The sequence below is a fragment of the Phodopus roborovskii genome, unplaced genomic scaffold (genome assembly GCF_943737965.1).
Source record: "Phodopus roborovskii unplaced genomic scaffold, PHOROB, whole genome shotgun sequence".
Classification (NCBI taxonomy): domain Eukaryota; kingdom Metazoa; phylum Chordata; class Mammalia; order Rodentia; family Cricetidae; genus Phodopus; species Phodopus roborovskii.
The window spans coordinates 19,528,855-19,599,803 of record NW_026126567.1 but is presented as its reverse complement, the minus strand read 5'-3'; the positions used below and the strand labels follow the sequence as shown (position 1 = coordinate 19,599,803).

Sequence of the window (70,949 nt, the reverse complement as noted above, 5' to 3'; positions counted from 1 at the left end):
ACGTGTCCCAGCGTATATGGGCATCTCTGTAGGCTACCATATGAAGCAAGCGAAATGACCTTGGAGGTCAAGATGAACAGACTTACAGACCTTCCCACAGGGTCATTTTGCCTCGATGCTCGCAGACACACCCGCCTACCCACTCACTCTACAGAGACCCACACCCTGCCGCAAGGCTGTGGACAGTGCCACCTCCAGCTCCTTGGGCAAACACTGCAGGAGGTGTGGGAAGAGCTCAAGGGGGTTGGGGAAGGGCCCAGAAGGTACCGCCACAGGCCCAGCTAAGACTCAAGGCCGTACTGAATGACACTTTTCCTACGGAGGTGAGCGTGTGTCCCCCGAATACAGTCCCGCCTGTGTCTTCGTGCTCTGTTCTCACAGAGAGCTGTGACGACGCGTCGGAAGACCTTTCCCACCCCTATCCATCTTCTTCTAGTATTGGTCAGCGTTAGCCATGGTCTGGCGGCTCTGCTGCAACCACCCCCCCCCTCCAAGTTTTGTCAGTGATAACTGCGGTTGAGTTCCATCTTCCAAGAAGCAGACTCACAAGGTAGGACTAGGGAAGCTGCATTTAAAACAAGTGCCCCCAGGGATTCCCAGGCAGCTGGGCACGGGCAAATTTGTAGAAAAACATTGGACGAGGCAGAATGCCTGTGGATGTGGGGCTGGCAGAAGAGGAAGGGGCAGAATTGAGTAAGGCTATGCAGTCTAGATGGGTAGGAAGATCACACACAATCAGATGATGCGTACACCCTACAAATGCCTGAGGTACTGAAGTTGGGAAGGCCCAATGGGCTGGCCTTGCACTTGCATCAAATGACTTCGGAGCAAATGTCTCCATAAATTTTCTACTTTAGACTCCTCGCTTGCCTTCTTCAAAGCCCTGGTTCAACAGCCAAGCCTGGAAAATAGAAAGCAGATGACGTTTGATGAGTGAATAGGTATATGTACTTAACAGCCATGCACCGAGTGCGAACCGTGACTAGAGGTTTGGGTGACGAACAGGGTGTGAGGGCAGTGTCTGGAAATGGACAGATCCGTGTCTAAGTGAGAGTGTCTACTGCAGTGATAAAACATCATGACCATAAGCAACCCGGAGAAGAAAGGGTTTATCTCACTTCCGCTTCCCCGTCACCATCCATCCCTGGAGGAAGTCGGGGCAGGAACTCAAGCAGAGGTCATGGAGGAATGCTGCTTCCTGGATTCCTTTGCATGGCCTCTTCAGCCTGCTTTCTCCCATCATCTGGGACCACCAGCCCAGAGGTAACCCACCCCCCCCCACATCAATCATCAACCAGCCTGGTGAGGGTATTTTCCTCCATTGAGGACCCCTCCTTTGTCAAGCTGACATAAAAGCTGCCTGGCCCAGATGGGGAACTTGTGTAGAAGATATTAACAGTCTAGGAAGCTGAGCTGTCTTGACACTCAGAAATCCATTGCGGGAAAGGCAAATGGGTATAGTGAAGGGATCTAACACTCCTTGAGCAGACAGTCAGGTCCCTGAAGCGGATCCCTGCTCTGTGGGGAGGGGCCCATCCTAGGCACAGTCCGGGGATAAGGCACACTTCGTGTTCACTTGCCAAATGACTGAAAGGCAAATGGCAGCCTCAGTGTTCCAGGGACACACGGTGGTGTGAACACAGTTTGATAACTGAGTCTAAACCCAGACTAGCAGGTGCCTGGAATTGGTAGAGGTCCATCATTAAAAAGCCTGCTAACCATCTAACCTGGTGGTCACATGTGTGGTCCATTTTCAAGACCCCTGAGGAGTCACAAGGACAATGTCACCCAGACTGATGGCCTCTACATCTGTGTGAGCGATCTGTCTGCATTTGGACTCCAAGTTCACAGACACCTAGGTTTAACAACTCTCACTGAGGCTTGGGAGATTTGGGGATAGCTACCTTCTGGGACCCAACAGTGAGATTTAGAAACCTGATTTTGGAGGCAGGCCTGGTGGTGCTTATCTGTAATCCCGGCATTTGGGAGGCTGAGGCAGGAGGATAACTAATCCAAGGCTACCGTGTGCTATATATATATGTATTCTCTGAAACAAACAAATAAAACTTTCATTTGTTGTTTGGGGGCTAGGATGTAACTCAGTGACAGGATGTTTGCTTACTACCCTTGAGGCCATGAGTTCTATACCTAGTATTTCAAGATAAGAAGAGAAGGAGGGGCTGGAGGAAGAGGGGGGACCAGCACCCTACCCTATTGTTATGAAAATAAGACCTCTGACCACTCATTCTCTGTCCCACCTCACCAGCTCGTGCTAGGTTAGAACCCAGGTCTTCGCACATGGCAGAAAAGTAACGCTACCAGAGACCTGCACAAACAGCCCTCTGTCGATGGCCAGTTTTCTTACTGTCCCCAAGATCTTCTGACCCTCCCCCAACAACTGAGGAGTTTAAACAGGCCCAGAGGATAGGCTTTGGAAGTGACTGACACTGTGGGCCTGCTGGGACATCCCAGCAGGACTTGACCCCCTCACAAGAAGAGCACGTAGCGTCTTCATTCATTCACTGGTTCATTTTTGAGACTGGTCTCACTCTATAGCCCAAGACAATCCTCCTGCCATCGCATCTCTAGTGCTAAGATCACGAGGGTATAGCACAAATAATAAAAACACAGAGACAAATATTGGGGCTCAAGCTGAAGATCTGAGAAGCAAAGTGGCCAGACACTAGAGAGTTCTCACCTCTACCAGTGCTCAGACAGAAGGGGTGAGTGATCTTGTCCTCAGGCTCCATCCAGACCGCACTGCTCCTCAAACTGCCTAGATTGCACTGAGCTCCTGTCTTCTCCCTCCTTGTAGTCCTTTTTCTGTCCAGCTACATTACTCCTGTCTCAACCTCTCTAGTGCTGGGATTAAAGGCGTCATCCCAAGTGCTGGGATCAAAGGTGTGAGCTCTGGTTCTCTTTTAGACTGATTCACTCTCATGTAGCCCAGGGTGGCCTTGAACTCACAGAGATTCATCTGCCTCTGTCTCCTGAGTGCTAGGATTAAAGGTATGTGCCATCACTGCCATGCCTCTATGGCTGACTAGCTTTGCATTCTGATCTCCAGACAAGCTTTATTAGATCATAAGCAATATGTCACCACACAGGAGTGGTCTGCTATGCCTGGCTATACCAACCTTCATGTTGTTGTCTTAAACTGATTTCTTCCTCAAATAAATGAGGAAATAGCCAAACAAAGAAAGGACCCAAAAAAGCCTCAGCTCAGACACCTCTTTCACTTAAAAAAAAAAAAAAAAGCAAGACAGAGGGAAAACAAACATTGCTTCAGCCTGCTGGACACTGTCCACCTGCCTTCCCCACTATCAGATGCCATGACTCCTTCCCTAGCTCCCCCCCCCCCAGGGAACTGCCATTGGGAGCTGGACAGGCCAGCTAGTGACAACCCCATACTAGGGTGCTCCTCTTAGCGGGCGTAGACACCTCCCGTGTACACAGGTGTCTGGGAGAACAGCCTCCCTTTGGGGGGGGATTATGTAAATACGTCTTGCAAGTGGTTTCTTTCTTGGCCTGTGTTTAATCTTTATTTAATTGACCCTGATTTACTCTACTAATTGATGCTCAGGTCCAGGAAAACCTTCTGCTCTAGTTTTACAGCCTGTTGGAAAGTGATTAAGACCAGCAAACTCACTCCAGGTGACCTCTCCACAGACTGGGCGAGGATCTGGGCTCTAGAAAGGAATGCTACCTGCTTAGTTGTCCCTCAGTGACCAACCTGACGTGGGTGAGTGGAAGCTTCAGAAAGGGAGATTTTTCACTTGATATAAAAACATACAAACAAAAAACTCTCGAACAGTTATAATCAAAATAATCGGACATAGCCGGGTGACCTGAGGCCTTCCCAACCACAGGAGCCACGGACTCCATCACTAACTCTGAAACGTGGGTGAGTCTGGAGGTGGTAGCCACCTTATTTAGAGGAGTCAAGGCAAAGGGCTAGGGCCAGCCAGGCGGGTGCAAGGTGAGATGTATCTCTTTTTGTTTCCCAGCCAGAGGAGTCCCCGCCAGCTCAGGGACTCTGAGTGTTTGGGCTGGAAATCTATCCTCTGACTTATCCTCTTCCCCAGAGACACAGACATGCTTTCTCAGGTTGAGCTAAAGCCAAGGGTTTTCTGCATGTGAGGACCTGTCACTGAGCACTGCCAGGGATTGCAACAGGTAGTTGGCAATGCAGAGTACACACATGAACCAAGTTACAAAATAGAGATAGTATCTCGCATGACGATAGGGCTGCGGTGGAACCGAGATGGGGTCTGGAACAGAGCCCGGGCTCAACAGAGATCACTAGGATGACTGTACCTGAAAACATTAGCAGACCCTCTCAGAATACTCAGGCATCAGACTGCTGCTGCTCAAATGACTACAAAACTGCCTGTTAGGGGCTGGAGAGATGGCTCAGTGGTTAAGAGCACTGGCTGTTCTTCCAAAGGGCCGGGGCTCAATTCCCAGCACCCACAAGGCAGCTTACAACTGTCTGTAACTCCATTTCTGGGGATCATGCAGACATGCATGCAGATATACATGCAGACAAAACACCAATCCATGTAAAATAAATAATTTAAAAATTTTTATTTTGAGTCAGTCTCAGAAAATTTCTCAGGCTGCCCTTAACTCACATTTTAGCCATGCAGGCCTCGAACTTTTGGTCCCGTTTCCCCCCCCCCCCCAGCATCCCCAGTAGCTCACCAGGTCTATATCACCATACTCAGCAACCCCAAGGCCTGTTGTACTAGGTTTCCCTTTCTCTCTCAAGCCTGTTACTCCTCCACCTCCCAGGCAAGCCCCCCTGAAATCTCCTGCCAGGCTGTGACCAAAACCTCCCGGAGAACTTACAAACAGCAGGTACCAGTTATAGCCTGCTTTGGGACGTGGAATCTCATGATGTCACCGGGTCAGGTCCTTACCTCCAAATCAGAAGCGACCTTGTCATAAGCAATATGTGAAGTGGGCGCCTGGCCCAGCTGGTGATGTGCGCACTGAATCCAATTCAGATAGCTTTGGTTTTCGGAAGGCTGCAAGGCTCTTGAGGATAGACACCCACCATTCTCCTGCACAATCACTGGTAAAGTCTTGGGCATCTAAGAGCTGCTCGCTTCAGGCACACCTAGACTGTTAGTTCTCAACCACTTGCTGGTTGGTTTGGGGGAGTGTTTGGAGGGGAGTAGTGTTGAAAGGTCCAAACCGCTTCCCGGAGAAATGGCTTCAGTTGGTGCCCTTCCCAGCAATGCTGGAGTTCCTCTCTCTTGGCCATGTTACCTCCTCACCTATGTGAGCCATTCCTACGGAAGCAGAAAGTGACTGGAGCATATTAGCTGTATGGGGAGCTGCCTCGCAGAGCCACCAGCAAGCAAGCACCAGCTGACACAGATGGCTGAGAGGTGTGTCACAGTGCAAACACAAAACTGTTCCAGGTGTGGCCATGCACATCTGAAACCCAGCACTCGGGAGACAAGGACAGGATGATAAGCACAGGTCTGAGCCTGGGGCTGCAGAGTGAATACCACCAGCCCAGATGCTACATATGTAAGAAGACTCTGTTACAGAACAAACCAAACTGAAAACCTGTTTTTATCCATACAATTCTTTAGCTCTCCTTTTCACACCCCCCCCCCCAATATCTCATTCAATCTTTGTTCCCCTCCTTGTGCTCGACTGGCTTGTGCTGACTTGGCCAGGGCACTGCTTGGCTGGGCTTCAGCACGGCCTGGCCGTGGTAGGCAGGGAAGAGCGACATCATGCAAGATCAGTGCCCGGCTGAGCAGAATCCAGCCTCACCTGATGAACTCTGCTTCCTCCCGCTTGGGGAAGCCGTCTCATGCCAGAGGGCCGGATGGAATACTGCACTGACAGTAACAGTGATTGCAGTGTACTTTGGACCTCTGCTCGGCAGTTTAGGTAGCTGAATGGAGATGCAGAATCTTGGGACCTGACCCAGACTCATTAAGTGAGAATCTGCTTCTGTTAAAAACTCCAATTATCACTATGTTTTACTGCTTTTCGGACTTCTCACTTCTCGAGGGGGTAAGGAGGAGGCTGGAGAGTGGACAAATTAAATCGCTCTGCTGAAAACGCCCTCCTGAAGGTTGGTGACATAGGTCAGCCGGTTGTGTTTGCCTAGTGTGGTGCATGAAGGCCTGGGTTCGCTCCCCGGCACTGCATAAACCTGAGTGTGGTGGTGCAGGCCTATGAGCCCAGTTCTCAGGAAGTGGATAGAGAAGGTCAGGCAGCGGGCTGACATAGCAGGCAGTAGACGTGCCACTAGCCAACTACTCTTTCCTCTGCCTTCTTATCACTCCCTTGGAGTGCGCTGGGTGGGGGCGGGGGTGGGGGGAGAGGTCCCTTCTACATTACCACAGCCTTTTCTTTTTTCATTCCTTTTCTACTTTGCCGCTTTTCCTGGTCTAGCTCTCGGGTGATTAAAATTCCTTTCACAAAACGAATTATAAAATGTCCTTGTGTCTCGTTACAGTCTCATTGCTTGACAAAATGTCTGATGAAGCAGCTTAGGGGAGCCGACGGTTTGAGTCCCTCGCTGTGGGGAAGTCTGGTGGCCGACACACAGGCAGCTGCTCACACGTGTCCACACTCAGGAACCAGAGAGCAGTGGATGATGGTACTCAGCTCACTTTCTTGTTTTTGTTCGGTCTGAGCCCCCGGCCCAGGAATAGCTGCCACAGTGAAGGCGGGTTTTTCTACCACCATTATTGCAATCTAGAAACCTTCATAGACATACCCAATGGTTTGTCTTCTGAGTGGTTCTAGGTCCTTCCAAGTCGGCAATCAAAGTTAAATGTTATGCCTTATATAATGAGTATTTTGAAAACCAGAGCTCCGAGTGCATGTGCACACACATGCACACTCGCACACGCATGCATGTGTGCATGCATGCACAAGCACACACACATATTGTAGTGGCTGTGGGGAGAGCCTAGGAAATTCCACTGGGCAGCTGTCTATCACTGGATCATGAGTCTGTGAGTCACAAGCTGGGCTGGGAAACTGCCTCTGTGAGGTGTTAGCTGGGCCTAAGGAACAGGGTGGGGAGTCTCTGAGGGCCTTCCTCTTGCGTACACACTTTGACTGTCCGGTAAGTGTCCTCTTCTCCAAATGAACTACTCACCTCCCTCGTCTCTCACTGCTCTGTAAGGTTAGCTTAAGCTATAGTGTCTAGTGGAGTGGCTGACTTCCAACGGGGCCAAGGGGGAAACTTCCAAGTCTTGCGTAGACCTGGGCTGGGAAGTCCCACTGCAACCTTTGATTCTACAAATGTAAGCAAGTAACATACATTGACATACATGCATGAGGGTGGCAAATAAGATCCATTATGCCGTACGATAATCTAAGTTTATAAAGAAAACCTGGTAAGTTACACTTAGAATCAAGGTGGGGAAATGGAAAAGGCTTTGAAAGGATGCAAGGTTGTTATCTATTTGGGGGAAAGACTGAGTTTTCCTACACAAAGCGGGTTTTGTCGTCTAATACACAGCCATTTGCCTGCCTCTGCTTCCTGAGTGTTGGGATTACAGGTGTGGACCACCACATCCCTTATGGGCAGCAGCTTTAGAATGAGATTTGCTCATCTATAGCCACCCCTAATGAGCCAGCTCTTGAAAGCTAAGCATGGTTGAACTTAATCAGCAAAACTGCATGGGAGACATGATTTATCCAATGAAGAGAGTTAAAAATGCATCTTCTATTCTTGTCTTCTTTCTTTCTGTCTTTCTTTCGAGACAGGTTTTTTCTGTGTAGCTCTGTAGATCAGGTTGGCCTTGAACTCATAGAGATCTGCCTGCTTCTACCTCTCTAGTGCTGGGATTAACTACCCGCCTTGTTTTCTTGAGATAAAGTCTACTGTATAATTTAGCCAGGTCTCAAATGCAGTATGTAGTATAAGCTGGCCTGCAACTTGTGACTCTCCTGTTTGGCCTCCTGAGTGATAGAATTACCATGCCTTCTTTAAAGTGTTTTCTTGACTGGGTTTTTAATTCCAACACTCAGGAGGCTGAGGCAGGTCAACCTTTGAGTTTGGGGCCAGTCTGATCTACCCTTTCTCCAAAAGAAATGTGATTTTTTTTTTCATAAAGAACGTAGGAGCTGACCAGAGGAGGAGAGGGAGAGCTGTGAAATGTAGACAGAAAGCCACTGTCCTTTGGGGACATGGCTGCTGGTAGGCTGCCCATGCCCCAATGAATAGCTCTGCATCCATGCACATACAGACAACACTAATTGGACTCTGAAGATAAACAACAGCGGCAATATTAACAGAAGAATACATGAAATTGGAAGGGTGATGAGGAACAGAATAGAGGGAGTAGGAGATAATGGTAGATGGATATGAACAAAATTTTCAAAGAATAAATAAAAATATTGCTAAATGAGTTTAAAACTACGTGTGATAGTCAACCTTTTTTTTTTTTTTTTTAATTTCCTTTTGTTGTTGTTGTTGAGCCCTAAATGTCCTAGAACTTCCTGTGTAGACTAGGCTGGCTATGAACTCAGAGATCTACCTCTCTAATGCAGGGATCAAAGGTGTGCGCCACCATGTTCAAGTGTGACAATTAGTCTTCAGTGTTGATTGAATAGAACTATAATTGTCTGCGGAACATGGGTGTGTCTATAAGGATGTTTGATGGGAGATGTAAGAGCCCCACGTTGGGCGCCATTTGTAAGGAGTATGTTTTTTCCACCCACCACCGCTGGTCTTGTCCCGCCACCGCATCAGCCCCAATTAACACACTGAGACTCTGTATTAGATATAATTCTGTTGGCCAGGTACTAGTTTCTTATCGGCTAGCTCTGTCTTAAGTATTAACCCATTTCTATGTATTTCCATGTGGTCTTCTTACCGGGGAAAGGGGCCAGCGTCTCGTCTCCCCAGACTCTCCATCTCCTAGTCCCTCCTACCTTCCTTTCCTATTGGCCAACAGGTGTTCCCAGGAAGGGTTAGGAGAGGACAGATGACCCAGTGTGCGTGGAACAGCCCTGGGCCGGGTCCTAGACTGAGCAGAAGGAGACAGGGAGCCGAACACCACATGCATTTCTCCTTGCATCCTGACTCTGGACACAGTGTGATCGGTCATCCCATGCTCCTGAGGCCATGATGGACTGGAACCCTTCAAACTGTCAGGCTAAGCCAATGATCCCTTGTAGTGTTTGGTCAGGGATCTGATCACAGGTATGAGAAAAGCAATTACTATACCACGGTGAAGCTATCACCCACCACTCAATGGCGCTGTTCTTGCCCTATGCCCCTTCTGACATTTGCAGTTCCTCCTCCCGCCCTTCTTTGCCTCTCCTCTCCACTTTATGCCTCGCTAGGCCGGAACATCAAGCAAAACATTTGGGAATGGAGTCCCTGACCCATCACCCTCAGCCAGTACCGCCCTGTGCACCTGTGTTGGCTTCTCTCTGGTGTTTCCTTTTCCTTTGGACTGTTCCTAACTTCAGATGCCACTATGCCCTGAGGATTCTTCACCTGCAGCCCGCCCACACATTATCCTCCCCTAAACTCCAGCTGAGACAATGCCACTTCTAGTCATCTCTGCCCGGTGTGTCACACAGAACCTCACCTCTGCATGCCCTAAAACAACTTGTCAGGACTGGAGAGTTGCAGGCACGCATTGCTTTTGAAGAGGACCTGAGCTCATTTCCCAGCACCGAAGACAGCAACTCACAACTGTCCCTAACCCCAGCTCTAGAGGGTCCAATGCCCTCTTGTGGCCGCTGCCCCCTCCCATACATGTAATTTTTAAAAAAACTACATCTTTTAAAATAAATAAATAAACAAACCAACTTGATGATTGTTTCCTGTCCTCCACAACCCACATCTTTTCTGTGGTCCCTTCTTCAGGCGATGATGTTGCATTAGATCCAGTGAATAAGCCAGAGACCTGGAGATCTTTTCCAACATCCTCATCCTCATCCCAGGTTGCAGCTCTGTCCCAGTCTCTCCAGGCCTGCCTTTGCTTCCTTTCTTTGGGCTTCATCTTCGCCACCTACACCTCAACCCACACACACATTCCTCAGGTCTGTTCTCCACTCTGGGCTACAATGAGCAACCTTCGAGACCCCCCCCCACTAATATTCATCCTCACCATCCCTGGGACCAAAGTTTCATGACATCCATTCAGTGGCACACACAGGACTAAGCTCCTCTTCCTGCTTCTCAAGTGTGTGACTCAGAGTTTTAGAGTATACTGAATCACTGATGCTCTCCACTCTGGGCTTTGAGTAGTTAACTTGAGGAGCCCTTTCTGACCCTTTCCTAGACACCCCCTAAACCCTGTGCACCCTCTCTCTTAGCATCTTCCAGCATGTGGCAATGGCCACAGTTTTGCTTCTCACATTATCCTAGAGTTTCCTTCAACACAGGGACTTCTTAGGACAGCTCTTCAGCTAATGCCTGGCATGTGGTGGGGCGATGAGCAAAGGACAGGGGACGAGAGCCTGCGACTGTAAGCAGCAAAGAGAGGCTGGCTGGTAGGTACAGTGTGTTCCAAAATCTGTGGCTAAAGTGGCGGATCTCTACCTCCCTCCCTCCACTGTTCTGACTGAAGGGAACAAAACACCATTAGCAACAAGGGTCAGCCTCTGAGGTACCACTTACAACTGCCCAAGATGACCACACTCTATAAAGGGCCTTGTAACAACACAAACTAAGACAAAGGTATGGAAGGACTCCTATGTCCATTCATATATTGACTGGTCTGTCTAATCCCAGGATCTTCAGAGACAATCTATAATTTTACTTTCTTCATTGAAAAAAAAAAAGTGCCTATTACAGAACAAAAACTAAATAAGAAGAATTGTGGAGCTGGGCATAGCAGCTCATATGGATGCAATCCCAGCACATGGGTGGGGGACAGGGCTGAGGCGGTGGTTTGCTGAGGGGTCTAGGCCAGCTTGGGTATATATGTGGGGTACATTATGAAGTGGCCACCATCTTACAGGAGCTTAGATCTGGGTGGACCATGGGCAAGATTCAGTACTATAAAGTCGGCTTTGCAGTAAGATGTAATAAGCACTTTACTTCTAGTACAAGGTGCTTTGAAGCAGAGGCAGAAAAAGAATCCAGCCTGGAGGTGTCAAGGAAGGCCACACCAACATGGCAAGGGAGCAAGAACCCAGAAACCAGAAATTACATTCTCCCAAGACAGTCCAGCCTCTGCACCATACAGAAAACTAGTATTTCATTCTGTACCCTGCAAATTTCTCAGTAGCCAGTCTCCACCTGAAAACCATCGTGCAGCCCAGGCTAGCCTTAGAATAGATCGTGCATTAGGCTCCCAAACGCTGGGATTAAACTTTTTCTTTCGAGACAGGCTCTGCGTAATGGCCCTGGCTGTCCTGGAACTTGCTCTGTGGACCAGGCAGGCCTCAGACTCACAGTCTGCCTCTGCCTCCTGAGTGCTAGAATAAAAGGCGGAGACTAAACCTTAATGTAAAGCAGGGATGACACATCCCTGCAATCCGGTATTTGAAAGACAGGAGAATCAAGAGTTCGGGGCCAGTCTACTGGGCGCCCTAGAATACACAGCTGCTCAATAACATTTGCTGATGTGTATAGATGATTGGGGGCATGAATAAGGTGTCCATTGATTGGGGGTGTGGTATGGAGATGTAAAAATGCACTATTTGTTAGCTCTGGGTAAGCAGAGAATTTAGTAGATAGTTGGAAAGGCTGAGAAAGTACCTGGCAACTCCCAATTCATAAAGGGGTGGCCTTTGGTTTCCTGATAACGCAAAGGTCATTTATTTAAGTAGGGAGTGTTGTGATCAAGTCTCAACTTTTAGCACGGAATCTGAGCACTTAAAAACAAGCTGGGTGTGGGTGGGATGTCCCGGGATGACAGATTAAAAATAGCTTCATCCAAGCAAGAGGTGAAAACCCCCGGCCAGGGGGTCTGCCTGGTGCCCATTATCCCAGCACCTGGAAGGCTGTGGCGGGAGGGTTGTCCTGAATTAACTGTGAGCATAGTCTACAATGCAAGTGTCAGGCCAACTAGGGCCACAGAGTGAGACCCTGTCTCCTCAGACAGGCAGTATTGCAAAACAGTGTGTAGGTGTTTTCGACAAAGCTGCACAGACCTGGGGACTAAGTGGAGCCCACTGAAGTTTTGAGGGAGGCGACAGTGGCTGTCTGGGCAATGAGGAACTGAAGACCGCACCGAAACAGTTTTAGATTAGGCGATGTTGGGTCTGAATTCCTTGAGGGGCAGCGTTCTCTGTATCTCCAGGAACTGCCACCACCGGCCAGTCCCCCTACCCTTTCTCTCTTTTCTGTAATGATCTCCCCAAGTTTTGAATGCTCCCTACAACCCAGTGTGTGTTGGGGGAGCACACCACGCCAACAGGCCCCACGGTGTCGAAAACACGGAGTTCAGGCTTGGTGGGTCTGTCTGGGACCACTCCAGGGGGTGGCGGCTTCCTGGCAGGAAGGCGGGCGGGCGGGCGAGCCTGCTGCTGGGCACACACAGGCGCTTCCTGCGCTGCAGCAGGTGCCCAGACCAGCTGCTCCGAACCTTCAGGCTCAGAGCAACAGGATGGGCCAGCCCAAGCGGAAGGAAGCCTGCAGGGAGGGACGCTCCTGCAGACAGAAGCAGGGGCACCGGGTGGAGGGAGGCAGGAAGAGCTGCCCGGGTTGCTGAGCTGGCGCTCCTCCAGCGGATTCAGAGCAGGCAGTGAAGGAGGCCATTCAGCCATCGTCCCCACCCCACCCCCACCCGGGGCCTCTCTGGCCCATGGTATTATCGTTCCTCTTGCTGCCGGCTGACTTTAGGTATACCACGAGGAACCGTGAGATGGTGGTAGAGTTGGCGGCCTCTACAACAGTTCCCTCCGTTACCCATGCTGCGGTGACTGGAGAGGGGCGGCGCGAGCTGAGACAGCCCGCAGGAAGGCGGTGACTTTTGTCGCACGACCCGCTGCCTGCCCCGGGGGAGAAGATAAAAATCTCTAGTTTGCTTTAAGCCCCGCTATCGCTGCCTCCGGCTCCAGCAGCGGCTGTGAACCCGCACAAACGGTCGAGGGGGGCGGGGCAGTAAGGGCGCCGAAGAGGAGCCGAGAGCTCCGGGGCTGGGAAGCCACAGCCCCCGCCCCGGCTGCTGCACACGGGCGGCCTCCCTGCAAGCGGCTCCGCTTGCCCCAGACCCTGGAGTGGCGGAGGGAGGGGGCAGGGACAGGAGCCCAGCCCACGAGCGCCTTCCTGGCAGGGCGTCGGCGAAGGCCGTGTGGTCCCGCGGGTGGGGGAGGCGGGGTCCGCCTCGGGGACGACTCGCACACTACTTCAAACTCCTACGGACACCGAGCTCAAACTCGATCCTGCCACCGGGCGCTCGGGTCTAGGGCTCCGGGACACGCCGCGAGCCCTACGGGACGGGCTCCCCGCACCGGGCGCCCAGGAGGAAGGACGGGAGGGACGCGCAGAGGCGGGCCCTGCCGCCGCCGGCGCCTGTGCCTGTGCCGCAGATGGGAGGGCGAGCCAGCGCCCGCCGCCCGGGCGTGGGCGCTGAGTGCGAGCAGGTGTCCGCCGTGACAGGGCTCCCCGCCGCCGCCTCGCGGCTCAGAGCGACAGAACCCGGCGGAGGCTCAGGGACGCCGCTCGGTGTGGTCCACCCGGCTGCTGCCACCACGCCAGACCCACGAGGACCGCGCTGCCTGCCAAAGGAAATCTCCAGGCTCGGCCCCGCGCTCTCCGCCTCCGCTGCTCGCCCGGGGCCCCGCCCACTCCCTGGCGGGCCCGAACGCCGCGGGCGCGAAGGGGACAGGGCGGGGCGGGCTTCCCTCCTCTCCCCTCCCCTCCCCTCCCCTCCCCTCCCCACGTGGGACCGGCTCTCCCCGGAGCCTGGATGCCTCCCGCCGCCACCGCGCCTCTCAGTGATGGCCCCGCCAGTGGCACCGCCCCCGGGGCGCGGGCGGGCGGGGGACGGACAGGAAGCGAGGGGTGGGCGAGGGGCGCCCCGGAGTCAGGTGGTCCCCGGAGTTCCCCGGGGCAGGACCGAGGGAACGCGGCGCCTCGGGGTTGTGTACACGCTCCACTGACAGAGCTTCTTGCAGCCGGGCAGCCGCTGATCACGCGTGGCCCCGCGAGCCCATTGGCTGGGGCCTCACACACCTTTGCCGCTGATTGGCCGGCGCCAGGCCCCGCCCCCGGCCCCCGCCCCCGCCCCGCGGCGCGGGGCAGGCAGAGCGGCTACCTGAATGGGGAGGGGGGCAGACGGCGCGGAGCGCGGCGGCGTCGACGTCTAGTGTCTCAGTGCGCCCGCCGTCTGTGGCCAGGCAGCCAGCAGCAGCTCGGAGGCGCCTCGCCAGCCAGCCATGCTCAACTTCGGCGCTTCTCTCCAGCAATCTTCGGTAAGTCACCTGGGGATGCTCGTCCCTGCCTGCTCGCCCGCCCGCCCAGGGTCGCCGAGCCAGCCCCTCGGGGGAGGGCGCGAAGCCCGAGTCCCCGCATCAGCCACGCCTGAGGACCCAGGCTGCAGCGGGGTCTTGCCTGGGTGTCCTGCTGGGGACATCATCGAGGGCATGAGCGGAGGAGGGCTCGGGAGAGGGAGCTCTTTTTGGGTAACCTGGACCAGGGCAGTGCGATCTTGTGCTTCCCTGGGTGTCCAGTGGACAAGGAGGGGGACACCCGAGCAGGAGAGCGAACTGGAGGGGGGGTGCCTCCCTGGGAGCGCGGCGAAGCTGGAGGGGGCGCCCTGCACCTGGCACTGGCGGGAGATGCCCCTGTCTGCACCAGGAGTGCTACCCGGGGTGGCAAGGACTGAGTGCTCGGGAGCTGGCTGTCCGAGAGGCGGGCGCCTGCTCGTCCGGGAGGGACCTGGGTGGGTGGGTGCGTGCTGCCAGGTGGGGACCACACGGCTGGGCTGGCCCGGGGCTGGGGGAGGGGACGGCTGGCTGGCGACGGGATGGATGGCACCCACTGCAGGCAGACGTAGGGAGGGGACTCCCATCCCTGGCGGAGAGGCAGGTGGCCGCCTGGGGATTACTCGGCAGGGGGGCAGGGCCCTGCAGACAGCTGGGCGGGGGAGCGGGGACCGCGAGACGCGGGGGCCGCGCGCCTGTCGAGGTGGGAGCCGTGCAGCCCGCGCCCGTGGGCGCCGCACGTCTGGGGAGCCTGCAGAGACGCGGGCCCGGGCCGGCTGCCCGGAAGCAGCGGCGAGGGGGCGGGGGACGCGGGTGGGCCGAGGTCCCGCGGATCGTGCGGGCGGAGCGCCCCGGGCTCCCACCGAGAGAACGAGCGAGCGAGCGGCCGCTCCCGGGAGGAGGGCGGCGGCGGCGGCCGGTTTCCGCGGGGACCCGGCGGCTCCTCCTCCCGCAGCTGGAGGCGGAGGCCGGGGCTGGGCGGCGAGTGGGTGCACCCGGGGAGCTCCTCGTCCCTGAGTGACCCAGCCCCGGCCTCCGCCAGGCAGGGGCGGGAGCGTGGCCCGGCCCTGCTGTCGGTTCCTAAGGGAACCGCGGCTCGGGGGAGGTGGAAGGGGCGGGCGCCGCCCGGTGCGCACTGGCGAGCGGTTGGCGGCGGCGGCGCCCGCGGCCCCTCCCTCCCCTGGCGGGCGGGCGGGGGCGGGGCCCGAGCTCAGGAAGTAGGGGAAAGGTGACGGCGCGGCAATCCCCAGTTCACGTTTCCTGCGCCGGCCCGAGCAGCCGCTGATCACGCTTTGTTCACATGCCTCGCCCCCTCCCCGCGCCCCCGCCCCGGGCCGCCCAGCCAATCCGGGCACGGGCCGCAGGCGGGCTGGCCAATGGCAGGGGCGGGGCGCGGGGACGTGCGCGCGGCGGGCAGCGTTCCCGGTGACTCACCCGCCAGCCTCATTGAGGTTAGGGCGGCCCCATCCGTTGGGCCCCGCCAGCGAGGATCTCCCCCGCCGGCCGGCCTCCCGCGCCCCGCCCCGCCCCGCCCGCCCCCGCCCGGCTTCCCTTTCCTGCCTCGCACCGGCTCGCTCCCCTCCCAGCTTCCCTTCCCGGCCCACATTCCTCACCCCTGCCTGCCTGCCTGCCTTTTTTTTCACCCCTTTCTTTGCGTTGGTGCCTAGAGGCTTTTTACACTTACATTACTTCATGCATTGCAGATTACATAAAGGCGCGAACGATTATGCAATTTGCATTGTTAGTAATATTTCAAGAACAATGTCTTTCCCCCACACTTTCAATAGGAAGGTAGACATTTTTAAAAAAAGGTTTATAGCTTTTTTATCTTTATAATTTAATTTTGTTAGGTTTTGCCCTGTTTTTTGAGTGAGGCTGGCCCTGAACTTGATAAACAGCCAAAGTTGGCCTTGAACTCTTGTCTTCTCTGCCTCACAATGTATAATGCTTTTCATTTTCAATCTCTACTTTGACCAGAAGGATTTGGAAGTTCTTTTTAAAATGAAAAAAAGAGAGATGGATGTTTCTTTTAAAATGCAGCTCAAAGAACTTTTTATTAAAACTGTGAGGTTGAAAGAGTTGCACAAACACAAAGCATAAACTGTTATCAAGCCGCATTTAAAATAAATTAAAACCAATTTTTACACTCTGACTAGGTTTGTTGCTTTGCAAATTCTAAGCCTGATCATGTTTCTTATGGTACACCAAGCCATTGTATTGGATAGATCCAGTAAAATAAGAGATGTGGAGATGTTGAGACTTGGCAAAATAAAACAGATTTTCCCGTTGTTGTTGTTGGTGTGTGTGTGTGTGTTATTTTCTTTGAGATGCAACCTCCAATTGCTTGTCCTCTGCAGACCTGAGGTTGCACATGGCATTCCTCCTTGCCAGGCTAGATTTTGTGCCCCTATTTATTTTACTTGATCTTTACCATCCATAATGAGGTTACCAATTTCAGACTTCAGGTGACTGGATATAACTTTTAACTTGGAAGTAGTTTGCTTTTTAGGATAAACACTGGTCTTGGTTGCCTTACTGCAATAAGGTGGCATCCTTTAAATTCAAAGGCTGTTTTTAAAAGGTTGCACATCCCTGTCGTTTGAGTAATGAGAAGTGTGCTGATGAACTGAAAGCGTTGTTTCTTCATAGGAGGAGAAAATGGAAATAATGCCTGAGAAGCTGAAAGAGAGTGTGTACACCTGGAACAAGACTGAGAAAAGTGATTTTGAAGCTGTGGAAGCGCTCATGTCCATGAGCTGCGACTGGAAGTCCGGCTTCAAGAAATACCTTGAAAACAGGCCTGTCACCCCAGTGTCTGACACCTCCGAGGAGGAGAGCTTGCTTCCAGGGACTCCCGACCTTCACACAATCCCGGCATTTGTGAGTATTCTTGCGTGGGTAGAAATTGCAGCATTTTTCAGCACTTACACAGTGAGTTCCTCGTTTCTCATGCTTTTGCCTGTATCTCTCTTTGTAGTGTTTGACTCCGCCTTACAGCCCCTCTGACTTTGAACACTCTCAGGTGTCAACTGTGGTGGCACCAGCGCCATCTGCTGGCCACTTCAAACCATTCTCCGAGGCTGCTAAGGCCCCCGTTGCTGCTCCTCCCTTCAAAGAGGAGGACAAGAGTCCTGTAGCTGCCCCTGCCCTCCCTAAGGCTCAAGCAACAAGTGTCATCCGCCACACAGCTGATGCCCAGCTGTGTAACAACCAATCTTGCCCTGTGAAAGCAGCCAGCATCCTTAACCATCAGGACAGTTCTTTCCGAAGAAGGACCCACCTAAATACTGAGGCTTCAAGAAAGAGCGTACCTTGTGCGGCCGTGTCACCAAACAGATCGAGGTGTGAGCAAAATGCAGCCGCAGATGGTGATGAGGAGGCAGGCGCTGCTCCGTACGACTTTGCTGTGCCTTCCTCAGAGACAGTCATCTGCAGGCCTCAGCCCGCTCCTCCGTCCCCATTGCAGAAGTCAGTATTGGTCTCCTCGCCCACAGTACCCACTGGGGGAGTGCCGCCTATGCCTGTCATCTGCCAGATGGTTCCCCTTCCTGCAAACAACTCCCTTGTGACCACAGTTGTCCCTAGCGCTCCCCCCAGCCAGCCACCGGCTGTCTGCTCACCTGTGTTGTTCATGGGCACTCAGGTGCCCAAGGGCACCGTGATGTTTGTCGTGCCCCAGCCAGTTGTGCAGAACCCAAAACCTCCGGTAGTAAGCCCCAATGGCACCAGACTGTCTCCCATTGCTCCCGCACCTGGATTCTCTCCTTCAGCAGCAAGAGTCACTCCCCAGATTGATTCGTCCAGAGTGAGGAGTCACGTTTGTAGCCACCCAGGATGTGGCAAGACTTACTTTAAAAGTTCCCACCTGAAGGCCCACGTGAGAACGCACACAGGTACTGCCCCCTTTGTATGCTTCGTCTGGGAAATGAGTATGTCTGGAGTTTTGAGTGTGATCACAAATGCACACTAGTGTATCAAAGGGTTTGCTTCGCCTGGAAGCATGGTGGATGATAAAGTATCTTTAAAATGGCTAAATTTGTCCCCGGACCCAGTGGCATACCTTGTAATCTTAGCGTTTGGGAAGTAGAGGCAGGCGTGTGGTAATGCATATATTATCATCTGTGATGTAAGGCGTGTGCCGTAGCATCAATCACACTAGTAATACTTGGATATACTTAAGATAACTTAGAAACTGACCAGCTTTTGATTTTAAGTTCTATGTCCATGTCTGGGTCTAGATGTGGTAGAATATAGAACCTACAGGTCGTCGGTGTGTAGTAACCATCTGACTTTCTTTGTTTCAGGGGAAAAGCCCTTCAGCTGCAGCTGGAAAGGCTGTGAAAGGAGGTTTGCTCGCTCTGATGAACTGTCCAGACACCGGCGAACACACACCGGTGAGAAGAAATTTGCCTGTCCTATGTGCGACCGTCGGTTCATGAGGAGTGACCATTTGACCAAGCATGCCCGGCGCCACCTATCAGCCAAGAAGCTCCCAAACTGGCAGATGGAAGTCAGCAAGTTAAATGACATGGCTCTGCCTCCAACCCTGGCTTCTGCACAGTGACAGGCCAGAAGATGAAGAGTCAGAACTAACTTTGTCAGTCAGGAGCCAGTGATGGTGTCAGTGCTTCTGCAGGTCTGCGGCCCTCCAGCAGGGCTGAGGGGAAGGCCAGCCTGGGTTGGATGACAAGCGCTTCAGCCACAGGCAGGTCACAGAAGGGCAGGTTTCATTTCCTTCCACATAGAGCGATGAGGAAGCTTTTTTTCCTTTGGATTGTTGTGAAGGTTTCAGATGAGGTCAGCACAGATTTCCAGTCATGTCCACACTGGGTACTTTGTTTTTGCAGTTTATACTTGAGGCCAGCTCTGCGCTGTGATTCTAAAGCATTGGTTTCAAGAATCTGGAGGCTGGAAATTCCGGTACAGAGATGGATAGAGCTAAAAAAAAATGAGTTTGCGTTCCACAGAGATGCCATCTTCTCCTAGAGTTATCATTTTTATTACTCCTCATCTTTCCATTCAGCTTCATGGATGTAGTTATTAAGTCTATCTACAACTATCATTTCCCACTATTGTTGGTATTTATAGTTGAACAGCTGGACATTGTTAGTGGGGAGCCAAAGAATTGGAACCCTTGTTACCTTAAATGCTTGGAAGTGCAGCTAAAGAAAAAGGGTTTTTTTTGTTTTTGCATTTTTGTTTTGAAAGTTTTAACAACATTTAGCCATTTGACTCTACTTTAGATTTAGTTTGCCTGCAGTTTCTTGTATAGATTTGAAAATTGTATACCAATGTGTTTTCTGTAGACTTAAGATACACTGCACTTTATTTAGAAAAAAATCTGAAGGTGAAAATATGTATTATAAAGAGGGGATATCAGAAATTCTAGATAACTCCTTGGGAAAGATGGCTTTATGTCATCAGTAAAGGATGCTCGTGTCAGAGACATACTGTGTGCTTTTTCAAACTAGGAAGTTAATGGCCATTACAGGCAACAGTTTCCTCTGTTTATAGGCGTTTTTCAGGGTGTGGGAATAGATAGGTAGAAAATTATTAGAACATTCACTTCCAACTTGAAAATGGTGTTCACAATGCAGTTATTTTCTTACCCGCCACAGGGTTTGGGCACCTTCGAAACTCATTGAGATTTAATGTGTCATAAAGTGTCACTCACACCTGCAGTTCTGGGGATTGAATCCAGGGCCTTGCATGTGTTCTGCAAGCCCTCTACCACCGGGCTGCATCCCCAGCCTAGAACAGTGGCTAACAGTATTTCTGTTCTGTTGTAAAGTGGATAACACACTTGGTAGTAAAGGTAAATTGTTCAAAATACACAGTGAAAAACTGTCACTATACCTTCCCATTTAAACTGTTTCTGTACCTTGGGTGTAGGTTTCTGACATGCCAACTTGAACCCTTAAAAAAGATTTTTCTTAAAAAAAATTATAAAGAATCATGAGTTCCAATTTGCACAATATTTTTTGTTGTACTTTATACCTGTTTACAATAAAGAATTTCCTTTGTTATACACTGTGGACTTGTTGTTTTGTTAAAATCCATTTTCTATCTCACCTTGACATGAATCTCATTCCCATTAGAACCTGAAGCCAGATTTCTTTGAGATGTTATGTGAGCCAGTGTGATGATATGTTATTTATGATTTATTAAAGCTTGCCTGAGGATTCAGAAAGCAAAGCCAGCTTTAAGCTTATAGAGATCAGGTGGTGGTGGTGGTACCCACCTTTAATTCCAGGACTCTGGAGACAAAGGCAGATGGATCTCTCTGAGTTCAAGGCCACCCAGGCCTACACAACACTGAATCAGTCTAAAAGAGTAACATAGCTCATGCCTACAACCCCGGGACTCATGAGAGGTGTTTAAGACAAGAACAGGGTCTCAGAGCTGGCATCCATTCTCCAGCCACACTGAAGATAGGAAGGCGTAGAGTCTGTAGCCAAGTTGAAGAGAACTTAGCAGTCTGAGTGAATCTGAGGAGCAGTTTAGTTGGGTGCCGTTAGAAGATCGCCCCTTTGGTCTCAGCTGAGGTAGAGGTAAGATAAACTGGCTTGGCTGCTTTGCTTTTCTGAAACTTGAACCCCAATATCAGTCTCTGAATCTTTTATTTATTGTGCTACAAGCCAGCCTGTTAAGTGATTTTTTTGGGTATTTTGCTTTTGGGATGGATCTCTTATGTAAATCATGATGGCAGCCAAGCTTCTGCTTCCCAAGTGTTAAGGGGTTGTAAGTGTGAGTCACCACAGTCAGTTCACATATTAATTTTTAAATATACTTGTGCATTTTGATCATCTGAACTTCAAATACAGCTCTGGCCCTCTGAAACCTTGTTAAGTAGCTTTGGAGCTAACTAGAACACCACAGTGTATTTACATGCAATGCAGCTGCTGTGGCCAGTGTAAAACAGACTGACCTGTCACCCGGTAGGGACTTCTCAAGTTAGTCACTCAGATCAAGAAGTGACACTTTCGATACAGTGGACATACTGGTACTTAGCAGCACGAGAGGACACTCCCCTTCTGGAGAGAGGCACGGTTGTAAGGTGTGTGAATTTTATAAGGCCACTATTTTAGTTGGCCGCAAAGCCTCTGTTCTCTTATACCCTGATCTAACGTCTGGCTCGCTTTTTGAGACAGTCTCACTGTAGCCCAGGCTGGCCTGAAACTCACTAGATAGCCCACGCTCCACAAACTTGCAGGTATGCCGGAGTGCTAGGATTAGGTGTGTATCACCGTTTTCGCTTACACTTTCCCACTGGTTGGTTGGTAAAACAGCCTTGTAAAAACCTATCAGAGGTTAGTGACTGGGGTATACTAATCCCTTCATTGCATATGTTAATTCCTTCATTGTATATGCTAATTCATTGTATGCTCTGTAAGAAAGGTTTACCTTAGTTATCCTGTCAGTGAGTGCTTGTGGATATGTATGTCACTCCCTAAATTATAAACTCAGTCGGCCCTGGTTAGCTCTGAGCAGTTAACCATTTTGATTGACAAGGATGGGAGTCTGTGATCTAACCCATCCTTTCCCCCTGGGATAAGTTGTGATTGTTTTGAGGGGTGGGAAACAATCTGGCCTTGATCTTGCCATGTCTCAACCTAAGTGGTGAGGTTTTACTTTCTGGTTTTTTTTTTTTTTTTTTTTTCGTTATTTATTTTGAGACCATCTTGTAGCCAAAGCTGGAGAGACTTTTTGGCTAGACCCACACTGCTGACTAGTCTAATCCAGCATCTCACAGCCTCTCCCTGATTTTCTGTTCCTATTCTCTTCTTGTGAACTAGTCTTTCCCTTTGGAAAAGGGAAATCAGATCAGATCCTCTGTTTAAAACATTTTAAAACCTCCCAGTACACAAAGAATGAAGTCTGGATACTTAGTCCCCTTCTTGCACAACTTGTTTGAGACAGGTAATCCAGGCTGACCTTGAACTCCCAACCCCCTGGCCTCCACTTCCCAGATCAGAGACAGACAGGCATGCACCACCAAACTTGGCACCTTTTAGTTTTCATAAAACCAGATCTTGCTTTGTAGCCCAGGCTGGCTTCAAACTTGTTGCAATTTTACCAGAACCCCCCCCCCCCCCGTGGGATTCCAGGTATGAGCCAGTGCCACTGTGTGACAAATGAGTCATGTGCAATCTGAATTTTTAGCCAAGCTCTGTTAGGAGGCCCACTTCGGACTCCAGCACTGGGCCAGGGTGACTGCAAATACAAGGTCAGTTTGCTTAACATTTGTGTTCCAGGCTAGCCAGTACTACATAGTGAGACCCTGTCTTAAATTATTTTCAAGCAACCACATCAAAGAAGTAAAAAATGAGAAAAACCAATGTTAACATTAAACCTGTATATCCAAACTATTCCTACATTGAGTCAATATGATTGCCTCTAGAACGAAAGCCTGGAAACACATTCTTGCATGTTTACAGCACATCCTACTTGGGGCCACCCATGTTCCAGGTGCTTGGTAGTCGCAGGCTTGGAGCTCTGGGAAGGTCCCTGATACCCAGCACCACTAGGCTCCTACCCACCACTCCCCTCCAATTCCACCTTATCCTTTACTCTCTGTCCAAGCTCTGAGCCTTCTATGCCACTTAGTGTGTGGTGAATGTTTTCCCTGCCCTTTTCCTTGACATTTCCACTATCATAATCATTACCCTTTACTGAAATTGCTTAATGTCTCTGTTTTTCCCTTGACTGTAAAACTCCACAAGGACAGGAGTCTGAGTCTTGCCCTCAGTGTCTAGTACAGCCCCAACACGTACCGGGCTCAATCAGTTTGCTAAACTGAAAATTGAACCAAAAAAGGAAGTCATTGCAACTGCAGGAAGAGAATAGCTAGGAAGCTGTTAGGTGACACGCAGGATACAGACAACAGGATGCTGAAGGCAGCCCTATCATTCTTTGCTAGTGCAGGAAGGACCACTTACCCGCATTCCAAACTTAAAGAAGGCTGGTATAGTAATACTTGTCCGGCATGTGCCAACCATCACACCACAAAAACAGCTGTGGCACATAGATTCTTTCTATTTCACTTTATTGTTTTTATTTTAAACAGGATAGGAATACAATATAATAGAGGTGAATATACACACGACTTACATGGGCCCTTCAAGAGAGTCAGACTCCTTGTCTAGAACTGCTGAGAAAAGTCAACTTAATGTTCCCTCTAACCATCGTTGCTCTCGGGGTGGGCAGCGACCACTGGGCATGCAAGGAGCACTGGGCACACATGTTGCCTTGGAGGGAGCATCCTCTTCCCGAAGATGAATGGGAGTCTCTCTTCTCCAGCAGTTCTGGGGTGAAGACCAGGATGAGATGAATTGTCTCACTAGCACCAGGGCCTCTCTCGGCCCAGGTAGCAGTGTCCCAAAGGATGTGTCAGTAAGAGCATTGGTTAATTTGAAAGAACTGGTGTCCCGGGATGCTGGAGAAATATAACCAATCAAACAAACAGAGCAATTTACACATGTACACACACACACACACACACACACACATACACACACACACACACACACCGAACTGATTATAGGGACTGAGAAGCTTACAGCTGTCAAGCTGGACCAGAAGACTTCATGGTGTGGTTCTAGTACAGATGCCAGCGCAGGCCCAAAACCCACTTACAGGTCTTGCTTTGTTGTTTTTGAGAAAGGGTCTTATGTAGCCCAGGCTGGCCTTGAACTCACAATGTAGCTGAGGATGACTGGGAACTCCTGATCCTCCTGCCTCAATCTTACATGCTGGGATAACAGATCCACTTCACCACGGATGATGTATTCAGTGCTAACGATGGGAACGATGGGAATGGAAGACTGAATACAAAGCAAGCACCACCTACCAGCTGAGCCTCTTGTTTTATCTGGTGACCAGGTTTCACTTTGAGCTCAGGTTAGCCTGGGACTCACAATCCTCCCAAGTGCTGGGATTGAGAGTGCATGCTGTCTCTCCCATCTTCAGTTTGAGTGCAGTTCAATTCAGGTGCAGGGAGGAGAGCAATCTCAGAGCAGCAGGGGTTTCCCTAACTCAGCCTCTTGTTCTATTCTGTCTTCTCCTGAGCGAGACCCCACCCACACTAGAGGCAGTAAGTCTGTTTAATTCAATGTATCCGAGTATGCCCTTAGAGACCATGCGGGATATTTGACCATAGATGGGCATGCTGTAGCCCAACCAATTTACGCACAAAATTAACCAGGTTACACTGATAAGAGTTTACGTGTGTGTGTGTGTGTGTGTGTGTGTGTGTTTAGAATGTTTCAGACAACCTGGGGCTCCACAGTCAAGGTTGGATCCTGAGCTACTGTTATTGGGTGTATAGTATACTCTAGAATGGAAATCGCATTATTGGGGGGGGGGTCTTTCTACGTAGAGCTGCCTCTCCTGGAACTTTCTCTGTAGGCCAGGCTGGCCTTGAACTCACAGAGATCCACCTGCCTCTGAGTGCTGGCATTAAAGGTGTGTATCATCACTGCCCAGCCTTGGATTTCTTTCTCTTTTAAAAAAAAAAAAAAAAGAATTTTTTTATTATTTTATATGCATTGGTATTTTGCCTATATGTACGTCTGTGTGAGGATATCAGACCTTGGAGTTACAGGAAGTCATAAGCTACCATGTGAGTGCTGGGATTTGAACCCAGGTCCTCTGGAAGAGCATTCAGTGCTCTTTAAACACTGGAGCCATCTCTCCAGCCCTGAAATATGTGTTCTTATTCTGAGTCTTGTTATCCACTTTTAATAATATACCAGCCCTGTCCCATTCCTAGAACTAGCAGCAAGCTCATAGGAAGATACATACATCGAGCCCTTGAAACACCATCCATTGTATGTTGGTTGGTAGTATTCTAGGGTCCGTGCCTGGGAACACACACTGACAATGAATGCCTTAGGATGGCCACCAAGGGTGGCCACTTTTTCTGTAAAGAAAATCCACCTGAAATCGGATGCTTCCATGATATCCAGTGTTCCCACAGTTTTGTCTTATACCTAATTATTTGGGTGACCCATTTACACTAAACTCATAGTAATGAGGCCAGTCTGAAGCAGGAAGCCTGAGACATTTGCTGAACCGAGCGAAAGAAAGCTGGGTCATTTGTCATTTGATTAGAAAGCACAAGTTTGGACAGAAGTCACCCCAGACACAGCCAGCCCACAAACCAAGCTCATCAGTTTACCCAGTCCCCTTTGCCCTTCTCAGAGTGACCCAAGCATCAGCAAGCTTGGCTAACTCCTGACCACTGCCCAGACACTCCTCAATAGAGCTACAAATGGCAGAAAGATGTGCTCTCAAGTCTATGTCACAATCCCATGGGGATGTGGGTTGGCTGGAGGGACAGAGGCATCTTTCTCCCCAGGAAATTATTAAGTTACATCTGTTTAGGGCCTACCCAGATATGGTGGCTTCAAACGACAGAATTCCAACGAATCATAACTCTCTCTTTTTGATTCACTGTAGCAGAGTCCATTGACATGTGGCTGTCTGTTCTAAGCCTTCCCTACCAAATGCATCCTGTTCTGCACAGGGAGTTAGAAACTCACTGCTCTCCTTAGTGAGTGCCAGTGGCCCCGTGTGACCCTGGCCGAGCAGCTGGCAGTGGGACCCTGAAATAGGAAGGGCTCTACAATACATAAGACGTGATACTTCGCCTCTTGAAAGAATTTACTTTTCCACTCTAATTTTAGCCACTAGTATAGCAAAGCCTACATTTGGGGGAAAAAAAAAAAAAAAGCAGCACGGAATTGTGCAAAGAAGATGAAGTAAAGGAAATGCAAGGCCGAGTGGCGGACACAGGGTGAGGTGGAGGCTGAAAGATCGTATCAAGAGCCCGTCTCAGAGACAGAACAAGACAGTCAAACAAAAACAGAAATCGGACAAGTGAAGGAGCCACGCCCCCGTGGTAGGCTTTGCGAGGAGCCATTCTTATTTATCTGATTAGATTATCGGAACCTTGAATATCAATTTCAAAAAGACAACTCAACTTTCATGGCCCCGCTAAAAGATAAATATGAGCACATTTGAGTTTACTGCCAGTAGACATGGGAAACCAGGACGACCTCGTGACAGGAGCATTCTGGGGTCACTGCCTTGCATGTTGATCTCTGTGCACCGAAATCGCAAACCCAGTTAACCATGCCATGGCTCTGTTCCATTATCTACGCATTTCATCTGACCTGTTTTCCAAAATGGAGTTAGACTAAGGGACATCACTGAGGGTAGTGTCTGCTGAGTATATGCAATGCTCTGGCTTTCATCCTTAGTGGAGAGGAGGTGGGAGGAGAACAGGAAGATGGGGTGGGGAGGTAGAACGAAAAAGGGAGGAAAGGAAGACGGGGAGGGGGTGGGTAAACTTAAAGAGGGCCACAGTGGCAACTATTACACTGTTGTAGCTCAGATCAATTATCAAAACAGAGAAGGCCCTCGGAGTTAGGGACAACAATCTGGTGTCAATGTAACAATTGTCAAGTCCCAAACATTCACAGTATGGGGATAGGGCAGACAGTAACTTGCTTCCAACATGGCCATGATTTTACATGTCATCATGCAGTCTCCTCCTACCTCAAGGACAGCTAAGCTGTAGAACCAACCCAAGGCTGAATAAGAGACCTGTGGTTTTCAGGGCTTTCTCATAAACAACCATCTGTTGTGACGACACTCAAGCAGGCCTGTAGGGTGGTTGGTATGGTGCGGAAGTGGACCATTTGCCAATAGCTGGCACTATCGCAAGCCATGGATCTTGGATGTCTATCCCTTCTCCACTGAGGTTTCAGGGGATGTGTTAGAATAACTTACTAACATAATTTATCACTAGATAGTTAAGATGAGCTGGCAAAAGGGCCCAGTCCAGAGAGATGGTTGCTCAAGTTTGTCATTTCCCATGCTGATCAGAGATAAGCAGGATGTGTGTGAGTGTGTGAGGGGAGACTGTGGGTGTGTGTGAATGTGTGTGAGTGCCTGTGTGAGTGTGTAAGGGGAGAGCATGTGGCTGTGTATATGTAAGTATGAGAGCATGTGAGTGTGTGTTTCTCTCTGAGTGTGTGTGAGAAAGTCTCTCAGAGAGTGTGTGTGAGTCTCCAAGAGAGAAAGTGAAAGTGTGTGTGTGTGTGTGTGTGTGTGTGTGTGTGTATGTTGCATCAGAGCTTTGATTTTATTTTTGCTTTTGAGGCAGGCCATTTTATTTTTTTTAGCTCTTGTAGAGACCAGGCTGGCCTCAAACTCACAGAGATCCACCTGCCTCTGCCTCCCGAGTGCTGGGACTAAAGGCATGTGCCACCATCGGCCGGTGAAGCAGGCCATTCTTATGTATCCCACAGTAGGCCTGTCTCAGCCTCCAAAGTGGTGGGATTGCAGTCATATGTCATGACGCCTGATTAGGATGGTATATTTTAAGAAATAAAGCAGAGAGATAACATGCATGTAAGTCTAGGGATGTTACAAGTTATATACAAAATGTTCCCCAAAAGTACTGTGTTTGTGGGGTGGCTGGATACCCAGCTAATGGTGCTATTTGGGGAGGTTCTGGAAGTGTTAGGATATGGGACTAGCTGGAGGAAATAATTTAGGGTGGATTCTTGGTGGCATCTTGTCCCAGCCCTCTTCCTGTCCATCTGTTTCTTGTCTACCGTGAAGTGAGCTGTCTCCTCTCCATGCACCTGGTACCATGAAATGCACCTGCTACAATGATGGCTGCCTCCAGCTAGACCTGGAAACAAGCTGTAAGGAGTAAGGTTTTCCCCGCCGGTCTGGTCCTACCGCCACGCCAGCCCCAATTAACACAATACAAGAGACTCTGTATATGATATTATGCTGTTGGCCAGTTACTTGTTTCTTATCGGCTAGCTCTGTCTTAATTATTAACCCATTTCTATTCACCTAAGTGTTTCCACGTGGTCTCCTCTTACTGGAGAGTAGGGCTGGCGTTCTTCTCTCTCCAGTCTCTCCATCCTGACTCCTCCCTACTACTTCTTCTTTCCTCCTTGTCTCCTAGTCCCTCCTACCTTCCTTTCCTATTGGCCAACAGTGCTTTATTCATCAACCAATAAGAGAAACATTTTTACAGAATGATGTCTCCCATCAACACCGTGGGCCTTCCAAGACTGAGAGCCAGACTAGCCCTTCTTTCCCTCTCTGAGAGGCTTGTTCAGGTGGGCCTTCTTTGTTTCATTTGTTGTTGCTGCTGTTTGTTTTTGTCTGTTTGTTTCTGAGACAGGGCCTCTTGTAGTTATCCCAGGCTGGCCTCAAACTCATTACAAACTCTCAATCTTCTTGCCTCCATCTTTAAGAGCTGAGGTGCCAGGCTTGTGCCACAATGCTCAGTTCAGGTATTTGGATCACAAACTCTGCAAAAGTAGCTAATAAAAGTAATATCTGGGACACTGGAACAACTACTGCTAAGATTTTTTTTTCCAAGACAGGGTTTCTCTGTGTATTTTTGGAGGCTGTCCTGGCACGCTCTGTAGACCTGGCTGGCCTGGAACTCACAGAGATCTGCCTGCCTCTGCCTCACAAGTGCTGGGATTAAAGGCGTGCGCCACCATCATCTGGCGCTGCTAAGATTTTATCACTAACAACAACTACCAAAACCCTGAGCCAAGTATACATGTCTTTAATCCCAGCACTTGGGAAGCAGAGGCAGTCGGATGTCTTTGAGTTCTAGGCCAGTTTGATCTACAGAGCAAGACCCAGGCCAGTCAAGACTACTTAGTAAACCCTGTCCCAAACAGAACTGAACAAACAAACAAACAAAGGCCTGAAGTTGATAGAGTGGCACATATTTCTAATCCCAACACTCAGGAGGCAGAAGCAAGAGGCTTACAGTAAGTTGGAGGCCACATAGTGGGTTCCAGGTCAGCCTGGGCTACATAATGAGATCTTGAACTGCCAAAATAAAGAGCAATGTCTTAAACCACAGAAACTTTCTTGTAGTTTGGGAGGTAGAAATCCAAAATCAAGATGGTGGCAGTATTGGTTTTTTCTTAGGTTTCCCTCCGTGGCTTTAGATGCAACTTTGTCCTTGTTTTTACAGGGTCTTGTCTGTAGTACTTGTCTTAGTTAAGGCGTCTGTTGCTGTGATGAAACACCATGACCAAAGCAGCCTGGGGAGGAAAGAGTTTATTTGGCTTATACTTCCACATCACTGGCCATCACTGAAGGAAGTCAGGGCAGGAACTCAAACAGGACAGGATCCTAGAGGTAGAGCTGGTGTGAGACAGTGGAGGGTGCTGCCTACTGGGTTGCTTCCCCTGGCTTGCTCAGCCTGCTTTCTCATAGAACCCAGGACCACCAGTCCAGGGACGGCACCACCCACAATGGGACGGATCCTTCCACATCAATTAACTAATTAAGAAAATGCCCTACAGATGGATCTTACGGAGGCATCTTCTCTATTGACGTTTACTCCTCTCAGATGACTCTAGCTTGTGTTAAGTTGACATAATTTCTAATGTTCATTATTTATGTGTGAGTGAGTGTGTGTATATAATACCTGTGTGAAGTGTGGGCGTTTGTGTGCCATGGCACATATGTAGAGGTCAGAGGACAACTCTGTGGAAGGAATTTATTTACTCTCACCTTTGTTGGGTTCCAAGAACTGAACTCAGGTCATCAGGCTCAAATGGCTTTATCCTCTGAGCCGTCTTGCCAGACTTCAACTTGATTTTTCCAAAAGACTCTGAATCTTCTAAAATTTAAATTTAGTTCAGTAGGAAAATTCAGTAAATATTGTGGAGTATTTAGCTCTGTAAAGATGTGTTACATTTGTTTATGCTGTGGAATATTTAACTATGTAAAATTGTGTTAAACATTTGATTATGCTACATTTGTTTAATTACGAAAAGATGTGTTGTTGTTCTACCTTGCCTGCCTAAGACACCTGATTGGTCTAATAAAAAGATCGATGGCCAATAGCTAGGCAGTAGAGGGATAAGCGGGGCTGGTGAGCAGAGAGAAGAGATAGAAGAAATCTGGGCTTGGAAGAGAAGAAAAGAAGAAGAGAATGAGGAGAAAGAGAGGGACATGCCTGGGGCCAGAAGCCAGGTAGCTGACAGACAGACAGACACAGAGACAGCAGGAAAGTAAGATATACAGAAATAAAGGTTAAAAAAAAAAAAGCCCTAAGACAAAACATGGACAAAGAGAACCAGATTACAATAAGAGCTAAGATAAGGCTGAGCATCATAACTAATACGTCTCTATGTCTTTCTGTTACCATTTGGGAGCTGGTGACCCAAAAGAAAAGGCCTGAGACACATGGAGGCTATGGCTAGCCTTGGGGGCTGGAGATGCTGTGTGATATTTCCTGACATTCTGTCTCACATCCATCCTCCGTTAGTGTGGTCCTGATTAATTTTCGTGAAGGCAGGAAGTTTGAGTTCCAGGAGCATTTGAAGCTGCTTTTATGACTCAAGGCAGCATTGCACTGACCCCTTGTGGCTAGACAGAGTCATGATTCCAGAATGGCAGTGGGTCATGAATAGACATGACACCTTTTCAAAGGGTCACAGTGTGTAACTCTTGATGTTAGGCCCTCCAGAGATCTCTTCCCACCATCCCGATAGACAATTTCCTGGCTAGTCAGCCTTAGCTTTGGACCTAGTGTAATAAGGAATCTCTGAGAACTAAACCTTTAGCTTTAAAAGGCATTGTGACTTGTGCAATTACTTGTCACTGCAGCCTAACTCAGGTTTGTGTGATGAACACTGACTGAAATCCTCTGTCTTCTCAGGAAGCTGCTTTGCTCCAATGGGCTTATTCCCTCTTCCAGAGAAATACTCCTATTTGTCAAGAGGTGATCAAGAAGGCTGTTAGGAGTTGTTTTCCCGCCACCCTGGCCCCACAGTTGCCATCAACCCCAAATAACACACAGAGACAGTGTATTAGATATAAAGCTGTTGGCCTGTTACTAGCATTACTTATCGGCTAACTCTGTCTTAAATAATAACCCATTTCTATCAATCTAAGTATTTTCACGTGGTCTTGGCTTACCAGAGAGAGAGCCTGGAGTTCTGCTCTCTCGGTCCTACCTCTTCTCCGGCCTATCTTGCTTTCTTGGCCAGCAGTGCTTTATTCATCAACCGATAAGAGAAACACATTTACAGAATGACATCTCCCATCAGAAGGCTGCCCTGGGCGATAAAAAGATTCATCAGTGGGCTGGTGATACAAGGTGGTGATTATAGGACTTGGCAGCCGAAGGAGTTCAAGGTTATCTGCAGCTGCACACCAAGCTTGTGGCCTCAGACACAGCCTCAAAAAACAACAAGCAACAGCCCCTCCTAAACCAACCAGACAACAAAAACCCATTAGACACTTCTTTCGTGACCACACATCACTAAGAGGAATCAAGATCTCATCTGCTCCTTAGCGGAGATGCTCCACTGCAAGATGTGGTGGTACCCACCTGATCTACCCAGAAAAAAGAGGTGAGCAGCCTCCCCTCCCTATTCACATTGCCAGAGCTGGACGCACACCGATGACTGTAAGCCACTGTCTTTACAGTTGCAGTGGTGGGACTGATTTAAGTCATACAAACATCTTGAATGGATGCCTGCATCCCTGGACCCCTAAGAACCAAAGCATCTAATATGTAGAGAAGGAGATGTTGGGAGAGCCCTACACATTAGATGCTTTACTTTCATAGATTTCTTGTTTTAGCAAGTGTTACTCTTCCGGGGACCACTTAGATGAGAGGTTTTTGTATACAGAAATTAACTTGCTAAAGGTATGACTTGGATAACAATTAAAAAAGCCCTTGGCTAAAGGAGAGGGGTTTAGTCAGCAGAGGCCAAACCCCCTGCAGCTGGAAAGGCTAAAATCGTTAAATCAATACAGGGTTTCCTTTGGACCCTGTCCTGGAACTCACTCTGTAGTCTAGACTGGCCTCGAACTCACAGAGATCCACCTGCCTCTGTCTCCCGAGTGCTAGGATTAAAGGCATGTGCCACCAACGCTGGGCTTTATTTTTTGTTTTTTGAGACAGAGTTTCTCTGTATAGCCCTGGCTGTCCTGGAACTCACTGTGTACTGACCTTGAACTCACTGAGATTAACCTGCCTCTGCCTCCTGAGTGCTGGGATTAAAGGTGTGAGCCACGCACACACCCACCTCCCACCCCCAGCTACTTTGATTTTGATGCAGGATCTCTCCCCAGCCCTGAGCTCTACAATTAGGTTAGACTGGCTGGCTAGTGAGCCTCAGGGACTTGGCATTCTCTGCCTCCCAGGGCCTAGAATTATAAGCACATGCCACCACACATAGCTTTTTTGTAATTTAAAAATTACATTTATTTGTCTAGTATTTATTTTGGGGGAGCATGAGTGTCATAGTACTTGTGTGGCCATCAGAGGACAACTTGTAGGAACTGATTCTCTCCTTCCACCGTTGGTCTCCAAGGCTCAAGCAATGGTCTTCAGTCTTGGTGGCAAGCACCTTTACCACAGAGCCCTCTTGTTGGCCCCCACACCTGGATTTTTGTGGCCTCTGAATGAAAAAGAAGAAGAGAGGAAAGGACATATTGTGGATATGGAAAGAGGGAGAATATAGCCAGAGGCAGGAACATCTGGGAGAGTCCAGAGTGGTGGGGGACGAAAAGGGAGAGAGGGGAACCAGGTACAGTAGCCAGGACTCCTACAGACAGTAAACAAAACCGCAGGTAACCAGAGTGGTTGGATTTTATCTAGCAAAGGGCAGCTTGGGGAAGGGCAGCCCAGCTAGAAGTTTAGGGTAGAGGCTGGGTATGCCAGCCTGGCCCTGCCAGGGTCACAGGTAGGGACTGAGGAACACAGTAAGAACCTGGTGGCCAGGCCTGCTTTGATGTATTAAATAGGCACCTACCAGCCTCCAGGGTTCGAACTCAGGTCTTCATTCTGGCAAAGCGAGTCCCTCCCCATGTATCTTAAGAAAGGTTTAGTGTGGCTGGTTACACACTCAAGCTCTGGACTCTGGGTTTCAAATCCTCATTGCAAGACTTACTCACCATCTGGCTTTGGCAGGGCAGCATGGAGGATGAGGAGGAAAGACACAGCACGTCTCCGGCTTCAGGAGCTCTGTGCACACAGAGAGTGTTCTGCTACAGGAAATGTGGAGGAGAATGCAGACAGTTGATTCCTCAGCCATCCCACCTGGATATAGATCTAACTTACCTCTCTTCAATCTTTGCCTTTAGGGACTAAGGGTGGAATTCCATGGGATACATCACACGCAGTGTTTGGAGGGACCTGAGTCCCTGGCAAATGTGCTGGATCTCTTCCAGGCTTCCTGGCTGATGAAGAGGTATTGATCATTTTTGTTTGTCCGTTTTGTTTTCCTGAGTTTGTGGGAACTGGTCCATTTTGTTTGCAGGCCTTCTTCAGCAGCTGTGTAATAAATGCTCTTAAAGACAGTCACTGTGGCCTCACCCAAACCACCCTGTATGTCTTAGCCAGACACCCTGGGTGGTCTTTGCAGTTATATCTATGGTGGCCAAAAGTCACTGTGGGAGAACTCTGGATGGAGACTCAGCCCTGGCCCCAACCACTCCTCCAATCTGGTTTTGCTATTCTAGCACTGAGCAGGCCCAATGGCCACATCTGGGATTAGGGTTTGTCAGCAAGAATGACATTGGATGGCACTGAGTCATTCCACCTAGGCCCACACTGAACCCCAGAGGAAGAGCAGGGGAAGAAGCTCCAGTTTCATTCTCCATGGCTTTGAAGGTTGAAAGCCAACTACTGTGCTCCTGAATCCAGCCTAGACTTCCTCTTAGCTCATTGTGAACAAACTCACTTCTGGGAGGAAATGCCATGGGATGTTTTTTTTTTGGGGGGGTGCCTATAACAGCACCTGGTTTATGCAGATCACAGAGTTGATGAGGTGTCCAGGGGTGTGAAAACATGCTTTGCTTGGTCAATGGGTGGTGCTCTGGAAAGGGTCTGGGGATGGGCTTTGATGATGCCTCCGGGGGGGGGGGTGTTAAGCCCTGCCACACTGGAGGGCTTGGGGCCTTGGTCCATGCAAGGTCTGGATAAAAGCATCAGTTTCAACTGTGGTCCTAATGTAGATTCTGCCATGCTCTGGTGAGAAGACTCAGAGGGCAGAGCGCTTGCTGTGCAAGCCTGATGAGCTGAGGTTAGCCCCCTGGAGACACACACATGCACACACACACCATGGAATGCTTGCACCCACACATTCACATATATGTCACATACATACTCACAATAACAATAACTAAGACAAGACTTTTAAATAAAAAATGTGGCATATACATACATGGGTGTCATTCAGCCTTCAAGAGGAAGGAAACTGTGACACATGCTACAATATGGATGAAGCGTGACAACATTATGCCAAGTGAAATAAATAAGCCAGCCACAAAACAACTAATGCCACCCGATTCCACTTCTATGGATGCCATCAGTAAATGAGTTCATTGAGAAAGAAAGTGGATGGCAGCCTCCAGGGACCAGGTTGGGGGGGGAAGGAGGCTGGGTTGCTCAGTTGGTGAAACACGTCGCACTCTGACATCCACAAGGCCCCGAGTTCAACTCTCAGTACCAGAAGGGGAAACGCAGAAAGGGGAAGGAGATGAACTTTCAGTGTGGAAACCGGAAGGGCAGAAAGATAGCAGTGATAGTCTCATAGCACCGTGAGTGAAGGAATGGCTGCAGAAACTGTGCCCTCAACAGTAGCTACGCCAGGCGTAGTGGGGGATGCATACTCGCAACCCTAGCACTCAGGAGGCTGAGACAATCTAGAATCCAAGGCCAGCCTGGGCAATGTGAACTCTTGTCACATGCAATGAGTAAATAAATTAGAAGAAGTAAATGCAGTGACGTTTGTATTATGTTTATTTCATTCCCAATTTTGAAAGAGGAAAGGAAAATCAGAGCTTGTGCGTTTTGGAAGCATCAGCACTGAGCAGCTCTTAGAAAACAGCATGGAGTGTCCATGGTACAGCCAGAGAGACTGTGGCTCTGACTGAGGAGAGTGTAAGGCGCGAGGAGCCACCTCACACGCTTCCTGGGGCTCTGGATGGCGGGCTCCAAGCTCCAATCACAGGAAATAGACAATGACACGAGTCTATGATGCAGAGGAGATCTGACTTTTCTACAGAATGTATGCTCTCTCTCTCTCTCCCTTCCTTTTTTTGTTTTTTCAAGACATGGTTTCCCTGTGTAGCTCTGGCTGCCCTGGAACTAGCTCAGTAGGCCAGGCTGGCCTCGAACTCACAGAGATCCACCTGCCTCTGCCTCCCTGAGTGCTGGGATCAAAGGCGTGCGCCACCACTGCCCAGCTGTATGCTTTCTTTTTATAACTTCTTTAAAAAAAAAAAAAAAAAAAAAACGCAATAATTGCCAAAGACCCAAAGCTCCCACTGGCATGACACCAGGGTGGCAATCTTGTCGGGGCATGGCGGCCTTGGCAGGAGGACAGGATATGTCATCTTGCTCAACGCAAGAGCCACCTGCCAGAGGCTGTGGGGCTCCGCTGGCCCTCTCCTTTTGGGGACCAGTGAGTTGGAACCTCAAGCCTCCCTGTGGTCCACCCATCTGTGTATCACAGGAAACATCGATGTTTTGAACCCAATGTGGTGAGTGTGATGGGTACTTCTTAGACTCTCCCTCCATTCCCAGTGGATGCTGAGAATCTGATCCCGAGTCTACACATGCCAGGCAAGGGCTCTATTTGTCAGCTACCCTGTAGGCTGCCAGTCAGGTATGTGACTACCTTAGAAAGTATCTGTTAGAGGCTGGGCGTTGGTGGCACACACTTTTAAACTCAGCACTCAGGGAGGCAGAGGCAGGAGGATCTCTGGGAGTTCAAGGCCAACCTGGTCTTCAAAGAGAGTTCCAGGACAGCCTCCAAAACCTACAGAGAAACCCTGTCTTGGAAATTAAAAAAAAAAAAATAGGGGAGAAAGAGAGAGAGCCACTGTAGTATCCAGGTGCAGGTGTGGGAGGCCTTTGTAGTGTCCCAGCTCTCTAATACCCAGCCTGTCAGATGCTGTGTTTTCTTGGAAGCCTTTAAGCATTTCTAGGCAGAATGCATATCCCAAATGGTCAAAGAATGTTAGTGGGAGGAAGTGTCTCAAATATAGTCTGTGCTGTGTTTAACTTTTTACTCTCCAAATGAGTAAGTAGCAGAAGGGTGTGACCATGTTGACTTGAGTGTTTGGGGAGATAGCCTGAGGACCTCAAGTTGTGAGCCTCAAGTTGTGAACCATGCCCTTCAATAGCCCTAGAAGGCCTCTCAGCACTGTGCCATTCCTGGGGTATCTGACTAGAGCTCTCCTCTCTTCCCTTTGACAAGAGCTTTCTCTAGGGCCAGACAAGACGACCCCCCCCCACACTTCTCAGAATATCTAGATCAAGTTCCCAGGAACTAGAACATGTCCCTTGGCCTGTGCTGGGACTGGCTTCACACAGCACAGTGGCGTGTGTCCTATTCTGGAGTTCAGATCTGGTTGTGAGCTTCCCATGGATTACAGAACTGTACAGACATCGAGGGCGGCTCAGTGACAGAACATTTGCTCTGAGTGCCCAGGGCACTGGGTTCAATTTCTAGCTCTGGAAGAGTGTGGGGGAAATCTGGGCAGAGTGGCCTGTGCTTGTAACCCTGGCATTCAAGAGGCAGAGGAAGGAGGATGTTAGCAAGTTCAGGCAGGAAAATGTCCCTTGTCTCTACTCCTATGTCACCCCCCCCCCCGAGCTCTAGAATTACAGAGGTGTACCACTGCATCTGGCCTTATGTGGGCTCTGAAGATCTGAACCAGGGCCTCATGACTGAAGGGCAAGAACTTACCCACTGGGGCTGGAGAGGTGGCTGGGATGTTAAGAGCACTGGCTGTTCTTCCAGAGGTCCAGAGTTCAATTCCCAGCAACCACATGGTGGCTGACAACCATCTGTAATGAGATCTGGTGCTCTCTTCTAGCATGCAGGCAGAACACTGTATGCATAATAAATAAAGAAAGTGTGCAGGCTAGCTTTAATGTCAACTTGGAGCTAAGTAGACTCATTTGGAAAGAGGGAAACTCAAATGAGGAAATGCACCCACCAGATTGGCCTGTGGGCAAGCCTGAGCATTTAAAATTAATGATTGATGTGGGTGGGGGACTTCCTATAGAGGGCAGTACCATCCCTGTGTGAATGGCCCTGGGTACCACAGGAAAGCAGCCTGAACAAGCCAGTAAGCAGCGCCGTCCGGTGACCTCTGCATCAGCTCCTGCTTCCAGGAGCCTGCCTGAATGCCTACCCTGACTTCCCTGGTGATGGATGACAAGCTGCTAGACTAAATAAACTCCTTTCCCTACTCAACTTGCTTTTGAACATGGTGTTTATCATGGCAACAGAAACCCTAAGACTAGGTTTGAGTTGTACTCACTGAATGGTGGAATGACTGAGTGAGTGAACAACTTGGACACACGTAAGAAAGAGAAAACACAGGCTAGGTGTGTGATTCCAGAGCTTGGGAGGCAGAGACAGGAATACCCAGGAGTTCAAGGTCACCCTCGGGTTGCATATCAATTTCCAAGCCTGCCCGAGCTATGTGAAACTCAGTCTCAAAATAAAACAAAATGTATGGAGCTCTCGCTATCTCCGTGGTCTCTTACATATTACCCACAATTCCTTTTCCTTTCTCTTTTCTCCAGCCCAGCAAGATGCCCAAGGGAAAGAAGGCCAAGGGGAAGAATGTGGCCCTGGCCCCTGCCGTCGTGAAGAAACAGGAGGCCAAAAAGGTGGTGAATCCTTTGTTTGAGAAGAGGCCTAAGAACTTCGGCATTGAGCGGGACATCCAGCCCAAAAGAGATCTCACCCGCTTGTCAAATGGCCTTGTTACATCTGGCTGCAGCGGCAAAGGGCCATCCTCTATAAGCCTCTCAAACTTCCTCCTGCCATTAACCAGTTCACCCAGGCCCTGGACCGGCAAACAGCTACCCAGGTGCTTAAGCTTGCCCACAAGTACAGGCCAGAGACAAAGCAGGAGAAGAAGCAGAGACTGTTGGCCCGTGCCGAGAAGCTGCTGGCAAAGGGGATGTCCCAACTAAGAGGCCTCCTGTCCTTCGAGCAGGGGTCAATACAGTTACCACCTTGGTGGAGAAGAAGAAGGCTCAGCTGGTGGTGATCGCCCACGAGGCAGACCCCATTGAGCTGGTGGTCTTCCTGCCTGCGCTGTGTCGGGAGATGGGGGTCCCCTACTGCATCATCAAGGGAAAGGCCAGGCTGGGGCGGCTGGTCCACAGGAAGACATGTACCACTGTTGCCTTCACACAGGTTAACTCGGAAGACAAGGGTGCTCTGGCTAAGCTGGTGGAAGCTATTAGGACCAATTACAACGACAGATATATGATGAGATACGCCGCCACTGGGGAGGCAATGTCCTGGGCCCTAAATCTGTGGCTCGAATCGCCAAACTGGAAAAGGCAAAGGCCAGAGAACTCGCCACTAAACTGGGTTAAATGTACACTCACTGCTAAGTTTTCTGCACATAAAATACAAACTTATCTTCCATCTTTAAAAAAAAATGTATGTTTAAATTAAATAAACTTTAAAAACAGGTTAAAAATGAAGAGCATAAACAAAGACCTTCTAGTTTTTAAAAAGCTTTTCCTTGTTCCCAGTCTTTCTTTCTGATTTGGATACAGTGGTATGGGGATGTGACGTTGGCGATACAGCAGCCATATTTGGACAGTGTGTGTATTAGCTTTCTAGGCTGCTGTTGCAAATAACTATAGGCTTGATGGCTTAAAGAAAGCTTTGCTTCCCCACTGTTCCAAAGGTCAGAAGTCTGAGCTCTAGGCGCCAGCAGGATTGGTTCCCCAGGGGCTCTGCGGGCAGGAGAATCTGTCATAAAGCTGACTCCTGGCCTCCGGTAACTGGCAGCCATCGTGGCGTTTCCTGGCTTGCAGACTCATCAATCTCCTCTGTCATCACTTTTTCTGTTTCTCCCTGTGCCCGAGTTTGCTGGTGAAGATTATGTCCAGGGCATGCAAAGCACACACTCTACAGTGAGCTGCCCCTTTTGCTGTTCAGCCTGGGGCATGAGCATGACATGCACTGATCAAGTCATACACACACACACACACACACACACACACACACACACACACACACATATATATATATATATATATATATATATAATTTGCATTGCTATGAAGGTGTCAGATCCCCTGAAACCAGAATTACAGACAGTTATGAGCTGCCATGTGGGTGCTGGGAATCGAACCTGTGTCCTCTGGAAGAGCAGGTAGTGCTTTTAACCTGTGAGCCATCCCTCCAGCCCACACTGATCAAGTCTTAACTGCTTTTAGCCACCTCTTCCCTCTTATTTTTAAGTGAACAGAACTTCACAATTTTATTCTCTTCGTGGCAAAAATATCTTAGAGCTGGGTCTCTGGCCTTTCTTTTCTAATCTTCTCCCCCCCCCCCCCAGTTCAAAATGTTCCTGTCTCTCTCTTCCCTCCTTCCCTCCTCCCCTTCTCTCCTCCCTCCCCCCCCCTCTCTGCTCTCTCTCTCCAAATCCTCTTCCAGTCCAAAATGCTCAACCCCTCTCTTTTCTGTTTCATAAGAATTTAAAAAATGTTTTTAATTTACTATAATGGTATCACTTCCCCTCCCTTTCCTCCCTCAGCCCCTCCCAGCTTCCCTCCTTGACCCCTTTCCAAGCTCCCACTCTCAAGCTGATAGTCTCTTTTTCTTTGATTACTATTCTTGCATACATATATTTGTTGTTGTTGTGGGTGCGTGTAAATCCAGCTGGCAGAGTGTATTTTGTTGGTGGCATGTATACGATTTCAGGGTGATTGCTCTGCATTGAACACCAGTAAAGGGGCCTATCCCTGGCCAAGGCTAATTCCCTTCTCCCAACAGTCATTAGCTGCCTGTAGGTCTCTGTCTAGGGTTGGGGAAATTCCTCTGCTCTCGTTAACATGTCCATTGATCTTGCCATTGTTCCAGTCTTATTTATGAAGCATTTCTAGGACACGGTCTGGTATTCTAGCCCTTACAACCCTTCTACCCCATCTTTTGCAGTGTTCTTGGAGCCACGGATGCAGGAGATCCGTTGGGGCTGGGTTCCCCACGATCGGCTGATCTCTCATTGTGTCCAGTTGTGGTTTTCTATGACCGTTTCCATTTGCTGTGAAGAGAGGCAAAGCTAGCCTTGGACTCACACAGACCTGCCTGCCTCTGCCTCCCAAGCACTGGGATCAAAGGTGTGCACCACAAAGCCAGCACGCCCAAGGGTTCTCTTGGATTTGTAGTTGGGCTCGGCATACTCAAGCCACTGCGCAACCCTGTTTGTAACTTAGCCTGTTTTCCTGAAGCCGGGCTCAGTCTGTGCAGCATAGTCATTCTGCTTCCTGATATAAGCAGACTTTCCTGGGCACGCACAGATCCCAGCTCCTCTCGTGTTTCTCCTTGTGGGCTTGGTGCTTACTGCATTTCTTGCAGACAGTCTGGTGGGTTTTAGAAATGCTCGCCATGTTTGCAGGAACACTTTGGCTCAGAACAACCACCTCACTTAAAAAAAAAAAAAAAAAAGCATCCATTTTAAATTGCAATGCTTGGGGGGGGTGGTGGAACCCAGGGCTCCAAGTGTTTATACCCTATATTAGTTACTTTATTGTCAGCGGGATAAAGTACCTGACAGAAGCAACTTAAAGGGATGGCGCATTTATGTGTTCGGTTGTTTATTTATATTAGTGTGTGTGTGTGGCAAGTGTGTGGGCGGACACTGCATTTTCAGGAGTCAGTTTTCCCCCACCATTTGCATGGGTTCTGGAGAGCGGATGCAGGCCCTCAGCTCTACCCAGCAGGCACTTGGCCACTGAGCCATCTTGGTCATCAGAGGATTTATTCTTGGCTCGTGGTTTCAGAAAACCTGCTCCATCTTGGCAGAGAAGATCACGGGTCTGATCTTCAGCATGGAAAGTGAAGCAAGGGCAAATGCTGGCTCCCTGTTGCCTGTGTCCTCTTTGGTTTTGTTATTTGGGCTGGGATCTAAACCCAGGTCTTTAGGTTTCCTAGGAAAGTGGTGTACTACTGAGCTGCTATAATCCCAACTCTCCCCATGGCCTTTCTCTGCAGTGCTGGGGTGGAGCCGGCGTTTTGTGCCCATCAGGCAACCATCCTATCACTAAGCTGTATCTCCAACCCCCTCCTCCCCTTTTATTCAGGCCTGCCCTTCAGCCTGTGGGCTGGGGCCTTCCTTCCATCCTTCTTTTTGGCTCCTGTAGCCCACTTCCGATCCTCCTGTCTCCATCCCCCAAATGTTGGGGTTACAGGCATGTGGTATCACACCTGGCTTTGTGCAGTGCTGGGGTTCGAACCCAGGGCTCTGTGTGTCCTAGGCAAGCGTCTACCAAGAGAGCTACATTTCCCCATCCCAGGCCTTAGGTTTTCAGGGCCCCCTCTGTACCACCACACCTGCTTTACCACCGAGCTCCACTCCTAGGCCTCTGTCCTCACTCCCATCCTCTACCCAGCCCCGTGCTGGCTGCAGCCTTAGTTCCAAGCGCTGAATGAGAGCACCCTTTGACGGACAATGAGGATGGCACAGTCCCCTACACACCCAACTACTCCCCCAGTGGCAGCTTCCCAGAGGGAGACCATAACTGGCACTACCCCTCTGACCCTGACTCTGGGAGGAAAGGTGACTGCTGATGGAAGGGCCCAGGGTGGCCTTGCCGCACCCTGTTGTGGCTGAGGGCCCCATCCTGAGGGCTGCAGCTGGGAGGCAGGGTGAAGGGGTGTTGGCCAGAGAGCTTGCAGAACTCTGCCCTGCATCTTTCAGGATCAATTTTGAGAGGAAAGTCCCCAGCCAGCTCTGGTGGCAGGAGGGTGGGGAGCGGTGGGAGGGGCAGGAGGGACTGTTTCCTTGGAGGTTGTTAAATACACACGTTCTGTCAGGAAGAGTCTGCCCATCCATCTGGAAGACCCTGGGAGGGCTCTTAGTGGGTCAGACCTCTGGGTTATTTTAAAGCCTGGGTCAGGTTACAGAAATTGATCCTGTAGTCAGAATAGCACAGGAAGGTGCCTCTCTGTGAGGCAGGGATGGTGTGAGCAGATAACTCTGGGTCATGCTGACAGGAAACACAGCGGGGGGGGGGGAGGGGGCGGGCTAAAGTACTAAATGACACAGGTCATGAACTTCAGCCGCTGCCCTGGGCGCTCCCTCCTCCTCAGGATCCCCTTACACTCCAGAAGTTGTAGTAAGAGAGGCCACACAGAATTGAGCTCTCACAACACGAGTCACAGTGAATATCTTGGAGGAGCAATCTGTGCCCGACCCTGCAATATGGGTGGACCCTGCAGCAGGGAGCTTGTCACAGGCTTGTCCCTCGGGGAGAAAGTGTTTGGGTACATACAGCAAAAGTTCGGAGCTGGAACCCGGAATTAAGAACCGGAGAGTTTAGGAGAGGCAGGGTGTGGAAGCAGAGAACCTGGGCATGTGATTGTGGGAACCATGAAAGAGACGGCACCTTGGGGGGGGGCGACTTGGGAACAGCAGAGAAGACAGCCTGAACAAAATACGGAGAGATCAGTGCTGTCCCAGGTACCGTCCCAGTATCCCAAACTCTAACCGGCATCAAATCAAGTTAAAGCCTTTTAACTCGTTACAGCTTTTACCTATGTCTCTGTAGAGACAGGGAGCCGGGAGCAGAGCGAGACAGATGTTTAACAGCAGCCCGTGGCCTGGGAAGATAGTGAGAGTTAGTGACGATGCAGAATTTGGGGCCTGAATGGCTGGAGGGATGGGTATTGCCCCCTGCAGGACAGGGAAAGCGACGGAAGCTGCGGGAGAGCATCCAGGGTGTGGTCAGGCCGCACACTTGGCAATCATGTGTGGTGGACAGGGCTGATGGAGACAGAACCGATGTGAGAGGAGGAAAGACGACGTGGGAAGGGCTTCTCACTGACCACAAGCTCCCTTTACATACAGGGTTCCTTCATTTGAAAGCGGCACATGGACACCCAGCTTCAGATCGTGTTTCCCGGCTCCCCTAGCAGACTGATCCGCCCACGTGGTCAAGCTCTGGCCAATAGAAATGTGAGTAGAAGGATGATGCTCTCAGCTTGTAGGTCTCATCCTTCGGAAGGAAGGTGTGTGTTCTGTGTTTTCTCCACATTCCCTCTCCCAATAGCAGCAACAGGCTGAGCGACCCTGTGGGGAGGAGCTAATTTTGCAGGTGAAATGAAGTTCTTTTGAGAATGGTGAGAGCAAGACAGAGAGGGCGAATAGTCCCTCTCGAAGCTGCGGCTGTTAATGTGAGAAAGGACAGGGGTTTTATTATAGTGGATAACTTGTGTCCAAAGTTCTACTCATCCTAACGCTGACAACTGTGTTGACAATAAAGCCTTTCAGGAGAAAGGTTGGGGAAGTGAAAAGGAAAACAAACAAAAAAGCTAAGCGAGTTAGAGGACCCCCGCAGGGCAAACAAGCCGGGTTCTCCCTTCTCTCCTTCTCTCACTGCTGGGAACAAGAGCTCCTGGCACAGGGCTGAGTGGATCCCTGGCTTTAACACAAAAGCAGGCAGCCAGTCCAACTCTGAGGATCCAGATCTCAGGCTTGGAAACAAAATGGCACTAGATGAACGGGGACAAAAGCGCTTTGTTTATTGTGTGCAAGAAGGAATCGTAAGCGGGCCTGGTGTTTTATGTGCGGCTGGTGATTAATCCCCACTGAGCCATACCTCCAGCCCCAGGGTTCTTATTAGCATATATTAATCATAAAAGATCAGATGACATCTCCTTTCCCTCCTCTTTTGCTCTCCTCCATCCATTTTTTTCCTTCTTCCTCTTCTTTTTTTGATAGCACAAGCTGGTCTGGAGTTCATTGTAATCCCCCTGCCTCCTCACAAGTGCTGGGATTCCAGGCTGTGCTAACACACCAAACTCATCATAACACTTTCATACATGTATACTTGGTCACACTCATACACCTTTGCCTCACTCTGGGAGCCACCCTTCCGTCTCAGTCCCCCACGTGCTGGGGACAACAGGTACGGACCATCCAGCACCACACTCCAAGAAAAGCCGCTTCACTCGCACTTTAGTTTAGAAATCCAATCTGGGGGACTCATCCCTGCCCCTTCCTGCTGTTATTTGTGCCCCACAACCATTATTATTTGCCTAGTGAGTGGGGAGCACCTTGGTAATGACACGCACCTACACCAACTTGCAGCCCCTAATTGGGACTTTGGGGCAAGAGTCTAGACACCTGTGTCCCTTGTATGTCAAAGATGTCTTTTTTTTTTTTTTTTTTACATTTCTTGGGGCTGTGCCTGGGCTGTGCAGGCATCGAAGACATGCTTGCCAAACATTCTACACCTTTCCCGGTACAGCCCAAGTAACAGGTGATCATCTTTAAGCGAGTGTTTTGCACACCTGTGTCAATCCCTTCCCTGGGGAGCCATCTCCTGAAAGACAGTCCTTGTTTTGAAGAGCTTTGTGGATTCGTCTCCCGTGGATTCAGATTGTTTTGTAGCCTCGGAATCACTTCCTTGGTGAGCTTGTTTCCCTTCGCTAGCCCTGATATTAACCAGCATTTTCCTAAGACGGTAATGCGGAGTCCAGTCGGGAAAACTCACCACACGGAGAGCCCTTAGGAGGGCGGTGTCTGTCCATTTAACGTTGGCTTTGCTGTTCAGTTCACAGTGGGTTAGAATTCGATTTTCACCTCATACTTGAATCCAAATCGTTGGCTTTTCTCCCAGTGCATTCGAAGCATGAGAGTCAACTGAAGCTAGAGTCTGTGTGATTTCCACAGCACAAACACATGGCGACCCTAAAAACAAAGGCTCCCAGGGCTTCTTTTATTAATGCTAATATGAAGTACATGCTAATGTGCAAGCATAGCTAATATAAGGTGAGGGTTGATCACACGCTGTCATTAGTGTTTTAAATGAGGAAGAGGGACCATTTCCATGGCACTGCTGGCGGCTGCCATTCACAGTGACAGAGTTATTAGATAACAGAGTCTGGACCAGGCCAAGACGTCTCCTCTTGCTGGGCATAAAATCTTGCTGTCTGGAGGGAGGTCAGACATGTAAGCTAGCTCAGACTGTTCTGGAACTCACTATATAGCCCAGGCTGGCCTCAGACTCCCTACCACCCTCCTACCTCAGCCTCAAAAAATACTGAGCTTACAAATGGGGGCCACCACACCTAGCTAAAATTGAGAGTTTTGAAGTGTGCCCCCAAACCTTCTCTAGTCTTGTACCTTTCCTCGGGCTAAATTGAGTTTTTCCATCCCCACTTTGTGTCACTGTTCATGTTGTTCAGACTTCATATTGAGCTAAATGGAGTGCCATCCCCTCCAGGAAGCCCTCCTTGGTTCTCCAGATGTAAACCCTCATGTGTTTTAACCATTTTATGGAAATCTTTGGGGCGAGCTCAGAAAGGGGGGGGGGAAGGATATTGCAGTATTACCGTGTATCTGATACATCACGGGGCTTTCTTCCAAGCCTCTTACTCTAGTTTTCAAAGAATTATTATTCCACCACACAGCATTCATTGGGAGTAGGATCCAGGGGTGGTTTCTTGTGAATTATTCAAAGGCCTGGCCCAGTTCTGTTCACCCAATGCAATGACTTGTGGGCCTTTCTGACCCATAAGGATTTACATGCGGTGCCGTCCAGGCCAAGGCGAGCAGAACAGGCTCTTAGCCCTCCAGTACTTTCGCTGGGAAGCAAACTGCATGACCTCAAAGCCCTCCGTGGACGCTCTAAATAGATAAGTGAACAAGGCTTGCGGCACACCTCCAGTTCGTCAGTGCGGTGCCTGACCCGGAGGAGAGGAGACCTAGGTCAGCCGCTAGGGGGTGATGGAGCTCTCTGAATTCTAAATAAAGCCCGCAGATTGACAGCTCCCAGCACTCTCCCTGATCCGTCCCCACAACGTTAAAAAAAAAAAAAAATACACACAAGAAACATTTAGAAAGGAATGCAAGCCATGCAGATGCAGATAGTGTTGCCTTCACCCATTTCCAGGTAGAGTGAATCAAAAAGAAAAAAAAATCAAACCAGAACCCCCGCCCACCCCAAAGATAAGGAATTGCGCGTCTTTATGTTATTGTCTGCTCTCCATTAAAATGCTCCTCTAGTCATGGTCCCTGCGCAGCCCAGGAACCTTGTCACGTAGCCTTTTGTTCTCCAGGAGGCATTTGACGAAAAAGCAAAATGTGGTCTTTTCTTACTCCCTCCGCAATCTCTTTGATTGTATTTGTCACGCGCTTTAAGGTCTAAATTAAGAAACATAAATGAAATCACTGGTCCGGCTTAGTTCTTGACAATTAGCGGAATCCCTTTGCATTCCGGCGCAGTGCTGCCCCCTAGCGGCGGAGCCACAGGCTGGGTTATGACAGCGCCCTTTCCCCTTGCAAGACAATCTAGTTTTACCAAAACTGAAAATGGGGAGCTTTCTGTGGGTCTCCCCGATCTTATTGTGAACGTTCAGTTATCCCGTCTTTAAAAAACAAAAGATCCGGTGTGTCTTCATACCGAGCCAAGCATGGTAGTTTCGTTTTTCAAAGCCCTTCCTCTTTCTGTGTGGGCCTGCCTTGACAATAAGGTGAGGAAGACACCAGGAGTCTTGCCTTCCCTCCTCCTTGCACCTCTCTGTCCCACACCACATGCTGCTTCTTCTATCTACAGGGAGAAGACCATGGTGGGTAGAAAGGGTCGTGTTTGAATCCTACGATCCTGGCCTGCTTGGTAGACACACCACCCAGCTCCTCTGGGAGAGTATGTGGAAGGAACAGAATCAGAATTTTCAGTTCACCAACCCCCTGATTTCCTCAAGGTCCAGCACGTCTGTCCTTGCTGAACCACCTTGTCCTTCCGCAGTTCCGTCTAGTGTCTGCACCTGACCCCTGGTGGCGAGTGGCGCTCAGGCACAGTCTCACCTATGCAAAGTGCTCAAAATGGGATTGGATAGCAGTGCCTTTCTCCCAAAGCACAGGAAGCTCACGCCAGCCCCTCCAAGCATTCCCTGGACGCTTTCTTGGCTAGCTGACATGCCTCAGAGTTATGTGCATGGATCTTTTGCTTGCATATATTTCTGTGTACCACATGTGTGCAGTGGCCCTAGAGGGAATGGAGTGACCTGGGACTGGTGTTAGAGAAAAGTAACTCAGGCAACTTTAGCCTGTGTCCCTGCAGCAGGCTCCCTCCAAGAGCTGATGTCAAGATGGCCTCTGAAACTGTGGGTATCTATAGACGGAAAAAGGTTTGCTCCCAAGCTGGCTGTGTGGCTGCTGAACCCTCGCGGATGAGCGGCCAAGGCTGATGTTAATTTTCTGCCATTGAGTGTCCCCATGAGGTGGTTCTAGGTGGGGTGACTGACTTGCCTCACACAGAGTATGAGATGAGTATGGAGTTGTGGGTGCTGGGCAAACACTATCACTGAGCTACATGACCAACCCCAGCACAATCTCTTTATAAACCAAAGTCATAGTGGCCTCCCTGACATTTGGGGTAGTTGGCTCAGTAGAGGCACACACGCACATGCATACACATGCATGCAAATATGCACAAACGAGCACTTGCACACGCACACTTTCATACACACACACACTTCTAGACAACTCTGGTCCTTGGATGCTGGCTAGAGTTGCTGCCCAACAGTGCAGTCTAGCATCCTACATAGGAGCTTTTGGCTCACTTAGCGCTGTTTTTTATCTTAATGTCTTCAATCAAAACAGGATCAAGGAGGCGCCTGTAATGTCCTATTGCACTAGCAAGAACAAAGGCAGAGTGTGGCTCACATTTTGACAGATTTGGCAATGGAAAAATAACAAGATGTCTCGATGGTAGGAAATGTGGTTGCTTGCTAGAACTGAGTCATCGAGGGTGTGGCAAAGGGCAACTTGAAAGGCCACATTTCCCTTTATAGAGTGGTGTGACCAGGAACTACATTTCCCAGAATCCCCTATATGTGGGATGCATCACGTGAATAGTTATTGCCAATAGGGTTGGCGAAGAAGTAATGACAGCATTTCCTGGCCAGGGAGGATAAAAAGTAAGTGGATCCTTTTTGTGCATGGAGCATCTCGAGGCTTCAGGAAGGAGGTCTGGGAACAGGCATTATTTCTGAAGTCACCCAGCATGCAGTTTGATGGTGGCGAGAGGTGGTGTTAATCTTACAATCCGAGCTCATGGACTTGGAGAAACGGCATGCGCCAGTCACCCAGTGGACAGAGAGCAGCTGTCCGTGGGCCCAGCCTGAAGAGTCTCAGTGACCTTTTCAGGACAATGGACGAGGGTGACCCGGGGATGGGCAGAGCTGGCTAACAGTGGCCGCAGGGCCCCAGTTCAATTCGGGAAGGGGACCCTGGAAATGGCTGTGGCTCATTCTTATGGATGCCAACAGCAACACAAATTCTCCAACTCTCCACCCTGGCAAATCACCAGGGTTGAGTGCTGCCTCCTGTTTTCCACATCACACGTATCAGATGAGGACAGGCATGTCTTCTGATTCAGGATGAGCAGCGCAGACATATCTTCTGACTCAGGATGAGCAGTGCTGATCACGGGGAGGAGCCCCTGCTTTATATTCCAGTGATGCTAACAATCTGGCCAGGCTCCCTGACTACTGGGGAAACCCACCACCTTACACACACACACACACACACACACACACACACACACACACACAACCTCCTGCCCGGCACCTAATTTTTGAGGCTGAGCATTGAACGAGAGCCTCCTACATCTTTTGGAAAAGCCAAGCCAGTAAGGCAGCCTTGGTGAATGGCTTCTACTCTAGCCACATAAGCTTCTGTGGAGCAAAGGGTGAGAACAAACTCGAATGACCTGTTCCAGGGGTAATAAATCCTCCCTGTGTTGGAAGCACAGGGAAGTGTCCTAAGTCGCCTGGGCCAGCATGCTAGCATGCTCGGTTGGTCACTATTACCTGCAGAGACCTTTTCAGGCAATGAAGTTTATCCTCTGTTTTCCTTATCCCTTGACTTCATCACACAAACGTTGAGAGGAGTTGAGTCAAAGTTTCTGAAAAGTGCTAGAAAAACCTTAACAACCTCTCTCCTTTTCTTCTTACTCCGTGCCGCCTCCGTTTACTTCTTACCCTCTCATCCAGTTTCCAGACACTTGGCAGAGTTGAGAATTGTGGCAGTGGTGTGTCCACATCCTTCAGATGTTGAAACCTGCTACACTGGGACCATGCCTCCATCAGGGTTTTTTTTTGCAGCCAATAACAGGGCTTGGCCCAGTTATGGAGGTGACTGAAGAACGGAGACTCGCAGGTGTGGGTCCTTCCACACTCAGCCTCTGCCTGCCTCCCAGGCTCCTCTTTGTGTTTCTTGCACATCTTGTCACGTCTGCTTCTGGGTCTGATATACACTTTATTCTCTCGTGATTCTTAAAGGTAAGATCGCAGATAGCAGTTCAACTTGCTTCTGATATTTAAACTGCATGTAGGAAATGTTTGGAGCACATCTTTTCTCCTTTTTTAACTATTTATTTTGGCTGACCTTAAAGACACCATTTAATCAGAGGTAATTATCTGATCTCCTTGCCTCCACTTCCAAAGTTCTGGGGTTACCACGCATGAGCCAACATGCCAGGTTTTTGCTGTCCTGGGGATTGAACTCAGGGCTCTGAGCAGGCCAGACAATCACTACCAACTGAGCTACATCCCTAAGCTTGTTAAAAAGAATGTCTTAAGAAATTATAACCCTTAGTGGAGTGTGGTGCCAGACGCTTTTAATCCTGGGCAGACAGAGGCAAGCAGATCTCTGAGTTCGAAGGTCTACACCGTGAGTTCCAGGTCAGTCAGAATTACATAGTGAAACCCTGTCTCAAAATAAAGCAAAACAAGGCATGGTAGGGCAAGTGTTTAATCCCAGCACTCTGGAGGCAGGGGCAGGAAAATCTCTGTGAGTTCAAGGCCAGCTTGGATATAGTATGACCCTGTCAAAACAAAAACACACAACCAAACAAGTATAACCCTCTCCAAGTGGCTCATATCTGTACTCCCAGCATCATGGGAGACTGAGGAAGAATTGGCATGAGTTCAAAATTAGATGAAACAAAAAATGAAAAGAAAAAAAAAAAGCAAGAAAATTTAAAATGCAGGGAAGGGGAACTGGAGAGATGGTTCAGCAGTTAAGAGTCTAAACTGCTCTTGCAGGGGACCTAATTTTGGTTCCCAGCACTCACAGCAGGAGTCACACAACCCATTGTAATTCCACCTCCAGGGTGGCTGACCCCCTCTTCTGGTCTGTGTGGTCATCCCTGCTCATTCACACACATCCACATAATCAAAAGGAAAATCAACTCATAAGGCAACCTTGGAAGTGCCCTTCCTCCCTTGGAACACTCCTCTTCAACAGCAGTTTCAAGTGGAGTCTTAGTCTTGCTCAATTTAGCACCTGCAGCCATTTAGGATAAGCTTCAAAATCGAAAGCTGTTGCGTTCTTCCAAGGCTCTTAATTCTGCCTAGAAATTTGGAACTTAACAAGAACCCATGATAATATACGACATATAAAAAGCAAGGGCAGTAAAAGCAGGGTGTTGTGTAGCTGCAATCCCTTGCATTCTGATGGCTGAGGAGTTCTAGACCAGTCTAGGCTTTATGGTGAGAGTCAGTCTCAAAAGCAAAGGCAACTACACACACACACACACACACACACACACACACACACACACACACACACACACACACACCGGTAACTTACAAGATAAAGGATTTTCCCACCATAATAACATAGCAGCTGCCTGGTATTTTAAGGGTCAGTGTGTCCCCCGATGCTTCTTACTCTGCCCATAGCCCTGTTCTGTCTAGGTGGCTGTGAGTTCTTTGTTTGGTTGGTTGGATTTTTTGCTGTTGTTTGTTTTTTAAGACAGGGTTTCTCTGCATAGCCCTGACTGTCCTGGAACTTGCTCTGTAGAAATCCACCCTCCTCTGCCTCACAAGTGCTGGTATCAAAGGCATGCACCACCACACCCAGTTAAGAAGGTTGTGTAAGACCTGCCTGTGATAGGCCTGAGCCGTTGGCTCTCGGGCTTGGAGGCACGTCAGTGCCAGCTCTGAGTGGGTTATTTTCTCAGTGTGGGCTGTACTTGGGAATTACTTGAGGAGCTGTAAAATATGATCCTCTGGGCTGGGGTTACTCAGTCTCTGCTTCTCACAGCCCTGCCTCTGGATGGGACCCTCTTCCCTACTTTCACTTAAGGACCTTATGGTTGCACAGGTCCATATGGGTGATACCTGGTAACCCTCAGTCTTAAAATCCGTCCCCTGGAATGTGGGCAGGAATCTTGCAGGAGGGGACACTGGTCTGCCTGTGAATTAGACTCTAGTACCCCTTTCTCCTGTTGCTTTAGAAATCCATGAAGGAGGGATCTGTGCTCTCTGTTTACTGTCTCCCTCAGACAATCTTGACCTCACACAGGTGACCCATGCGAGCACATATTCTTGTCCCTAATCACTATGCCACTGAAATCTGGGTCGTTCACTGTAACTATAGAATTGTTAACTATAGGCCTGGTAGTGGTGGTGCATGCCTTTAATCTCAGCACCCAGGAGGCAGAGACAAGCTCATGTCTGTGAGTTTGAGGATAGTTTGATCTACAGAGCAAGTTCCAGGACAGTCAGGGCCATAACACAGAGAAACACTATCTTGAAAACCAAAAAAACAAAACAAAACAAAACAAAACAAAAAACAAAACAAAACAAAAAAAAAAAAACCCAAAAAACACCCCAAAAATGAAAATTATTTAATAACTATAAACATATTTTTTTAAAGAACAGTTTGTATCTGGCTATAATTATTTTCACAAACATGGTAACCACATTCCTTCTAAAGAGATATTAACTATGAAAGTTGTTAATGCTCACTGTCTGTTGTGATTCTTTCTATATTCTATCTATCTCATTTTGAGACAAACTTACTCTATAGACCAGGTTGGCCTTGAAGTTGAATTCTCCTGCTTCTTCCCAGGTGCCCAGGTGGTGTCATGAGTTGATTGGCAATGTAATAGCTAGAGAAATTAATCACAGAGAAAAAGATTGTACAGACCAAACCCTGGGCCCTGAGCATGTGAGGCAAGGCACTCCCACATATATTTTTAATTTGCATGTGTGTGTGTGCGCGCGCATGCGTGCAGGTGCATGTGTATTGTGGTGCTGTTTATGGTGTGGTGGGTATTGTATGTGTGTACAAGTATAGGGATGTATGTGGATTTCTGCCTGTGTCTGTACGGTGTGCTGTGTACTATGTGGTGTGTAATTGTGCATGTACATGAGTGTAGGGAAGTGTGTCTGTGTGTGCATGTGTGTACTGTGTGGTGTGTAATTGTGTATGTACATGAGTGTAGGGATGTGTGTCTATGTGTGCATGTGTGTACAGTGTGGTGTAATTGTGTATGTACACGAGTGTAGGAAAGTGTGTCTGTGTACATGTGTATACTGTGGTGTATAATTGTGCATTTACATGAGTGTAGGGAAGTATGTCTATGTGTGCATGTATGTATTGTGTGGTGTGTATTGTGTATGCACATGAGTGTAGGGAAGTGTGTCTATGTATGTACTGTGTGCTGTGTAATTGTGCATGTACATGAGTGTAGGGATATATGTCTATGTGTGCACGTGTAGAAGCCAGAGGGAGACAATGGTGTCTTCCATTTTTTCTGCTCCACCTCCTTTAAATAGGTGTCTCTCACTGTCACGATCTTGGTTGTCAGCTTGACTGGATTTGGAACAGTTGAGCCTCTGGGCTCACTTGTAAGGGCTTTTCTTGATCTGTTCCATAGAGTAGGGAGACCTACCGACTCTGGTGGCAGCCCTCCAAAAAAGATGCTTTGCTTATGAATGCTTGCCTTTGCTCTGGTTGGCACGTTCATCTGTGCTGTAGTGGAACCCAGCTTGACGGAGCTTCCAAAAGGGGCTGAAGACAAGAGGCTCTCCAAGAACCCTCCAGGCTTTAGCATCAGAGTAGGACTGAGAAACTGCCAGGTTCTCTGCCGCTTTGGTGTGAGGCAGCCACTGTTAGTCTACCCAGACTGTATTGTGTAAGCCAACTGAATGCATTTCTTTAAATGTATATCCATTCTACCAGTTCTGTTCCTCTAGAGAACCCCAACTGACACAATGACTGAAATGGAAACTCGTCACTTAGGCTAGGTTAGCTGGCCAGCAAGTTCCCAGGTCCCTCCATTCCTCATTGCTGGGGTTATAAGTATGAAAAGCCATGCCCAACTTTTAGTGGGTACTGGGGATTTGAACCTGGGTCCTTGTACTTCTGCAGCCTACACTCTTAGCCACTGAACCATCTTTGTAGCCTGGCGTCCATATTTTACAGCTCCTCAAGTAATTCCCAAGTACAGCCCACACTGAGAAAATAATCCACTCACAGCTAAGACCAATTAAAGGACTTAACTGTGCAAACAAGGGTTTGTGTTTCCTCTAAGGATCTAGACCAGCTTCAGCCAGTTCCTCCCGAATCCCTTCATTCTTCCCTTATTTATTATTTATTTTGCCGTGTCCTGTCTGCATATATCTCTGCAGGCCTGAAGAGGGCACCAGATCTCATTATAGATGGTTGTGAGCCACCATGTGGTTGCTGGGAATTGAACTCAGGACCTCTGGAAGAACAGGCAGTGCTCTTAACCTCTGAGCCATCTCTCCAGCCCTCATTCTTCCTTTATACTTCCTTTTTCCCCTAGCAATCAAGAGCCACTCTGGAAGCCAGAGGTGGTGGCACAATCCTTTGATTCCAGCACTCGGGAGGCAGAGGCAGGCAGATCTCTGTGAGTTCAAGGCCAGCCTTATCTGTATCATGAGTTTTCAGACAGCCAGAGTTATACAGTAAGACCAGCCTCAAAACCAAACAAACAAGAGTGGCTCTTGAACTATGTCAGTGAGGATCCGAATTCAATTGCTGAGGCCATGCTTCCCTGATATGTTGACCTTTTATGCCTAAAACCACTTTCAAGAATTGGAAAGAGACAGAGTAGCAATAAATCCCCAGTAGGCTGCAAACTACCCTGAGCCAAAGTGCAGTCAAAACCACAGGGATGCTGAAACACTAAAGAGTTGGATGCTGCCTGTCCTGGATCTGTGAACATGTTGCCCAGTGCCCTATTCTCCTAAGGATTGTCTGGTCCCCCAGTAAAACCCACAGTCCTGCTGGGTTTGGGAAAGAGGTTGCATCACCACCAAACCCTGAGTATTATCTTTCACCTGGACAACATTCTTCCAGGAGGGGCCATTTCACAGGGTTACTTAGTGCCAGGCAATGCCTCTGGGTTTAGAGGTTGTTGGATATGGACGATGCGGAGATCAGATCTTATGGTCCACCCCGTCCCTTAATTCTTCGATTAGCTAACTCTTCAAGGAGTCAAACCAAAAGACTAGCACACAACGCCATCAGATTGCAGTTATGTATTCAGTTTCCTATACACTTGAACCACTATGGGCTATGGGAAGGGGAAGAGAAAGTGCTTAAGAGCTGCCTGGCTGGAGGACTGACTTCTGCTAAGACATAGGTTCTAACATATGCCTTACAAGATCATCTTCCTACAGGAGAATCGGCTTCCACAGGGGTAGCAAGGGTTGCAAGGGTCACAGGGGCCGCAGGGGCCGCAGGGGCCACAGGGGCCGCAGGGGCCGCAGGGGCTGCAGGGGCTGCAGGGGTTGCAGGGGTTGCAGGGAGATGTGCAAGGGTAGCAGGGAGATTCGATCTTGACACAGCTGCCGAGCCCGTAGGAGTATGTCACGTCTTTCTCGTCCACACATGGCGGCAAGCTGAACTCTTTGCAGATGTTCATGTAACTGTACTTTTTGGATCCGAGGCAGTCGTACCTGTTTTCCCTCTCGGCTGACACACAGACCTTTCCGTCTTTCACTCGAACTTTGACCTGATCGGGTTCAAAGCCGCACACGTTCACGGACCCTAAGATGTTGCTGCTGCAGCAAGAGGAGGCCAGAATCCTGTTGGTCGTCCTTCTGAGTCTGTGGTTGGGAAGGGAGGGAGGTGGAAGAGCGGTCAGACCCCTGGACTCAGCAGCCCCCTCCCCACTTCCCACTCTTTTGCCTCAAATCAACCTGGTTGGCCATTCAGAGCTTTGTCTAACCCTTAAATCCTGCTCTTCCTGTTATCAGTTGTGGAAACTTGGCCTGTCCCTTAGCCTCTCTGTGACTCGGTTTCCTTCCCTGTGATAATGGTCATAGTACACCACAAGGCCGCTGGAAGGTTAAATGAGATGATGTCTTACTCAGTACTGTGCCTGCTTCGGTATACATCTTGCTTGATTACTACCACGAGCATAACTGTTATCAGACATTGTTTTGTCTTGGTTGACACTGAGGTCTGAGACTCATGCATGTTAGGGAGGCTACACCCCAGCTCAAGGTTCTTTTTACTTTTTTTAAAAAAAGATTTATTTATGTATTTATTTATACAGATCTCATTACAGATGGTTGTGAGCCACCATGTGGGTGCTGGGAATTGAACTCAGGAAGAACAGCCAAACTCTGCATCTTTAAAGATCAAAGCCAGGAATAATAGTGTGTGTCTGTAGATCCAGCTACTCAAGCAGGTGAGGCAGGTGAACTGCTTGAGTCCAACAGTTGGAAGGTAATCTGGTCACCAAAGCATGATCCTATCGTTCAGGCCATCACTGGATAGACAGACAGACACTCCACCAGAAAGCTCACCCACAAACGGCAAAGCAAGAGACCTGTGGTGTGGTTCTTCCTGGGACTAGAAGAGGCCATGGACAGCTGGTGCCAGTGGATCAGATGTGGAGCGATCTCCTTCCCAATGGCATGCTGGCAGGAATCCTATCATCTTGCAAGAGCTTGCTGTGTGTATGTTTCCCCACAGCTTGAAATCACTCATGAGAGGGTTCATGAGGGTGAGTGGAGTTAGCTACAAATTGTGGCCTGAAGAGCTGGCTGCTGAACATCACTGCTGTGGTTGTCACTCAACAGTCCTGCTGTCTAAATTGAGGAATTAGGGTACATCAAGAGGCAGGAAAGTTGGGCTGGAGAGATGGCTCAGTCGCTAAGAGCACTTGCTACTCTTCCAAACGACCCAAGTTCAGTTCTCAGAACCATGTCAGGTGGCTCACAACTACCAGCAACTCACTCTGGGGGACCTGGCAACCTCTTCTGGTCTCTGAGTACCTGCACTCATGTGCACATGCTCACACAGAGATAACCATGAATGAAAATAACTCTTCCATCACATCTGCTGTGCAGATAAGTTACTGAGCTTTCCTACGCCTCGTTTACACTTGGATGATAATGAGCGACCTGCCTACTGCATGGTGAGGCTTGCCTGATGCATGAAATGCATTTACAAAGGTGCTTGATGCTCAACTAGGATGCGAGGACTTTGTTTTCCTTTTTCTTAAAATGTTCCCTTACACGTGTATTTAAATACATTCTTCTTAAGTTACATAAGTTCACTGTAGAAGATACAGGGTATATAGATAAACTAAAGTACTTTTTAAAAATACTCGAACACTCTAACACGCGCGCACATGCATGTCTGTGGTGATTTCTACATACACATCGATAGATTTATGTGTTTTTATGAAATCATGCTATGTATATACTTTTAATTTGTATTTCTCACTTGATAAAACTTCATGAGACTGGCTTAATAATGTGAATTACTACTCTTGTATTGAAAATTATAAAGTAAGACTCGGCTATGACCAATAGAACTCATTCCTCGAGGACATTGACACAAATAGATCAGATGACAGTCAGAGCCCTTCACATCCATTCTACACTGGCCCTGGGGAAACTGAGGATGGTGTGTGGTAGATGTCCTTGCCCTGTATGTTCCAGCCTGCCTTAGGTCATACCAAAAAGAAAGGAAGACGACTGGCCTCTTTGAAATTACTGTCTGTGAAGTCAGTAGACTTAGCCCCATCTCTCTCTGGAAGGGCAGAGAGACCCTCACAGAGGTGTAGGGAACTAGCCTGGACACCAGCCCTCTCTGGCTGGATCATGACTTGAAGCAGCCATAGGCATGTGTGAAGGGACTCTCAAGACTTGCTTATGATATGTGAAGGCACATGTGCATATGTGTGCAGGTGAGTGGTGTGCGTATGCACAGGTGTGTGTGCATATATGTGTGTGGTGTGTTTATGCCAGTGTGTGTGCCTGTGTGCATGCATGTGTGTGGTGTGTATGTGTGTACATTTGTGTGGTGTGTGCACATGTGTCTGTCTAAACACACACAAGGAGAGTCAGTCTTGGTTAAATGGGAAGCATCAAATCCTGACATTATCGATAGTAGAGATGGGCTGGCGTTAACAAAGCAAGCTGAGAATCCCGAGCAGGTTCCCTAACCCTCAGCTGATTCTTCAGGACAAGCTCAGTCTTCTCACCACAGAAGCTGGGGCCTAACCTGGGGACCTGACTTGTCAATCACAGCCAACTTTCAGATCTGTTTCCTCTTAGACAACCAGGTCCCAGCAACAGTTAAATGTATTTTATTACTGGCCCCTCCTCACCATCCTCTGTTCCTGTCACCTTGGCTCCTTTGACCCTGCAGTAGCTGTCCAGGGGTCGCACACTGTCCAGAGATCCCACAGTTTGAGTCTCTAGAAGACTGTCAAACTCTCGGCAAGGCCAGTTTCTTCATTTCTACTTTAGTGGTTATACTCCTGTGCCCTGTCCCCACTCCCTTGGATTAAGGGAAGCTTGTTAGCTTGGGGTAGGGGGACTATGCCTGTGCACAGAGCTCCCTACTTTTCTCCTGGTCTCAGCTGTGTTTACTCCCATGTCCATCCACACCCTTGAATGCACCCTACCTTCCCTGTAGCGTTTTATACTCAACTGTCTCCACAAAGTTCAGTTTTAACCTGGAGAGGGAGAAAGTAACAAAGGCCTGACCCTGAAGAGTACACACAGGCAGGCTCCCTCTAGACTTCACTTGGATGTTCTTTTTCTCTTGAATTTACACCCATTCCAAAGAGCTACCTAAAGACTGGAGAGATGTCTCAGTGGTTAAGAGCACTGACTGCTCTTCCAGAGGACCCGGGTTCAATTCCCAGCAACCACATGGCAGCTCACAACTCTAACTCAGTTTCAGGGGACCTGATACCCGTGGCAAAAACACCAATGCATATAAAATAAAAATAAACAAATTAAAAACTAATCATCCCAGATGAAAAGATTAATTAAGCCGGGCAGTGGTGGTGCACACCTTTAGTCCCAGCACTTGGGAGGCAGAGGCAGGTAGATCTCTGTGAGTTTGAGACCAGCCTGGTCTACAGAGCAAGTTCCAGGACACCATCCAAAGCCACAGAGACACCTGTCTTGAAAAACAAAAATGAACAAAAGAGATTAATTACAAAAAACCCAAAAAGCTACCTAAACTCTGCTCTTCCCATCTTTATCTTAGTCTTCACCTGCCGCCTCCTGCCCCGGCCCCATGCATATGTTCTTGCGTGCACATAATGTGTGTGGAGGCCCAGGTTGACGTCAGGCAACCTTAGTTTTTGAGACAGGGTTCTCTGGACCTGGACCTCACTGATTAGACTACACTAGCTGCCAGCACCCCCAAGATCCTGCTGTCTCTGCCTCCCCAGGGCTGAGGTTACAGATGCCACAGCACCCAGCTTTTTTATGTGGGTGCTGGGGATCTGAACTCAGGTTCTCATGCTTGTGGGGCAAGCACTGGAGCAACTGAGTGTCTCCTCAGCCCCTCTCGGCTTTCTCCTTCTGGGGTACACAACTGCCCTCTGCAGGGGGAGCAAGCTGAGTGGTGTAGGTGAACCCTTCTTCCAGCAGGGCTCACGAAACACAGGCGTCTGCTTCCCACCTGAGTTCTAGATCCACTAGGTTGGTATAAAGCTGTGACTACTCCTTCTAGAAAGTTCTGGGTAATGCTGCTAACACTGGTTCATGGCCACACCAAAAACTGACAGGTGGCTGTGCACCCATGTGCTAGACTCTACCAATTCCTAGTCATCAAAAACACTATTCCTTAATGTTTCGTCATAAAATAACTGAGACAATAGCCAACTGGGTATTAAACAGGAGATGCTCGGTACCTAGTTTTCATTCCATGAGCTGTAAGTCATCTTTATCAGGCTGTGTAGGCTCTACCTTAAATAGATTTACCTTAAATCTGAGACCTTCAGTGAACAAATCCCAAGCCTGTATTATTAAACAAAAGGGTTAAACCAAATAACAGGTGTGCTCCTGAGACTGGAGGGTAATTCAGTGGCAGGATTCTTGCTTAGTATACACAAGGACCTGGTGTTAGTATTCCAGCATCCTTACTGGTCTGCTGTGGGGTCCTGACAGGACACGCCTCAGCTGCAGCCACTAAGAGCACCTCCTGTGCACACTCACTATGTTCTCTTTGAAAAGGGCCCTGCCCACCACCTCCCGTCTTCCTCCCTCCCTCCCTCCCTCCCTCTCTTTTTCTCTCTTTCTTTCTTTCTCTCCCCCATTCTCTCCCTCCCTCCCTTTCTTTTCTCTCTCTCTCTCTTCCCCTGCTCTCTCCCTCCCTTCCTTTTTCTTTTCTCTCTTTCTTTCTTTCCCCAAGTTCTCTCTCTCTCCCTTTCCCCTCTCTTCCTTTCTTTTCTCTCTTTCTGTCCCCCTGTTCTCTTCCTCCCTCCCTTCCTTTCTTTTCTTTCTCTCTTTTCTTTCTCTTCCCCTGTTCTCTCCCTCCCTTCCTTCCTTCCCTCCTTTCTTTTCTCTCTCCCTCCCTCCCTCCCTTCCGTCCTTTCTTTCCTCTTTCTCTCTTTTCTCTCCCTCCCTCCCTTCCGTCCTTTCTTTCCTCTTTCTCTCTTTTCTCTCCCTCCCTCCCTTCCTTCCTTTCTTTTCTCTCTCTTTTCTCTCTCTCCCCATTCTCTCTTTCTCTCCCCTCCCTCCTTCCCTCTCCCCTTCCTTCCTTTCTTTTCTCTCTTTCTGTCCCCCTGTTCTCTCTCTCCCTCCCTCCCTCCCTTCCTTCCTTTCTTTTCTCTCTCTTTTCTTTCTCTCTCTCCCTCCCTCCCTCCCTTCCTTTCTTTTCTCTCTCTTTTCTTTCTCTTCTCCTGTTCCCTCCCTCCCTTCCTCCCCCCCTTTCCTTCCTCCTCTGTCCTGCTGCTCCTGTTTCCAGAAGCTGGTCTTCCCCCTTCCCTTCCCTCTTCTTATGATCCCTTTCCCTAATAATAAAGAACCAAACAAACCCCCTCTGCTTGAACCCTGTTCTCATGGCATCTTTCTCCCGAGCACCACTTTCCTTAAATTACAATACCTGGGTTTTATTTCAGGCACAGGAAATAAAATTAAAAATCGCACTTGACCTACATGGGTGTCAGTGCTTCCTGTGTAGTCGAGTGATGATGATGTGCTCTGAGACCCAGGGGTTTGGAAGATAGAAAGAACTAAAGAGGCAGCTTTACTTCCACCTTTCAGTGGACGCAGAAGCAGCCAGGAGGGGAAAATCAATTCTTTGGTAGCCCTGAAACCTCTGCCTTGCTGGGTGCTGGTGGCGCACACCTTTAGTTCCAGCACTCAGGAGTGGGGGCAGAGGGAGTGGGATCTCTGTGAATTCAAGGCCAGCCTGGTCTACAGAGCGAGTTCCAGGACAGGCTCCAAAGCCACAGAGAAACCCTGTCTCAAAAAACCAACAAAACAAAAAAACCTCTGCCTTGCCCCATTGACTGAGTAGATTCAGTGAAAACCTCAAACTCAGTGTGAAAGTAACGAGAAGAGAAATATTTGAGGTTTTAAGATGTCATATTTTGAGTGTGGGGTTCTCCAGGGAATTTATTAAGAGTCAGGCTAACCACAGATTCTCAGGTAAGTGGATGGAAGTAAGTCTTGGGACTGGTGCCTAGGTACCAGGCAAGGGCACAGAGGTTGAGCCCAGTGCAACTCAAGGGCACAACTCCAAACTGAGGTGCACAGGGTTGCAAGTACTCATGCCAGATGTCAGTGTCACCACAGGCATTCATTAGCCTGAATTACAGAAGGATGGGGCTTAGTTAGTTTCTCTAGCTTTAGTACAAGAGACAGAAGCCTGTTAAGAGTGGATGTATAAGCTTAACTCAGGCTGGTGGCATGGCTTCGTGAAAGAAAACCAAATTCTGGCCAGGCGGTGGTGGTGGTGGTGGTGGTGGTGCACGCCTTTAATCCCAGCACTTGGGAAGCAGAGGCAAGTAGACTTCTGTGAGTTCGAGGTCAGCCTGGGCTACAGAGCTAGTTCTAGGACAGCCAGGGCTACACAGAGAAACCCTGTTTTGAAAAGGAAGGAAGGAAGAAAGGAAGAAAGGAAGGAAGGAAGGAAGGAAGGAAGGAAGGAAGGAAGGAAGAAGACAAAACCAAATTCTGTCACGGCCATTCCCTTGAATCAGAAAGTGAGGAAAGAGGCCGGCGACTGACTATTGGAGCTTGGAGTGTAAAATATAAAATCAGGAAAATCCCAAAGCAGCTAAGGAAACAGAAGAGCTGTGGGTCTGGTCCCTGCTAAGGAAGACACTGTCTTCTAAAACAGAGACTTAAACAGTGGTAATGGGCAGGACTTTTTAACCCTCATCTAAAAACAGCCCACTGTACACATACATACATCACCCAGCAGAGACTTGCAGAGGGAATTAAAAAACATATTCCAGTCTTTTTACCAAGCAGGAGGAAACATTGGAGACATAGAAGACATTCACACAGGGAGAAAAAGTTCAGTGTAGTTGAGGCAATTGCAGATCAAGGACAAAGAACCTTCTGGACAACAGTCAGACGTCTGAAAAGACATCTCACAACTCACTGATTCCCAGACATTCCTTCAAGGGGTGAAAAGTCACACAAATATGAATTCTTAAACTCAAAAAGCTTTCAGCACGGCTTCACACCAAAGATGGTTTTAAAAAAACAAAACAAAACTGAATGGAGGCTTTTCAAAATCTATTCCGTCATGGGTCAGGAGCTGGATTGAAGACAAAGAAAAAGAAGGCATTTCACTGAAAGAAAAAAGAAATTAGTCATGAGTCCTTTGTGATTGGAGCTCAGATCTAGGCTTTACTTTCTTTTACCCCTATTCAGGAAAAATGAAGCTGTAGGACAGGAAAAACCAGGCTGTTGGAACTAGAGCATGGGGCTTTTACAGAGCGAGGATTGGAAGAAAAATGCTAGAGAAGAGATAAAGCGGGCAACCTGAGGGTTCAGGAACTAAGTAAGGACACCGCCCACTTCACACATGTTGCCTGCACTGAGACACAGGCACTATCAGGAAAAGCACCCCAGACCCGAGGAAGGCTGCTCTCTCTGAGTCAGTCTACTGAGAGTAAGGCTTGAGGCTGAGCCTACTGAGTTCTGGGAAATTGTCTTGTGGGAAGAAGGCAGGAGGGCACAGACATTGGACAGAAAAAAAAAAAAATCTGTCCTGGAGTGTAGGAAGTCAGGCAGGCAGATGACCAGGACAGAAGGATTAAGAGCCATGGAGAGGAGACACAGAGCCTCTCACAAAGAACACTTAATATTTGGAGCAAATATTAACCGGTCCCTACTTCATAGTGTGAGTTCAATAACTTGACATCCTCAGGGGTAAAAATAAATGTTGGTTCAAAATTGTAGGTACATTTGTAGGTGAATACTCCATCCCCAGTCGCCAGGTAGGTCAGCTCCTGACCTTGTGACTGATGACATAATCAGTGATTGTCCTATTACCCTTCTCAATAAAACATCACAGTCACTGTTGCCAAGGGCCTGTGTCCATCCACACACCCTTTAATCATTCCATTCATCCATCTATTCATCTATCATCTTCCCATGTATCTTGTCCATCCACACACCCTTTAATCATTCCATTTAAACATCTATTCATCTATCATCTTCATGTATCTTGTCCATCCACACACTCTTTAATCATTCCATTCATCCATCTATTCATCTATCATCTTCCCATGTATTTTCTATATTTTTAAGAACAATCCCCTATTGAACACGATTTGCCTGCCCTTTGCCTTTTCACTTAATGTATCCATACATAAAGAACTTTCCAACTTTTTGTCCCCCCTTTTGAAATCTTTTGAAACAGTCTCACATAGCTCAAGCTGGCCTCATACTCATAATGTAGCAGAAGTTGGCCAAGAACCTATGATTTTCCCACCTCCGCCTCCCCTCCCAAGTGCAAGAACCTACAGGAATCAGTCACCTGGCCTTGTTCTTTAATCCTTTCCTCCGATTCTAGTGAATGGGTGCACAGTCACTTATATAACCAGGGGACAATGTCCCCCGTCTATATAGACTATAGGTATAAGCAAAAAGTTAGGAAAGGATTACAGAAAACAACTCCCCCTGTTAAATTACCCAACTCACTGTCACCTGTCCCTTCTGAGGTGGAGGGCGAGGCCAACAGAGCAGCCCTTCCCCTAGATAAACCCTGCCTGAGACTGGATAGGAGAAAGATTTCCACACACAAGGAGAATGTCTCTAGAGTTCAGTCCACTCTCTACCCCTGAGGCTTCTGGCAAACGTTACTGATTTGATCAGTGATTATGACTCCTCCTGAAGTCATTTCTGAAAGTCCAAAAAACACTCAGGACCCTTCCATCATACCCAGAGGAAATGTTGAGCTTGCTGCTTCCATAGCTTTTCAATGACACCCCCTATTTCTTTCCTTCATCAAGGCCACCTTATTGACCATGGCATTGACCATGGCACTCTTGCCATAAGCCCCCATCAACCTTGCCAGCCCACCACCTCACATTGTCTCTGGAGAGCCTCACTATGGCCTTACCTTTCTTCTCTAAGCCTTGCCTAGGTTACCCGAGTCACTGTCTTGATCCCCTTCTATGTCTATTCAATTGTCACTGTCCCCGCTGTCCCCCTCCCTCCCACCGCTGCGGCTGTTATACTGACTACGCGACCTATGGCTACATCCTCTCACTTGGCCAACTCTCTTTTCTCATCCTCAATGGCGCAGATAGCTTTCCTCTCTAAGCTGCGGAGTGATGGTCGAAGGCAGTACAGCTTGTAGTCACACAGGCAGCACGGGTAGTAGAGGTCGCACAGGCCGCAGGAACGGGACCGCTTGGAGTAGCAGAGGCAGTAGGGGTAGGGGTGTAGGTCACAGCAGCAGTACGGATGCATGTACAAGTCACACAGGCAGCGGGAACTCAGTTCGTCGATACATCTCAGTTGCCTTAATTCTCTGTCCACCTTCTTTATGTCCCTCCTAACACTGTCCAAAAGACAACTCAGTGCAGCCATTACGGTCACACCTTATTGTGCTGTGAGTACCCTTGGGGAATGGCACTCAGAGGAAAAAAATTGTTCTAAGCTCTGCTCAGAGGCCTCCTTTAAAATTAAATGAGCTGCACATGACTCCCTTACTTTAAAGCTTGGGTTCTGTGACCCCGCCCACCCTTAAGTATGTCATAGTCTCCTGGTTACCATGCCAACTGCAAACACAAAGACCTCCTCAGGGCTACTCCCAGAGGACCTACTCACACTGAGGTTCATTCAGCTCAGTTTTAGTGGGGCTCTCTAACAGTCCCAGCCCTTCGGGGTTCACGGACTAGCCTTTAGTGTCCTTGACTTGTATGTGTTAAGAAGGTATGACATGGGTGTGACTGTGACCCTGATAAGTGGCAGGAGTTGCCTGGCTCTGGTCTCTGTGCTTTCTAGTTCTAGCCCTGAGCCTTGTAAGGTTGATTTTGCCCATAGACAGTTAAAGTGTAAGGAACTTTCCTGCTGGTCCTTTTCTCCTACCAAGTCAACGTCAAGTCTCCCATTGTCCTTGACTTTCTCAGTCCCAAATCTCTGAGTCCTACCCATGATTTTTATTATTTTCCTGGTGCCAGGAATCAAACCCAGGGCCTCATACACCATAGACAGCTGCCCATCCTTCATCAGATGGGTTCTAGTTAACTAGGAACATCAGTTCCCAACTCGTCCAGGGCCCATATGCTCTCATCTCCTAATGTCTTCAGGCCCCACCTCCCGGCAAGGATACCCGTGGTCTTGTTTCTAAGCCTTGATGTGTCTGGCCCCTGAGTGCCTCCCAAGCATTGGCTCTGGTCCTCTTCCAGCCTGAAACCCTTGCTTCAGCTGCTGCCCGTGTTGTAATATAGATCAACCTTTCTAGACCACACACTGGGCCTCAGATTGGACTTGTACTTCCTATCTACTTTTGTCCCTCAGACCACTTCCAGCTCTCAACTCCCCTTTTCCTAGACTAAGACCTAGTGTAGTGGCATCTTGCCTTGCCAGTGAACTTGTGTAGTGGCCATACCCTTTGGGGAGAATGGCTCAGGGGTTAAGCACTCTGGCTGCTCTTCTAGAGGTCTTGAGTTCAATTCCCAGAAACCGCATGGTGGCTCACAACCATCTATAATGAGATCCCAGCGAAGGCACGTGAGGACAAAGGAGAGGTGACTCCAGAGAGGGAACTAAGGGCTAGGTTTGAAGACCATGGCAAGAGGGTTGTACTCTTATTTTGAGTTCAATAAAGGATCATTGGTTATCTATCCTCCCCAATCGATAGCTGCTATAAGGAGACCAGCCCCGATGAAGCCGGGGCTGGTGGTTCGGGGCTGGTGGTTATGGTTCAAATAGCATAAGAAGGAAGCTGGAGCTGGAGAGATGGCTCAGTGGTTAGGAGCATTTGCCCCCTTGTAGAGGCCTGGGTTCAGTACCCAAGACCCGCATTGTGATTCAGTCATTGTGACTCCAGTTCCATAGGAGCTGGTACCATCTCCTGACCGCCACAGGTACCGAACATGATCATGCACATAAATACATACAGGCAAAGCACACATAAAGTAAACTGAGTAAATAAGGCAGCCAGCTGGGTGGTGGTGGCACTCGCCTTTAATCCCTGTACTTGGGAGGCAGAGACAGGCAGGTCTCTGAGTTCAAGGCCAGCCTGGTCAACAGAGCAAGTTCCAAGACATGCTCCAAAGCTTCACAGAGAAACCCTGTTTCGGAAAAACAAACAAACAAACAAACAAAGGCAGCCAATGGGCTCAATCTCCCCTCACTCCCCTCAAGAGAGGGAACTAAAAATCTGATTTTGCATATAAATCTGTCACCCCTCAGTGTCCTTACTTTTCACCTTAAAACTCACTCGCTCACTCTGGGAAGGCCATACCCCACACTTTCCCCTTTATTTGGACCCGGTTTTCAATCAAATTCATTACTTGCTCTCTTGCCTGGCTATCCGCAGAAAATCTCTGTCCCATCACCAAACATTTATAATCTCTCTCTCTCTCTCCCTCCTCTCCTCTCCATCCTCTCCCCCTCCTCTCTCTCTCCCTTACACACACATACACACTCTCTCTCCCCCCGTCTCTCTGTCTCTCTCTGCCTCTCTCTGTCCCCTCTCCTCTCTATCCTCTCCCCTTCATCTCCTCTCTCTCTTCCTTACACACACACACACTCTCTCTCCCCCTGTCTCTCTGTCTCTCTCTGCCTCTCTCTGTCCCCTCTCCTCTCTATCCTCTCCCTTTCATCTCCTCTCTCTCTTACACTCACTCTCTATCTCTCTCCCTTCCTTGACAAGGTCTCATATAGCTCAGGTTAGCCTTCAGCTCACTACATAGCTGAGGATGACCCATATCTGATCTGCTTGACTCTCCCTTGAGTGCTGATATTCATATGTGCACCACCACACCATGTTCATGAGGTGCTAGGAACTGACCCGGAGCCTCCCACATGTTAGGCAAGCACTCTACCCACTGAGTTACATCCCCAGCCCACATGTTCCTTACACGACATTGTCTGTTTCCAAAACTAGACAGGATATTGACTGGTTTTGCTCACCAATAGCTACCTAACACAAAGTACATCATAGGTGCTTAGCATGAACCACCAAATGAACAAATAAGCAGAACTTAGTTAACAGAATGAAAATGGAATGAAAGAGAAGTCAGTCATGACTCTGGAGTGTGTAGCTTAGCAGGCTCGCAGTGTCTCTGAGATAATTAACTAGGGGTAGAGAGTGGTAAACAAGAGGCTAGTGGCAACTTCCAGGTGTGGAGGGGACTCATGGATAAGCGACCTCAGAGGTACAAACCAGGGAGACACAATGTATAAACGGCTCATGAATGGGAACAGGGTGGAGACAAACCATTGACGCAAAAGAACCAGGACTAGGGGGTATCACGGAGCTCATGAAAATCTCTTAGGGGTCACCAGAGAGGCCATAGTCCCTAAGCCCAAGTTGCTGTGTGTTGTCAGCCTGACTTTCCCAGTGTGCTGCCGCCTTGGTCTAGAAGGCCCCCTTCTGTGACGATGACACCCACAGAGGAGGGAGAGGAAGCTGGCCACCTGGGCCAGCTAGAAGGAGCCAAACAGCAAGCCTGAGCTCTGCTTCTCTAGGGACACAAACTAACCCTTCGCAGGTGGCCCCATGCAGTTCTGTGGGGTGGCCTTTGTTAACAGGGACACGGCCTATAGGCATGTGCAGATGTCTCCATCAACTTCAAGTGAAAAGACCGCTGAATTCTCATGTCCCGATGAATGTTCCATGATTAGTAAATGTCAGCTGAGGTCTGGACACAGGCAGTTCTTGTTTTAACTGGTTAAGTAAATGTCTTTCAGAGCTGAAACATACATCTAGGTCTACAGGGCATGTTATTAAGATAGCCCCGGCTTCGTTTCAACTGGGATTCTCCCATTATCTCGCCTCCCTACTAATTTCACTCTTCCATCATGAAACACATTTTTAAAACATCATTTCAAGTGACTGCGTGAATATGTTCAAAGAGTCGATGGAACAGTTGTGCTGGCTCACACTGGTAGGATGAGCCAAAGGGGTATATGCAGAAGACTCATGAGTCAAGGCTAGCCTGGGCTACATTATTGCTGCGTATAGTGATGCAGGTCCTAGTACTTGGGAGGGTAGCGATAGATGGATTTCTGTGAGGTTGGTGATAGCCTGGGCTACATAGTGAGCCGTCTCAAATCAAAACAAGACAAAAGATCAGGCGGGATTATAATCCTTCCACACCAGAAGGATAAGGCTGAATGTAGACAGAGGGTTTTGTCTTGCCCAGTCCCGCAGCCATTTAGCCCCAAATAAACACACAGAGGCTTTTATTAATTATAAACTATTTTATTAATTATAAACTATTATTAATTATAAACTATGATGGTTTAGTTTCTTCTTATTGGCTAGCTCTCTCTTAATTATTAACCCATAACTATTAATCTTTGTATTTCTACATGGCCTTACCTTACCAGAGAATGCCCAGTATCCTATCTTTCGGGTAGCTGTATGGTGTCTCCCTGGTGGCGTCTCTCTGCATTTCTCTTCCCAGCATTCTCATAGCCTGGTAGCCCCACCCATACTTCCTGCCTGGCCAATCAGCATTTATTCATCAACCAATAAGAGAAACTTATACCTACAGCATACAGGACATCCCCCATCAGCTGAAGTCATTAGAATCTGCTAAAACTCCTTAAGGAAAAGCTATTGGCTTATTAACATAAGCACGTTCATGGGCTCTAATGCAGAGGTAGGGGCTATCCATCACACAAGCTTATGTTCATGGACATGCCCTCTCACCCTGGTTGGCACCTAGACAGACCCTCCTCTGGGACAGAGGGTGGCAACTTCCCAAGCCAGGAACACTTGCCTGCTCCCAGTGTTAGCAGAACTGTGTGCCAAAGTCAGCCTCTTCTACTCCTCCACTCGGCAAGACAGGGACAGGCCAAGTCCATTCACTAAGCCAAAGCTACAAAAGTAACCATCTAGTGGGGAGATCAACACACAGAGCATAAACATCAAACCCCAAATTATGTGCTCGACATGGCTTTAATTCTGTTGAAAAGATTGAAGGAGAGGGTGACCCCTTAAAAAAATGACTGTAATTCTCTCTGAGAAGCAGAATATAGGTGGCTCTTAAAATCCTCCTTCCTAGGGCTGGGAGTACAGCCCACAGTAGAACTGTGAGAGGCTCTAGGTTCGATCCCCCAAAAACAAACAGAAAATGTATTTTTTGTGTGTTATTTGTGTGTGTGTGTGCACATGAGTGTGTGTGTGTGCACATGAGTGTGTGTGTGCACATGAGTATATGTGTGTGTATGAGTGTGTGTGTGTTTGTGCATGTGCACATGAGTGTGTGTGTGGTTAGTCTATTATTTGCCTGTGTGTGTGCACATGAGTGTGCGTGTGGTTACATGTGCCTATCCTGTTGCACATGTGGAGTGGTCAGAGACAACTCTGTGGAGCCACTTCTCTCTTTCCACCTTTACATGTGTTTTGGGGACTGAGTTCAGGTCACCAGGCTTGCGCAGGGGCAAGTACTTTTACCCCACGAGCTGTCTCACCAGCCCTGAAATACTTTTGCTATTACATGCGTAGCCCTCTGTAAGGAATAAGGTTTTTCTGCCCGCCGCTGGTCTTCTACCGCCACTGCGCCAGCCCCAAATAATGCACAGATACTCTGTATTTGATATTATGCTGTTGGCCAGTTACTTGTTTCTTATCGGCTAGCTCTGTCTTAAGTATTAACCCATTTCTATGTATTTCCATGTGATTTCACCTATGGGGAGTGGGACAGGCATCTGGTCTCCCGGGTCTCTCCATGTTGACTCCTCCTTACTACTTCCTCTTTCCTTCTTGTCTCCTAGTCCCTCCTATCTTCCTTTCCTATTGGCCAACAGTGCTTTATTCATTAACCAGTATGAGAAACATATACAGAATGACATCTCCCATCATCTCCTCTTTTCTGTCTAAATAAAAAGAAGGGTTTTAACCTTAACATAGCAAAATATATTACACAACAGTTATCAAGTAAGAATCACAGTTAACAATATTTAGTTCATTAACATTTAGCAAGATTAAAAGTAACTATTCTATCATCTATCCTATATTTGTGAGTCTAAAGTCCTATATATAACTTGTCTTTAAGCTTAACTAAGGAAAATTATAACCATAACTATCTGTCTTCAACTCCTTCAAAGACCACAGAAGGATAGTATATAAACTCTAGAAATGACAGAGACATCTTGCCTTGTCAGTCACCTGAAGTTCTTCTGTAATCTTCCATCTTTAGCTCATAGGCCATAGTGTGTCTGGCAGACTCTTCAGCAAAGCAGGAAACTTTAAACTGTCTTCTTGTATTGGCAGTTTGACAGTCACTTTTCTCTGTGTCCTGCTGACTGTCTGGCAGACTCTTCCATGAAGCAGGAACTCTGTAGCAATGTCCATCTTGGATCAGCAGTCACTTTTCTGTGGGTCCTGCATGTCCAGTTTATACAGCATAAAGTCAAACAGTCCAGACAAGAGCAGTATCTTGTCCAAATGGCTAGTCATGCCATATTGGAAATAAACTCCATAATGAGTTTCTTCAATGTTCATCTTCCTTTCTGACGCAGGTGGTGTTGCCAGGAGCAATTGTGCCTCCTTGTCAAGAAAAACCTTAAACCATTTTTAAATGCCATATTCTGTAGGTCTTTGAAGGGTTTGAAGAATGCCTATCTCAAATACATTTCTGTGTATCTTGAAAAACCTAACTAACTTAACTATAAGTTTTGACTATTATAGGTAACTATCTATAATCTGCACTAAATTATACATTACATTTCTAACTGAGCTATATAAACACAATACCTAAACGAGAGGAGAAATATACACATCACAAAATTGACCTTAAATTTGTGAAAATC

General features: G+C 48.6%; 2 protein-coding genes and 1 pseudogene across 2 annotated transcripts; 2 read left to right on the top strand and 1 right to left on the bottom strand.

Annotated features, from left to right (window-relative positions):
* The first annotated feature begins 14,183 nt into the window (after positions 1-14,183).
* Positions 14,184-20,410, top strand: Klf10 (KLF transcription factor 10). The gene is made up of 4 exons (XM_051202458.1): positions 14,184-14,370; positions 17,032-17,262; positions 17,360-18,275; positions 18,687-20,410. Exons 1-4 carry the CDS (start codon positions 14,335-14,337, stop codon positions 18,944-18,946), a joined length of 1,443 nt encoding a protein of 480 aa, XP_051058415.1. The 5' UTR covers positions 14,184-14,334; the 3' UTR covers positions 18,947-20,410.
* Positions 20,411-38,002: 17,592 nt separating this feature from the next.
* Positions 38,003-38,861, top strand: LOC127235252 (60S ribosomal protein L7a-like; annotated as a pseudogene).
* A 15,888-nt stretch (positions 38,862-54,749) lies between these two features.
* Positions 54,750-64,696, bottom strand: Odf1 (outer dense fiber of sperm tails 1). Its single transcript, XM_051202600.1, has 2 exons — positions 64,222-64,696; positions 54,750-55,334 (listed from the first exon to the last, which is right to left on the bottom strand). The coding sequence occupies exons 1-2, from the start codon at positions 64,542-64,544 to the stop codon at positions 54,884-54,886; spliced, it is 774 nt and encodes a 257-aa protein (XP_051058557.1). The 5' UTR covers positions 64,545-64,696; the 3' UTR covers positions 54,750-54,883.
* Positions 64,697-70,949: the final 6,253 nt, after the last annotated feature.

Coding starts and splice junctions, on each gene's coding strand:
- Klf10 (XM_051202458.1), top strand. CDS start 14,335: ATGCTCAACTTCGGCGCTTCTCTCCAGCAATCTTCG. Junction 14,371..17,031: donor CTTCTCTCCAGCAATCTTCG/GTAAGTCACCTG, acceptor GTTTCTTCATAG/GAGGAGAAAATGGAAATAAT. Junction 17,263..17,359: donor TTCACACAATCCCGGCATTT/GTGAGTATTCTT, acceptor CTCTCTTTGTAG/TGTTTGACTCCGCCTTACAG.
- Odf1 (XM_051202600.1), bottom strand. CDS start 64,544: ATGGCTGCACTGAGTTGTCTTTTGGACAGTGTTAGGAGGGACATAAAG. Junction 55,335..64,221: donor GAGAAAAGAGAGTTGGCCAA/GTGAGAGGATGT, acceptor TCCCAACCACAG/ACTCAGAAGGACGACCAACA.